The following is a 69,534-nucleotide window of genomic DNA, read 5'->3' as shown; positions in this document are numbered from 1 at the left end:
CTGTGAGTTGGGGGGATGATTTGGAGGTGATATTCCTATTAAATAATGCATTTTAGACCCATAGACCTTCCTTTCCAATTTGTTTGATATAATTGGCATGATGGGCAACCGGACAGGATTGCATCCTTAGTCTCTAAGACAGGAGTGGGGGACCTGAAGGCCGGGAGGCCAAATCCAGTTCCCTATCATCACCAGAGGGCCCCAATCCCTTTCCCCTAACCACCAATGATGGAGTGGTTTCCCAGTTTTTGTGCTATTATTTCCCTATTCTAAAAGGTTGAAATGATTTAGGAACTTACTCACTGGCAAGAAAAGCTTACAGCTACAGTGTCCTTATCATTTTTCAATATTTTACTGACTGTTTTGGCCCTACTCTTTTTGCCTTCGGCTCTACCCACCCCTGGAATGTGGCTCCTCAGAGCTTCTCTGAAATCCAATGCAACCCTTAGGCTGGGCAAGTGGAGCAAGCGTCCCTCCAGATGTAGTTGGACTGGAACTCCCATCATCCTAATTATGGGAACTGCTGTTCAACACATTCCCTACCTTTACTCTAATTACTGATTTGCCCATCTGTTTTTGATTATAATTATTCAACCTCCCTTCTTTACTGTTGTGTGATGTGCTCTAGTTAGACCTGAGATGCAAATAGTGTAGCTCTAATGAGACTTAAACACTCGCTCATAAAAAAACTTTAGACATTGGCAAAAGAGCGTCTATGACTAAGAAAGTGATCCCTACCCAAAGAGAGCAACACCATTGGAGAGGATAACGCCACAATGGCACACGTATTGATGTTTATACAGATTTACATGGACAAGCTCGTTTTTATGGAATTAGCTAAGCAAATGGAGGCTTAAAAGTACCATATTTTCCGGCGTATAAGACGACGGGGCGTATAAGACGACCCCCAACTTTTGAGAAGATTTTCCTGGGTTAAAAAGTAGTCTTATACGCCAGAAAATACAGTAGTTTCAAGACTTTGAGACTCAGGCCATGTCTAGACCAGGCCTATATCCTGGGATTGTCCCAGGATCATCCCTGTGCATCCAAATGACACACAGGGGATTCTGGGAACAGGCAGGGATGACCCCTCCATTTGCCTGGGATAATCCTTAGGCCTAGCTAAGGCTTGAATGTTTTTGAGACTTAGAGTATACAGAGAGAGAGAGAGAGAGAGAGCAGGGAAAAGAGGTGAAAGAACCTCTAAAAGCAATATATCTTTCTCTGGGCTGTAGCAGCTGTAAGGGATGGGGTAAATGGAACTTGGGGCTGGCATGTCTTTTAATGTGTTAATTTTATTGTGGTCCATAGGAAGGGAGATAAGTGGCCCAGCTGCATGTGAGAGACTGGTGGAGCCAGAGATCGCTTGTGGCATGTCCGCCCGGCCTTGAGAGAAATTAACATTTCATGCAGAGGTGTGAAAAGATCCACGCATCAAAGCCAAAGGGAGGGGGAAGGAGCTTGGTGGGGGGAGTACAGCACGGCCGGCTGAACTCCAAGGTTGGGTGACGTATGAGATGTAGTTTCAGTTTCTTGCTTGCTTTTTCTGGGTTCTTACATATATATGCATGTTTTTATAGTTTTAGTCTGCTAATCCCATGTAACCTACCCATTTCCTGAATAAATGGTCTTAAACCTCCAAATTGTGAGCTGTGAGTGTCTGTCCTGGGGATCTGTGCTAAATCCAGTCAAGAAACCAGCTTTTGCTGGGGCGTGCTTCCTTTACATGGTGGGCAGCGCTGGGATCCGACACAGATCCGGAGGGACAAGACGCTGGTAGGAAAAGGGAGAGAGACGAAGCATAGGTTTGAACCCAGGATGAGCAAGGTTGAATAGTCAGTTGATGATGTCTCAGAATCGGGGAGCGGTAGCTCCAGACGTGGAGTTGTTGGGGGTGACTTCTCAGGAGGGAACGGAAGGTGGATCCAGCCCAGCCACTTTCGAATGGGTGGTGCAAGGGACACCTGGCTCCGAGGAGAGGGCCCGGAGGCGGCACTCTGCGCAGCTCTGGATGCCAAGTGAAGGGCAGGAGAGGGCGTGGTTTGATGTCTGGCAGAAGATTTCATTCCTGGCGGGGATGATGGACGGAGATGGCCCAAGCGTGCAGGTCCCACAACCGCAGGGGACTCCTCTCCCACAGGAGATGGCGGACGGAAATGGTCCGGGCGTAAGGGCAGAAGGAGAAAGTGGTGAAGGGAAGATGCAGCGCATGTATACCGAATGCTTGGAGCTGATGACCCGCCATTTGAGGATAGTGGAGAGGGAAAGAAAGGGAGCCCGAAGCTCGCCATCGGCAGGGGCATCGGGACAGCGGTTTGACTGTCTGGCATTCCCGGTGTACCAGGAGGGAGATGATGTGGGAGCCTTCCTGGTGCTCTTCGAAGACACTTGCGAGGAGCTCGGAGTCCCGACTGCTCAGAAGATGAGTCTGCTGCGGCCTCAGGTTTCTGGGACTTTGAGGGAGATGATAGCTACCATCCCCCGGGAATTGCGCCACGATTATGGGCATTTCAAGACCATGGCGAAGGAGCAGTTTGCCCTCACGGCGGAGCATTGCAGGCAAAAGTTTCAGCAGTTGACCAGGAACCCCAAAGAAACTTTCGCTGCTTTTACTACTCACATGATGACGGCTATGGAGGCTTGGCTGGATGCGGAAGGGTTTCGTGATCTGAAAGGAGCCAAAGACCTGATGGCCAAAGAGCAGCTCTATCGGCAGTTCCCCCAAAAGTATGATGCTTGGGTGTGGGAGAAGAACCCCTTGACTCCGATGGAAGCGGCGAAGATGGCGGACCGCCTGCAGGTGCTTGAGCGAAAAGGGGCTGGAGGAACCCCGCGACCTACGGAGAAGGGCCAAGAGAGACGTCCCGGGGGAATGCTGGTGGAAAAGAAAGCAGCGTGGCCCGGAAAGGAGTGCTGAGAGAAAGGGGGTGCACCAGCAGGAGCGGCAGTGACCAGGCCCCAAGTGAGTGGGGGGTGCTTCTACTGTAAGGAGCCCGGGCACCTGAAGAGAGAGTGTCCCAAGTTGGCGGCCAAGCAAGCGGGAGGAAGTGGCGGCCCAGCTCCGCGACCGGTGGTTCGAGCGGCGGCGGCCCCACCGGCACCGGCATTTCCGCTGTCTAATTGGAGTGACCACAGCGAAGGAGAAGTGGCTGACCTGGAGTGGGAATATATGAGCACCGAGCCAGCGGGAGTGGCGCAGGCGATGGCGAGTCCAGGTAATCCCGGTTCTGGGACGGCTGTCTCCATGCGGTTGGTGACCCTGGCCCAGCTCCAGTGGAGTCGGAAGAAATTCTGGGAGTGCGTGGTGGTCGATGGGAGGCCGGTTCGGGTTCAGAGGGATACCAGCGCTGACCTGAGCAGTGCGCATGTGGGTCTGCTTAAGCCGGAACAGAGACTTTTGGGCCGAACTGTGACAGTAACCCCTTACGGGGCGCCTCCGTTCGAGGCCCTGCTGACCCGGGTGAACATTGAATATCGAGGGTGGAAAGGGGAGATAGTTATCCTCACGCATACGGAAGGGCCAGCCTTCCTTTTGGGTAATGTCTTATGTTTTAAAGTCACCCAGCTCGCCTTTTTTACCCAGGGGAAAGCTGCAAAGCGGATGGAAGAGCCGGGGGGGGAGGAGCTGGAGGCCCCTTTAACAGAGTCATCAACAGATGGAGGGGAAGGGAGAGGCCCCGATCCTGAGAACCTGGACACTCCGGAATTCCGCCAAGAGTTACAGCAGGACCCCACCCTACAGGGGTGTCGGGAGGCGGCGGGAGGCCCGGCAGAAGGAAGGTGGAAGGTGGGGACGGCCGTGTTCACCTGGGAACGGGGAAGGCTTTACCGGCAGTTCTCGCCTAAAGGAGGAGGGGTGGTGGAAAGGAAACAACTGGTGGTGTCCCAGTCCTCAAGGAAGAAGGTGTTGGAGGAAGCTCATGAGCTGTTGTGGGGGGGAGGGCACTTGGGGATTCGCCAGACGCTGGAGCGGGTGAGTCGGGACTTTTATTGGCCCGGGATAGTCCAAGAAGTACGGGGACTTTTGTTCCACGTGTGACACCTGCCAGCGAGTCGGGTTCCCCAGGGATCATCCGAAGGCCCCACTCTGCCCCTCACCCATTACGGAGGTGCCGTTTGAAAAGATGGGGGTGGACATATTGGGACCGTTTAGTCCGGCTACCTGGTCGGGGAAGAAATACATCTTGACTCTGGTAGATTATGCTACACGGTTTGTGGAGGCGGTCCCCCTCGCTGTTATTTCTGCTCCACAGTTGGCGAAAGCCATGATGACGATCTTTACCCGGTTGGGAGTCCCTAAAGTGTTGGTCCATGATCTAGGAGGGGGATTTATGTCTCAATTGTTGAAGGAGTTATGGAAGCTAGCCGGAGTGCACCAGTGTACTTCCGCGGCGTATCACCATGAGGGAAATGGACTGGTGGAACGGTTTAATCAAACTTTGGGGAGGATGTTGAAGGCATACGCCACCAAACATGCGGCGGATTGGGATCAGGCCCTGCCCTACCTTCTCTTTGCGGCTAGGGATGCTAAAAGCGACAGCTTGGGGTTCTCAGCCAACGAATTGGTATTTGGGCGGGAGTTAAGGGGCCCGTTAAAATGATTACGGGAGGGCTGGGAAGGACGGACCACTCCTACTCCAGTCTCGGTGGTAGCCTATATGCAAAACTTACAAAACCTGCTATGGGAAGTGGGGGAGGCGGCCCAGGAGAATCTAGCCCAGGCCCAGCAAACCCAAAAGGGATGGTATGATAGGAAGGTGCGACAGCGGGTGTTCCAGGAAGGGGACAAGGTGTTGGTGTTGAAACCGCTGAAGCCGGAAAAGCTTGCGGTTCGGTGGGAGGGACCTTTGGTAGTAGAAAAGAAGTTAAATGAAGTTAATTATTTGCTCAAAGACCCCACCAGCCAACGCCGCTCCAAGGTGTACCACGTAAAAAGCCGTTCCAAGAGCGAGCTGTGCGTGTGTGCCAAGTGGGGAGGGGGGATCCCCTGGACGAGGAGGTGGGGTTGGATGTCCTGGCTAGCTATCGGGGAAAGGAGGGGCTGGCAGACATTCAGGTACCGGAGGAATTAAGCCCCAAGCAGCAGGAACAGTTAGCACAGTGTCTAGGGGAGTTTGAGAGATTGTTCTCCGGGCTGCCAGGGTGAACGTCCCTGACCACACATTCCATCGACACAGGGAACCATCCAACGATCCAGTCCCCGCCCCACCAGCTGAATGGGAGGCAGTTAGACATAGTGAACAAGGAGATTGAGGAAATGTTGGCCATGGGGGTGATTAAGAAAAGCCAAAGCCCATGGTCTTCCCCAATCGTACTCGTGGCTAAGGAGGACGGGTCGGTCCGTTTTTGCGTGGACTTCTGGAAATTAAACAGCGTCTCCACAGTAGCGGCTTACCCCATGCCCCGTATGGACGACCTGATAGAGATGCTCGGGAAGGCCAAATTTATCTCTACACTTGATTTAACCAAGGGATATTGGCAGGTGCCCCTAGATGAGGATGCTGCCTTGGAGTCTGCCTTCTCCACCCCTAGGGGGCACTACCAATTTACAGTGCTTCCATTCGGGCTCTCGAATGCACCGGAGGCTTTCAGAAACTTATGGACCGGGTTCTGGAGGGGCTGGGGGCTTTTTCGTGCGTTTACCTGGATGACGTGGCGGTGTTTAGTGACACCTGGGAGCAGCACTTAATGCATTTGTCCCAAGTGCTGAGCCGGCTACGGGAGGCCGGGTTAACCATGAAGGCCTCAAAATGCCAGTTTGGGAGAGGGGAAGTAACCTATCTGGGCCATAGAGTGGGACAGGGAGCGTTAAAGCCTATGGAGGCCAAGGTAGAGGCAATCCAGCAGTGGCCCGTCCCGCGGACTAAAAAACAGGTCCAGTCCTTCCTAGGACTGGCAGGGTAATATCGGAGATTTGTCCCAAATTTTAGCCAGTTAGTAGCCCCCCTGACGGAGTTATGCCGAAAGAGACAGCCGATACGGGTGCAGTGGACGGAAGCGTGTCAGCGGGCGTTTGAGGGGTTAAAAGGGAAGCTGAGACAGGCACCAGTCCTCCGAGCGCCCGATTTCGATTGGCCGTTTGTAGCTCAGACCAACGCCTCCGAAGCTGGGCTGGGGGCGGTGCTATTGCAGGAAAGTGAGGGGGGCAGCTGCAGCCCGTTGCGTTCATCAGTAAGAAACTCTTGCCCCGGGAGAGGGCCCTGGCTACCATTGAGAAGGAATGCCTGGCTATAGTGTGGGCGGTGGGGAAATTACGCCCGTACTTGTGGGGCCGCCCGTTCCAAATTCAAACCGATCATTCCCCGCTTTGCTGGCTAGCACGGGTGAAAAACACCAATCAGAAACTGCTAAGATGGAGCCTGGCCCTGCAAGATTATGATTTTACCATCTCCCATATCAAAGGCAAAGAGAATGTTGTGGCGGATGGGCTGTCCCGGAGCTTCAGTCATGAGGGGGGGGTCGAGGGTCAATGCGCTAAACCCCTGCCCCTGCGTGGGCATAAAAAAGTGAATAAAAAACAGGGGTCAATGTGTAAACTTACAAAAGGAGAAAAGAGGTAGGATGGAATTTTTTAGAAATTCCATCTTAAGCGGGGAGGTGTAAGGGATGGGGTAAATGGAACTTGGGGCTGGCATGTCTTTTAATGTGTTAATTTTATTGTGGTCCATAGGAAGGGAGATAAGCGGCCCAGCTGCATGTGGGAGACTGGTGGAGCCAGAGACCGCTTGTGGCATGTCCACCCGGCCTTGAGAGAAATTAACATTTCAGGCAGAGGTGTGAAAAGATCCATGCATCAAAGCCAAAGGGAGGGGGGAAGGAGCTTGGAAAAGATAGTATAAAGCATACCCTGTGGAGGGAGTACAGCGCAGCCGGCTGAACTCCAAGGTTAGGTGACGTATGAGATGTAGTTTCAGTTTCTTGCTTGCTCTTTCTGGGTTCTTACATATATATGCATGTTTTTATAGTTTTAGTCTGCTAATCCCATGTAACCTACCTGTTTCCTAAATAAATGGTCTTAAACCTCCAAATTGTGAGCTGTGAGTGTCTGTCCTGGGGATCTGTGCTAAATCCAGTCAAGAAACCAGCTTTTGCTGGGGCGTGCTTCCTTTACAGCAGCAAGAGTGCATTGAGCCCACCCCATCCCATCTTGCCCCTTCTCCTTCCCCTCCAGTTCATTGGTTCTTGTTATTGATGAACATTGTGATGGGGTGCCAGCCTTTCCCCTCGCTCACTGGAGCTCCTATGGGAATTAACCAAAATGCTTACAGCTCCCTCATTTTTAAAGATAAAAAGATGAAACTTGGTACCATGAGAACTTTAAACTAGGGCATTAGGTATGCCAAGTTTGAATCAGATTGGTTCATCCCTTGATTTGTAGGATTTTTTAAAAAGGAAATTTACCAAGATGCTTACTTCTGTGTAATTATTAAAGATAAAGAGATGACACTTGGCTTATTGATAGGTCTTAAGTAGGCTTTTAGGCTTTTATTTATTTATTTATTACATATCTATACCGCCCAGTAGCTGAAGCTCAATAGCCGAAGCTTGCCAAGTTTGAATCAGATTAGTTCAGCTCTTGATTTTTTTTAAAGAATTTTTTAATTCCCCCCCCCCTTAAACCATTGCCCTGATAGTCCACCAATGTGAAATTCTACCTGTTTGCATCTGTGGAGGATCAGTTTTCCTTTACTTTGATAATGGGCAGCTGTGCACCTCCAGTTCATAAAATAGAGATCTGCTGGGTCCTCAGCACACGCCTCCAACAAAGGAAAATATGAGAGGACAGCACTACATGGAGACTTCAGGGTGCATTAAATGTGTTTGGGGAAAATAATCCAGACTTTCCCCATTCTAGGAAAAGATGGAAAAGGCTGGGGAAGAGGCGGGGCATCAGCAGGACAGGCACAGCATCATGTGAGTACCATGCTGTGAAACCACACACCAGACATGGCAAGAGTACATTAAATCGCTGGTGTGATGGAGCCCTAGGAGAGGCAAGGTGACCTTACATGCTAATGACTGACTTACAAGGCAGGTGTCCAGGCTGTCCAGGTGTATTACTAATGATCACTCCTGCTAGCCATCATTCATATTCTGTTAAATTTTACCCCACTTTTGCCTTTGGGGAATGCATTTTAGGAGGTCTCTTAGAAACTGAATTGCTTGATCTAGCCTTACGTGATTGCTCTCAGCTCTGTTCCTGTGCCTTTCTCCCAAGTAGGGATGAAGACGACTTGACTTTTTGGCTTTCTGAAAATGGAGTCCGTACTGCTCACTCACAAGAGAGCTACTTTGTAACATTGCTACCTGATCATGCCTTCATGGGCAATCCATTCACTTCCCTTGGAGCATTGCTATTTTACTGCCAGGGCTGGGGAGAGGTGCTTGTGGGATTTACTGTCTCAAGTGGAGAAACAACTTGGTTAGCCTCAGGTATAATGTACCTTGATGTGGGTGGATGAGGCGGTGTCACTGTTAGTTGCTGCATGTCAAAAAACAAAATGCTTTGATCTAGTCCTATCTAGGACACTGGGTACCTGGCTCCTCAGGCAATTCAACACGAGAAGCCTCTCTGCATTCAGGCTTTTATTTCCAAGATCAGAATATACCGATACTAATTTCAAAGACTTGTGAAATAGCTTGCAGCACTCAAAATTCCACACCACAAACAACTGACCTCTTCAGAGCAGGGTCCCCTCAACTTGACTCTGGGAACTTAAGAACATACGAAGTGTCTTGCTGGACCAGACTAAGGGTCCATCTAGTCCAGCACTCTGTTCACACAGCGGCCAACCAGCTGTTGACCAGGAACCAACAAGCAGGATACGTATGCAGCCCATGTTCCCCAGCAACTGGTGTATATATGTTTACTGCATCTAATACTGGAGGTAGCATATAGCCATCAGGACTAGTAGCCACTGATAGCCTTCTTCAAGAATTTATCCAATCCCCTTTTAAAGCCATCCAAATTGGTGGCTATCACTACTTCTTGTGGTAGTGAATTCCATAGTTTAACTATGCGCTGTGTGAAGAACACGTTCCTTTTATCTGTCCTGAATCTCCCACCAATTAGCTTTTTGGGATGACCCTGGGTTCTAGTATTTTGAGAGAGGGAGCAGATAAAAACTAAGATTGGGAAGACCAGTTAAGATCGGAAGACAATCTTAAACTAAAATCCTTTCAACATTGTAGTTTCTGCCAAACGATTGACATCCATAAAGCCGATACCAAATTATCATAAACTTGAGTGCATAGACTTCCCGAGAGTCTTCAGTCCTGGTAGATTTCCAAGCGCAAAAGACATTGATCTCCATGAGGTCTCATCAGCTAGGACTTATTTTAAATACCAGCGTAGGCCTAGTTAACACCTGTTTTCTGACCACTGTTCCCAACCTGAATGTTTAGCCCATAAACACTGAGAATATTGCAAGGTCCAGGGATGATCCAGAGCCAACCCCAGGATATAGGTCTAGTGTAGTCATGCCCCCTACCTGTTCTCCTCCTCAGAATACTCTCGTTCTCCAGTTTACACTATATTAGGCACTAAATCTTGGAGGCGACATGAAGCATTATTTTGGAGCTGGGCCAGATCTGAAGCTATTTATTTATTTATTTATTGCATTTCTATACCACCCAATAGCCGAAGCTCTCTGGGCGGTTTACAAAAGCTACACTCCCTGTTGTCATGTAATCAGTTGCAGAGTGAGGCTGTTCCAGGTTCCCAAGCCTTGAAGCTTCCACTACAGTACTGGAATCTAAATCATCCCTCTCGGATTCAGAACCAGAACCAGATTCCTCAGTGCTAAGGTGCCCTGTGATGTTTGGGCCAGTCCCCACAAGCACACACTCAGCTCATGTGGGACACCAGCCTAGTTGATTTGGCCTTTTTGTAAACACAGGTCACCTGAGAGCAAGGCCCAGAGAACACCCAATGACATTCTTGCATCTGCACTTTGTAGAGGGAGACTAATGCCTACCAACTAGCTGTCTTTCAGAAAGTTTGTCCACTGTCACTGGTCTTCTCAATGAAGCTCTGGTGGGACATAATTAGAAAACTATGGCAGTAGAGCTCACAGTAGATGCTTAGACATTTTGGCAGCCCATCTGCACTTTCATGGACTATAGTCCACTTCATCAAATGCAACAGAAACAGGAAGGGTGACTGCTTTTAAAAGAGCAGGAGGAGGTGATATTCATCGGCCCAAATGAAACTATCCCATGAAGAAGCTTCCTAAGTTCATACAATTCTGGCTTTAAAACTGGGATTGTTCTAAAGTGAATATTTTTTTTCTTTCCCTTCCTAACTCATCGACTTAAACTTAGCCAAAGGTTTATTTTTATAATGGTATGAAAGACAGAACCCTCCGCTGATCTACAATCTACATTAATAGTTTTATTTCAACCACAAGCGAATATAACAGCTGCCCATTAATGCAAATAGTAAAGCACAAGGAATTCTTGTTGGGCAATTATAGGAATAAGATCTTGTCGCACTAGAAGAGTCGTCAGTTATCATCATGGCCTAATTATTACAGGTAATGATGCAGGAAAAGCAAGAAATCTATGCAGAGAAAAGTGACTATTTCTTGAGCAAACCACTGTAGACATCCACAGCACCATTTCCATTGTTCTTCTCTTCAGATTAGAAGCTCAGTGTCCAAATTACTTCATTCTTGACTTATGCCGTTTTCTTATTCTTCATGCAACAAATGGATTTGTAGAAGTCCAAGAGGAGCCTTGTGGTTTCCTTGGGCCAATCTAGTGGCATGAAGTGTCCACATTTCTCCAGTAGGTGTACTTGGGTATTCGGAATAGCGTTGGCTAAAATTTCTGCCCCATATGGATCCAATATCTGAATAGCAAAGAATGGAAATACAGCAAATCATTTCCTGGCATCCACTTTTTTAAGGCTGTAGAAAGGGCGAAGAGGGTGCTGAAGACCAAGAACGAGGATTCAACAAGTGGAATGCAAGACTTCTGGCGAAAGATGGTCTAAATCAATGTTGAATCTGAACAATGGAAGGAGCCTATATAACTCTAAGAAGCACCTTGCAATTATAAACCCAGCCAGAAGGCTAAAATCTCTCACATATTCCTGGAAACAGACTCACACGTGTGTAATTCCATATCTCCTGGTACTGAAATCTACCCGTCTGCAAAAAGACTGACTGCAAATGCAAAACCTTAATTATGAATACCTGGAATTTTGAATGGCCATTTCAAATATGGGAAATCTGGAAAAAAATATTTTGTAATTTGGGTGACCTCTGCAGTCTGACTCCAGCAAAGGAGATCGTTACCTTGTCGTTGTGCTGGAGCTTGAGCACTTCAAGGATGCCATGAGCTAAACCGTGAAGGGACACCCAAGACGGGAAGGTCATGGCAGAGAGGTCAGACTAAATACGATCCCTGGGGAAGGTAATGGCAACCCACCCCAGTATTCTTGCCATGAAAACTAAATGGATCAGTACAACCAGAGATATGCCGGTATACCATCGGAAGATGGGACTCCCAGGTCGGAAGATGGTACAGCCGGCAGAAAGCTCTGGCGTGGGCTGGTCCATGAAGACACGAAGAGTCGGAAGCGACTGAACGAATAAACAACAAACTGCAGACTTCCATCATGTGGCCTTGCTCCAGCATTGAACCAGGGGCGTTCCAGGGCGGACGGTGAAGCACCTACAACACTTAGGTTAAACCAAGGCTATTTGAGATGGGTGTACCAGGGACCCTAGAATTTTAGCCTTAGTTTTCCCCCCTACAGTGGCGACCCTTGATTGGTCTCCGCAAGCCAGGCAGAGGGTAGGGGGTGGGCCTAGCAAGCTGAATGGCCACCAGAGAGCTCACGCTGCCTCTCACCATCAGGATTACCCGCCAGCACCCCGGAGAAGTGAAACCGCGGGATTTCGTGGTAAAGCAGCAGCAACGCAGTACCGTGAAGCCAGGGCCTTTGTGCTGTTTCACTGACTCTTTCTACTGTGAATAGTCCTTTAATTGAAAGTTAAAACTTCCTAAATAATTAGTTAACTTTAAGAAAGTCACAACAGCTATAAATAGAATTAAAACAACAGTATAACAGCAAGAAACATTGTGTCAGATTAAAGAGAACATTGCATATGGCTGGATTTTGGGTGCTTCTAAAAAAGAAAGCTTTTGTTGTGCAATTGCCCTGCCTTGTACATGGAATTTTACAGGGCCCCCAGACAACATCATTGCCTTCACTTTGTAAACCTTCCATCTTTCCCCACCACTTCTTCCATCCTTTTTCTCACCACAGAATATTTGTTAAGGAGGGAAAGACAGAATAGCTCCAGAATGTCTTTTAATTAGTAGGGCAAGGAATCATCATCCTGGAATAACCCACTGTGTAGGACTTTTTTTAGTTGTAAAATATTTCAAACACAGGTCATTTTCATATAAAATTCACAAGCTCTTATTTAACACACATCCTTTGATTTAACAAAGCACGCTTCTAACTCCTCCCGCTCTGCGTTTTTCACACTCTGGCTCTTTGCTCTTGTGCTGGCGGTGCCCACGTGCCTTTGCTCCACATTCATGTTGGGCACAGAGCTCAGAAACAACCCACCCCCATGAGGAAGAGGCAGTGTCACACTGCTATATCCAACACTCATTTAGGAAGTGAGCTGCTGTCGAAATAAAATATTTTCCCAATTTCAGAAGATCTCTCACATGTCATTCCCATAGACATACTAACTCTATGAAAAGTATACATACCTTATCATCCTTTCCCCAGATGATCTGTGTGGGAGCTCTGATCTTGCTCATGTTGTCATGAAGGTCATACCTGGACTCCCCACCGGATAAGTCCAGAAAACCTTTCCAATGAAGAAGCAGATTTGCTATATAAAAAAATCATTCTCGGAGACATGTGCTCCATCCCCAGCCTTCTCCCACCTACTCTTCTTTCTGGCCTATCCTATCTCCTCCTGCCCCACTACCTCTTATTCATTCATTCAATCATTCACTTAAATATTTATAAATCACCTTTCTTAACCAAATCCAGCAAAGGACTTTCCTACCCGCTACCCCCCCACTCCCAAACTGCTCTTCCTAGCCTCTCAGCCCCACCAACATCCCAGGCACGCCCAGGCTGCTCCAAGGCTCTGGAACTCCCTTCCCAGGGAGGATGGGCTGGCTCCCTCTGTGCTACAGTTTCGGAGGCAGGCAAAAACTTTTCTATTTCAGCAGGCTTTTGGAACTATACTGGACCTGTGTTAATGTATTGGAAACCCCCCCCCCCTTTTAACCTTTTACAGTTTTTAACATTTTTAACATGTTTTTAATTTTACTGTAGGTTTAATTCTAATTTTAACTTTTGGGGTTTATATTTATATGTTTTAATTGTACATGTTTTAATTTTGTAAACTGCCTTGAGTCCCAGTACTGGGAAAAAGCCGGGATAGAAATATATCCCTGTGCCCCTTCCTAGAGTTGGAACACCTACAGGTCCTGTCAGATGAGTACTTCAACCAGACCGTCTTTCTGCGAAAATGGAACGACCCTTTAGTCTGGCTCTTTGGGGGCATTGAGGGAGTACAATCTTGTCTCTGCAGAGATGTGGCCGTTGTACGGTTTTTAAAAAATGCTTTTGAGCCTGGGATGCAAGGATTGGGTTTTATATTGAGGCTTAGAGCCAGCTGCTATAGGAGATCACTTTTCCCTGCCAGGACCTGATGCAATGCATTCAAGCCAACAGCAAGTCTCCCCTCACAGCACACACCTCCAACAAAGGAAAACGTGAGTACAGCACTACACAGAGGCTTAAGGGCACATTAAACGTGCTTAGGGGAAATAATCCAGACTTAGGTGTTCTAGAAAAAGATGGAAAAGACTGGGGAAGAGGCGGGGCATCAGCAGGACAGACACAGCGTCATGTGAGTACTGGGCTGCAAATCTGCACACCAGGCATGGCGAGAGTGCACTAAATCACTGGTGTGATGGAGCTCCTAATTGTGGAACCCCTTCAAGGCAGAATAACAGATAGAACCCACACAAAATGGATGCAATAAAAAAGCCATAAAAACATATTCAATTATTATTTTATGATTTATTTATAGAGCACCATCAGTTTTATATAGCACCATCAGTTCTATATAAAATCCATAAAACAGAGATTCCCAATTAAAATAAAAACAAATTTACCAATAAAGAACAATGGCCCACACTTAAGGGAAGGCCAGCAAAAGCAAGTGGGTCTTCATAGCTTTCCTGAAGCCCCACACTGACAGGGACTGAAGAACCCCTGATGCAAGTTGATTTTTGCAAATGTTTTCCATATTAAACTAACCCTCCCCAGGGGCAGATCTACATGAAGGGTTTGTCCCAGGGTCGCTTTGTAGTAGTGGCACATCATTCACATGACGCAGCCGCCATTGCGAAGCCACCCGGGAGCAAACCCTGGAAACTCCGCTCCAAAAAGTCAGGCACTTACCCCAACTTTTTTGGCAGCAGAGCCCATGGCGCCCCCTGATTGGTCACCATGGGTGGCCCTGCGCCTGTAGAAGTAAATAAATAAATAAAAGTGGGGGGAGGAGAGGAACGGGGCCGTTCCTCCCCACACCTTTAAATTTTTGTATTATTATCTGTATCTGTGCAGCTGCGCACATCCAGATAATAAAAATAAAAAGAAACTGGGGGGAAGGGTTAAGGTAGCCAGAGGGAGGAGAGGAGAGGTGGTTCGCCCCCAGTCCCTACCCCCTCTCCTCACGTCCTCCCTCTGGCTGCCCGTTCCTCCCCCACCCCGATTTCTTTTTCTTTTTGTTATCTGTATCTGCGCAGCTGAAGAGATATAGATAATAAAATAAAAAAAGGGGGAGGGACAGCCCTTTTCCTTGCCTCCCCCCTATTTTTTTGGGGAAAAAATCGGGAAAGTTTGCACTTGTGTTCCTTCCCGTGCAGATGTCGGGAAGGAACGCAAGTGCGGGGCGCAAGGTGCCTCACAGCACCAAAGCACCGCCATAAAGACGGGGGCCAGGTTGTTGTGTTGTTTTTCAATATGTAGAGAACTCTGAGAATTTTTAGATCTTGTTGAGATGGGCAGCTTGTCCCTGACCTCACTGCATTGGGACTACCAGTAAAGAGCCCAGAATATGGGGTTGGTAAAAGGTGTGGCTCTCTCTTCCAGCCTTCTCCCACTGATTCTCCCCACCTCACACTCTCTGTGGGTGAGAAACTACCCCGTGTCCTTCCATTCTCAAGAACTGCACTGTGCTTGTTGTTGCTCGCGTCAGCATAGCCACACATTCATTCTTAGCCCTTTCCTTCCAATCCTGTTAAGCGTGATCATCTTTGCCTCATTCTTTAATGTGTGGGGTACATTGGCTGCATTTAGACATGCAAACTGAAGCGCAGCATGGCAAGGAAGCATAGGAATGGCAGCACAGCTGGGTGGTGGTGGTTCAGCTAGAAGTGGGATGAAACCTCACTGGGATCCCCTGCAATAGGTAGACTTGAATCCCACACTTATAGCAATTGTTGAAACAAGCCATACCATCCTCACTACTGCACTTACATTTTTCATTAAATTTGTGGTCCTGTAGCCGCAGTTCGAGAAATCCATTTACGATCTAGGAAAAAAACAGTACAAGGCTATTAGGGTCAGGGCATGCAGTATATGGCTTTCTTCTCCGGAACCAGCAGAGAGTGGTTAAGAGCTCCACCACACCAGTGATTTATCACACACTCGCCATGCTTGGTATGCAGTTTTTCAGCCCGGTACTCACAGGACATCATCCACGTCCTGCTCTCATTTTGCCTCTTCCCCTCCATGTTTGGTTTCTTTTTGGAGTGGGGGAAGTCTGGATTATTTTCCCTCCCTGCGAAATAAATGCGCTCCTCCCTCCCCTGAGAAGAGACTTACTTTTGAGTAAACAGAAGTAAGACACCAGGAGTAAGCATAGGGTTGTAGAGGACTTATTTCCAGTTTGCTGTTTTAGACTTTAAGCTTCTGAGTGACCACACTATTAAAAGTCAGTTCTATATGTGTTTATTCAGAAGTAAGTCTCTCTCTGTTCAATGGGGTTTACTCAGAGGTAAGCATACATCTGATTTTAGTATGACTTGAATGTAAATGCATTTGAAATCAATGGGTTTTACTCTTGAGTAAGGGAACCTGCAGATCTGAGGTTTATGAACCTGGAGATGCACAGCTTTGCATGATCAAAGGAAAGGAAGATCGATCCTTCGCACTTGTGGACTACCATGAAAATGGCTTTAAGGGGGAAAATTTAAAAAAATCCCTTAAAAAATCAAGGGATGAACCACTCTGATTCAAACTTGGCATGCTGAAAGCCCTCCTTATGAGCTATCACTGTGCCAATTTTGCTCTCTTTATCTTTAAAACTTACACAGATGTAACCCTTTTTTTAATTTCTACTTTAAAAAATCCTTTAAATCAAAGGATGAACCAGTCTGATTCAAACTTGGGGTGGCTAAATCCCTCCTTAAGAGCTATCACCATGCCAAGTTTGAGCTCTTTTTCTTAAAACTTACACAGATGTAAGCATTTTGGTTACCTTGGAGCAAAGGAGGGGACCTGACCACCTTTACAAAAGAAATTAAAATGATTGTTCATCTGCCCACCCTTTGAAATTAGCAAAACAAACCTTCGCTCCTCCTCCCCTGTAAACCTTTCCCAAGGGGCAGGGCTTGAGATTTCACTGGCATAGTAGTGCTTGAGGTGCAAAGATACATAAGCTGAAAAAGTGCAAACAATACACAGATGTGAAAGTGCCCAGCACTTGACTTGCTAAGGAAACGGCAGGGGAAACCACAGATGAAAACTGGATTAAAAATGGAGCCCTAAGAGACATAAGCCTTATTCAATTGTTTCCCATGAGTAGTACAGATGCACAGAGAAGGGGGAGCAGAACCATGGTGCTGCCTCTTCCCAGCATGCACAACACTGGCCACCTCCTCAGCATCTGTGATTGATTGCAGCACAAATGGCTGCAAGTGAGATTCATCTTTACACCCACAGGTGCTCCACGTGATGGGGATCCCTGTGCAGCTAGGAGCCGTAATGGCAAGGAACGCTTATGGAAAGGGGAAAATTTAACTCTTGCTCTGCAACATAAGGGGGGAGGGGGAGACTCACATGAGGTTCTGGCCAGGACAATTCAGCAAGGGAGGTTCCCATGACTAATTCTATGGTCAATTAGCTGTGCTTGGACCAGCATGTGGGGCAACAGGCAGGCTTTAAAAATGCAAGGTAAGAGCCATGCCGGATCAGACCAAAGGCCCAGTCAGTCCAGCATCCTGTTCCCCTCATGGCCAGTCAGATGCTTACTGGAAGCTCACAAGGGGAAGATGAGCACAGCAACACCCTCCTGCTCACATTCCCAAGCAACTGGCCGGCAAAAACATACAGTGATTAGTAGCCATTAGTAGATGGTCTTCTCCTCCACGAAAATAGAGCTGCTTTCCTCTTTGTTTCCATATACTTACCAAACTGAAACAGAGGAGGGCTCACGGGAGACACCAAAACACTGTTTGTGGGTGATTCTTGATTAGATGTGGTGTCTTAATGGCAATGGAGGAACGCGATGCAGAGGATCTTCCCCAAATGTCTGGGTCTGGAAGACTAAAGCTGAAACTCCAGTACAAATGCTGGGAATGAGCTCCACTGAATACCGAGGGATTTTCCTCTGTGGAAACATGCCTAGGTTTGCACTGTAATTGTGGCTGAGTGGCTAGAATTATGGGAGCGGCAAAAGTTTAGTTCCACAATCAGCCACAGAACGTGTTAAATAACTAACTCTTGGCCCAACCCAGCCTCCTCCAATCTGGTGCTCTCCTGATGTTTTGGACTCCCATCACCTCTAGCCAGCATGGTCTATAGTCAGGATACGAAGTTGTGGGGGCGGAGCTGGACGCCATGATGGGTAAGATTTCTCCTTGAGAGACTCCCGTACGGGGGGATCTGAGAACTTAATTATCTCATTCAAAAAGGCATGGGTCATTAACGAAAATGAAGGGAAATTACTATGATTTTTAAGTGAGGGTGAAAATCTTGTTTTTGGAAGCAGAATCAGTATAAGGAGTGAGAAAAGCAGCCCGGTTTTTTAGGCTGTAAATTAGTCAGACGGAACGGAGGGGGGAGCGATGAAAATGAAACTGGATTTGTGAATGTCAGAGCTCTTCCGTCTCCCAGTCTGATAAAGCACGGTGATTTACACTCCTTATCTGAGAAGAATGTCTAATTGGCAGTAAATTCACCCTTTAAAAAGCATCGAAGGAGGAAGTGTTTATCTGCATAGAAAAAGAGATGATGCGGATTGTATACGGGACATTAAGTGAGAGTTAAAATAGATCCATGCCGAACGTTAGAAAATAATAATAATAATAAAAACCCTGGGAAGGCTACCTGGCAGCGAATACGACCCTCTAATCATAATTTGGCCCGTCTTGAGAAAGTATCTACAGAAGAAGTTATACAAAGTAGTGGGAGTGATAGCGACGGGTCTGTCAAGATGGCGGAGGAATCTGGCACGGTGCCAACTTCAACTACAATGGAAGATCTGAAGAGGCTGATTTTGGATAGTACAGCAACACTGAGTAAAAAGATGGATGAAAATGATAAGAAGGCGGATAAGAGGATGGGGGTGCTCGCAGACAAGATTGCCCAGAATGACAGAGCTATAAAGATGCTAGATGTTGAAGTAAAATCACTGGAGAAAAGGCAGGATGCCTTTGAAAAAAGTTGTGAGGTGAAGTTCCAAGATCAAGAATTAAAGCTGATCCAGTTGCAAGATCAGGACCGACATTCCAACGTACGAATTAAAAACTTTGTTGAAGAACCAGCAAAGGAGTTGAGAAAAATAATTTTGAAATGGTTCAATGATATGATGCCTGATCTGGATATAAAAGACTGTGACCTGGAAAGGATCCATAGAGTGGGAGGAGCAAATTACAGAGGAGCAATCAGAGACATTCTTGTGAAATTCTTGTGAACCGCCCAGAGAGCTTCGGCTATTGGGCGGTATAAAAATGTAATAAATAAATAAAATAAATAAATAAATAAATTTGGCAGTTATTATAAAAAGGAGCAAGTGATGAAGAAATTGAGGTCCATGGCCATGATAAAATATAAAGGCAAAGCAGTGCAAGTATTCAACGATGTCTGTCAGCAAACACTCCAATGGAGATGCAGCGTCAAGCAAATAACTGAAACGTTAACAAGAAGCACAATAAAATATGCTTGGGGTTACCCTGTTTTCTTAAAGTTTTCATATGGTGGGTGCCAATACAGAGTAACCTCTTTGGATCAAGGCAAGGAGTTGCTGAAGAGTCTGGGTTTATTTAAGGAAGCAAGTCTTGGAGCTGAAGCTGGAAACGGAGCTGAAGCGGGGGCATCTGGGATGGGGTAAATTGTTGAATGGTTTATGCGATAACAATACATAAAAGCTGTTAAGTATAGAGATCTTGCCGCTCAGGCGGAGCTCCGCCTCCCCCCTCCCTTAAGGTAGTTAATGGCCGGAGTGGTAGACCTACAGGGATATGGGGGGGAAGGAAGTGGGGTGGGTGGGATGGGAGATTGGGGGGGTTCAATAGGGTGGGAGGGAGGGAGTTGAAGGGGGGGTTAGGGTTTGTGTTTTTTGTTGTTTATGTTTATGAGTTGCAGAGCACACGGGATCGGAAGAAGAATCAAAAGAGTAAATATGGATAAAAAAATTAAAGTATCAACGCTCAATGTTAAAGGTCTGGGGGCAGTCGTGAAAAGGAGGAGAATAGAACAAATGTTAAATAAAGAAAGATCTGATATTATTATGATGCAAGAAACACACCAAAAATTTGACGGCGTAAATGAAATACGGACAAAGTGGTCAGTCTATTATGAAAAGTCATTGGGGACATCAAAAAAAATGGAGTGGCAATTTTGATTTTTTTAAAAAAGTGGATTTATATTAAAAACTATAAAAAAGGATGATAATGGTAGATATCTTATGATAAAGGGACAATTTGAAAGTGAACAATATACATTAGTTAATGTTTACGCCCCCAATGAGAGACACAGAGAGTTTTATATGGAATTATTTAAAGAAATAGAGGAGTTTAGGGAGGGGCATCTTATTTTAGCTGGGGACTTTAATATGGTAATGGATAATAGAGTGGATAGGTCAAACCCCACTAAGGCGGAAAAGAGAAATAATATTACTATATTAAATAAATTAGTAAAAGAAAAAGATTATGTAGATTGCTGGCGTTTGCTGAATGGGGCGAACCCTGGCTTCTCTTACTACTCCTCAGTTCATCATACATACTCTAGAATAGATTATATATTTGTTTCAAAAGAGTTTGCAAGTAAGGTATGTAAAATGGAAACGGGGGTAATAAAGGTAACAGACCATGCATTGCTAAGTTTAGAGTTCACAGTTAGAAAGAATTATAAAGAAGTGTTTAAGTGGAAATTAAACACAAAACTTTTGAAGTATAATAAAGTGGTAGAAAAAATGCAAAGAGAACTGTCAGAGACTTGGGAAATTAATGAGAAGGGAGGAACGACAAGGGCAGTAGTTTGGGATACCATGAAGGCAGTAACAAGAGGTATATGTATTAGAGAAATGTGCAATTTAAGGAGGCAACAAATAGCAGAGCAGGAAAAATTGGAGGAAGAGATTAAGAAATTGGAGAAAGATTATTGGCAATTTAAAAATAAACATAAATTAATAGAAATACAAGCAAAGAAAAAGCAATTAGAAAATTTAAATTTAGAGGAAGTTCAGAAAAATTTAATATATATGAAAAGGGAGTATTTTGAAAACAGCGATAGAAATTCTAGATTGCTTGCCAGACTCACACAAAAGGAAAAAGCCAGGATAGGAATATTCCTATGGGATAGGAATATTGAAGGATAAACAAGGGAATTATTGTCATATAATGAAGGGTAAAATAAAAAATTTTCAAGAATTTTATCAAGAATTGTATAAGGGAAAGGATACTCAAAAACAGAAGTTGGAAGCTTATATAGAAAAGTATATAAAGAAGGGAATAAAAATAGAACATAAAGAGTTAATGGAAAAGGTAATAACTCAAAGAGAAGTAGAAGAAGTAGTTGAGAATTTGAAAGTGGGTAAATCACCGGGGGTAGATGGTCTAGGCTCAGAATATTATAAGGTTTTAAAAACTTTTTTAGTACCGAAATTATTGAAGCTGTACAACTCCATATTGGAAGGAGAAAGAACACCAGAATCATGGGAACATTCATTAATAATTTTAATACCAAAAACAGACAAAGATTTGACTGTCCCTGATTCATATAGACCGATTTCATTAATTAACCAAGATGCTAAAAAAATTTCAACTATTTTAGCAAGGCGGTTGAACAAATTAATAGATGAATACATAGGGGAGGATCAATGTGGATTTGTAGCAGGTAGACAGATGCATAATTTAGTGGGAAGAGTTTTAAATGTAATACAGATGATAAATAAGTCCAAGGTTAAAGCGGGAATTCTGGCATTGGATATTTTCAAGGCTTTTGACTGTTTGAGCTGGCAAGCTTTAAAGATGGTTTTAAATAAAATGGGATTCGGAAATAAATTTAAAGCTATAATAGAACAGTTGTACTCTCAAAATACAGCTGTAGTGGTAGTGAATGATGGTGTGACGGATAAGATACGACTAGCCAGAGGGACAAGGCAAGGATGTCCACTCTCGCCGGTCCTATTTGTAATGGTAATGGAATTATTGGCGAATGCAATACGAGAAGATGAGATTGAAGGAATAGGTAGTATGAAAAAAATTAAATTGAATATGTTTGCAGATGACACGTTGCTGACCATTAAAAATCCAATAGAAAAGATGGGGAGAATTAAACAGCAATTGAGAGAATTTGAGGATATTACTGGGTTAAGAATAAACTGGTCCAAATCAGAAATGATGTTGTTTAATTATACTAAAAAGGAAGAGAAGGATTGGGAAGAAAAGGGAAGAGAAATGAGAGTTAAGAATCAGATTAGATATTTGGGAATAAAAATTACGCAGAAGTTAGAGAGTTTAGAGAAAGAGAATTTAAATGTGTTAAAAAAAGAGATTTTAGTAAAATTGGAGAAATATAAAAGATTAAATTTATCCTGGTTTGGAAGAATAGCATTAATAAAAATGAAGATTTTAGCAAAGATTAATTTTGTGTTTAGGATGCTACCAATAAAAATTTCAGAATTAGAGATAAAAAGTTGGCAAAGTATCATAAATAATTATTGTAATGGTGATAAAAAAGCGAGGGTAAATAAAAGTAAATGGTATCTAAGTCAAAAAAAGGGAGGATTGGGTCTCCCAAATATTAAACTATATTATGTAGCTAACAGATTAAGATTAAGAGGTATAGCTAAATCAAATGATTTTGAAGGAATTTGGAAACAGTTCCTAATATTTGTGTTTTCTAAGGGAAGTGGGAAACCACCAGCAGAAGAAAGTATGAGATTTTGGAATCAGGAATGAGATCCCAAGGTGGGGGGTGCACTTGTATGTTAATCTTGATTATGTTATTTAGATAAGATATTATGTATTCATCATTTCAACATTATGTAGTATGTTGTTGTTGTTTTGTGTGAGAATGTAAATGTGTATGTTTAAGTATTGTAGAAAAATAAAAATTTATATATATAAAAAAAAGGATACGAAGTTGTAATCCAAAACATCTGGAGGGCACCAGGTTGGGGGAGGCTGGTCTAACCTAACTCATAAGACAAACTCAAATAAGAAACATAAACACTTTGTATAGTAACAGATGCTATATAAACATGACACTGTGCTGCTGATAATAATAGTAAAGTTATGTAGGGTGACAATCCAGATGTGTTGGAATGGGTGACCATGTGGAAAGGAGGACAGGGCTCCTGTATCTTTAACACTTGTATTGAAAGAGGAATTTCCCCAGGTGTCATTTGCATGCATGCATGCAGCACTTAGTGAAGTTCCCTCTTCATCACAACAGTTAAAGCTGCAGAAGCCCTGCCTAGTGTGACCAGACAAAAGAAGGCAAGGTTCCTGCAGCTTTAGTTGTTGTGATGAAGAAGGAATTTCACCAGGTGCTGCATGCATGCAAATGACACCTGGGGAAATTCCTTTTTCTATGCAACTGTTAAAAGATACAGGAGCTTTGTCCTCCTTTCCATACGGTCACCCTGGGTTATGTTAAGCTCTGTTCTTTATGATTTTATATTGCAATTTATTAATTGCACAGAAGCATTATTGTCTTTGCAGTGCTGTTTTTCACCTGTAGGGGTAATGGCAGCTGATAGTATGCACCAAGTTTGAAAAGCTCTTTTGTTTGCTGTTTATTCAAAGGAAGAAGAGGGTTGTTGCCTTCAACCTTGTGGCTTTCCTCCAGTTTCTTCAGATGACGGACAAATTCATTATCTGTTGGATACCTCAGACCTGAGGATTAGGAAAGAACACACAGATTACAAACACAATTCAGGATTCTGAGCCCAGTTTGGGCAAAGACAAGAGTGAAAGCGGGCACTGGGAGCGAGTACCAATGGTTGCCAACTTTTTTTTGCTGGAAAGGCTCCTCTGTGCAGCAGGTGTTATTTTGTCCTTACTGGATTAGATTGCCAGGAAAAGCTTCACCTGTTGAATGTCTGTTTGTCTTACAGTTTTTGCAATCACAGAAATCTTGCCCCCAAACATTGGCAACCTAATAAGTGCCAGGGAAAGAGAAAGGTGAAGGGTGGTCATGCGTGGGACGGGAGGGCTTGCTTGCCATAAGCCAGCCTTCCTTCTTCATTTTTTATCCCTCGTTAGGAAAGTTGTGAAGATGAGTTTATAATCGAATGTCATAAAATGGTAGCTTAATATAATAGCCATCCATTTTCCTCTTTATCCAGGCTTCTTAGAGTGGGGGCGCGCAACCCACAGTCCGTGGGCCACCTCAGCCACACCTGGTAGAGCTTTGCCCACTTTTCCCTGCAGCCAAACAGAGGTGCTACTAGCAGCAGAGAAACAGCGACCTTGCTGGCGAGTAGGAAAGGCAACCACAGTGGCCCCGCCTGCACGATCGCTGTTTCCCCACCTCTTTCCCAATGATAGAATAACCAAAATATCTCAGCAAGCAGGGAGGAGAGGATTAAACCTCCCCATCTCTGCATGCTGGTGTGTCTCTGTGTGTGTGTGAACGTGTGTGAGAGAGAGTTAGTTAGTTAGTTTATGTGTGAAGGGCTGAAGAGTGTATGTAGACACTCACCCGCTGGGCAAAGGAGGGACAAGGAGCAGACATCAGACGGGTAGAGAGCAGCATAAACCCCAGCGACCATTCCGCCCATGGAGATGCCAGCCAGGTGGAAAGGCTTTCTGTTCAGACCAATGCATTCAGTAAACTGAAACAAGAAGCATGAATGAAGCCATGTTGTATGCTGTCTATCCCAGCCTTCAGTACTGCTGATGGGAGTAATCCAAGGAAGACACTTAATCGCTGAAGCAACTGAGACTGGGATGGGATGGAGTAGGGACAGCAATGAGTCAAACTAGATTTTCCTTCAACACTCTCTAAGGTGGAGGGAGTTCCAGGATGGGTTGCAATGCAGGCGCAGACCAAAGTGGGTCAATTCAGCAACTATTTAGCTTCATGGGGAACTTATGGAATCTCCTGACTTGGAAGTTTTTGAGAAATAGTGGGCCTGAGCCCTAGGTAGGTGTGGTTTTACGATTCAGGCCTTTTTCAAATCCTCTCTGTGCTAGCCTGGCAACTAGCTTAGAGGGGAAAGTTCAAATTGGAGGGATTTAAATATGAACTCCCCTATTTCAAAAAGCTTCACCCCATTATTTATTTATTTATTTAATTTATATACCGCCCCATAGCCAAAGCTCTCTGGGTGGTTTACAAAAGTTAAAAACAGTGGACATTAAAAAGTACACAAAATTTAAATCCATCAAAAATAAAAACCAACAGTATAAAACAACAGTATCCATTTAAACAACAACAGTTCTGGGGTCCATTAAAAAACAATCAAACTTAGCATATATTGTTAAATGCTGTTAAATGCCTAGGAGAAAAGTCTTGACCTGGCGCCGAAAAGATAACAATGTTGAGGCAGGACCCCTCAAATTCATATTTAGCTTGCAGTGGGGTTCGCTCCTATACCTGCTATGGGCTAGCCCTCCCGGATGGTCCTTTATGGTTTACGAGAAAAAGAATTCCAAACTTTTTAAAAGGGGGAGGGTGTTAGCAATGGCAGAGAATGCTCACTACATCTAGGAGCAGCCTTGGCGAGCTTCTGAACTGGCATGTCCTGCTGGAGAGCTTGGGATTTTTAGGAGGCACATCCTGTCCGACCCGGCAGGAAATTATGTTCTTCAGCGCTAGTTTCATTTCCAGTTTAGGAGAGGCTCAACAAGGCCTCTCCTCTCTCCAGAAACCTGTCCCCATTTCAAAACTAATTTTTCCTTGCAGAGGGAGGCGTGGGCTGCATGTATCTGATTGTCTTTGAGCTCTACAGACAAGTGCTTGAAAGGTGTTCTTGCTGCCGTTGCTTAAAGGGCTCACAAAGAAACCTGGCAAAGCATGAGTGTAGATGGAGGTGAGTATAGCTTATTCATTGCTAATGATCACTATGATACGCAGTGCAGAGAAATGACTGCAAAAAAGGAACAACTGGATTCGTGCTAATGGACAATTTATTGCAGTTCAGGTAACCACATTCATGTCAGCTGGTTTGTGATTCCTTCATCAAACGAAGAGGAGTTCTTCCTAAAACCACTCACTTTCAGTCTTTGGGCTGATACAGTATATGTCCAAAGACTTCTAAGTTCTATTCGGGTGTTAATGCCCTCATGTGATCAACACATCATGTGAACGGGAGAGTGGGGCCATGCCCACGGGCCTCCGATGGCGTCTCCATTAACGCACAACCTGCTGTCTATGCCCTGGGGAAAGGCCTGCAAAGGAGAGCCTGATTTCTGCATGTAGCTCACCCACACCCGCCCAAATGGCTCTTCAAGGCCGCTCCTTCATCGTGTGAGTTCTGTCTGTCACTAGTAACTTTCTCTCCCTTCTAAGAGGGTTGAGGTCTTTTTTGGCTTGTGGAAGACTGGCAGGAGGGCTTGCTAGCGTAGGGTGACCAAAGGACCAGGAAAACCCCAGAGACCTCCGGAAAACCAGGGATCTCCGGGGCAACCGGGGCTGGCCCCCAATTTACCGGGCGCGTCTTCTGTGTCTTCCGGAGGAGCTCAGATCAGCTACGCCATTTGTGTGGCTGATCTGAGCACTTCCTGGAGACGTGGAAGATGCGCGCAGGCCATCCCCACCTCGCACAAATGAAAGGGCCATGCCTGCTTATTGGAGGAAGCGTGGGGCACGTGTGCGCTCCAAGAAGAAGAATGCCTGGCCAGCCGCCATGGCAGCTCAGATGAGGACCAGCAGCAGCTGGAGCAGCCACCCACCTGCGGCGCCCCAGCGCAGAGCCTGGACCCACACTTGGCTGCATGGGTGAACTGGGTGCTTCTTGGGGGGAGGGAGGGAGGGGGGAGGAAAAGGAGGACACAAGGGGGAGGGAAAGGCAGTTTTTGCTTGCATTTAAAACAATGCTTTAAAGAGAGCCACTCTTTCTTGCTTAACATTAAATCACACTGAATGGGCCTGAGAAAAGATTCATGCAGTGACCCAATCATTCTTTCCGTCGTCTTTCTCCACCCTTACTTGGGAATAAGGCCTATTAAACACAGCGAGGCTTGCTTCTGGTTAGGGAACAATCCTGCCCATGCTGGCTGTGGAATGCTGGGGGTTGTAGGACATCTTTTTTTGGCTAGAGGATTGCACCCTTTGCCTCCCTTTCTAATCTTTCTTTACTGCATATTACCCTTTTTCTGTTTGGTCTAGCACTGGTGTACCCCCTCCTAACTACAGTGTTCTTTAGTTAACTCCGGGGAAAAAGGACAATAATAGATTTTCTTTTCTATTGATCTTGCAGAGGACAACAAAAATGACGACCACAAAGACATTTGTACAGCAACTAAAAATACATGTTAACTTCAGATACATGTTCTTTATTTCAGTGATTTTAACATCAACATATTATGTAGAAGAGGTTTGTCTTAATTGTGAACTGTAGAATCAGACATGTGACCAAGGCCACGCCCCCTTGGGGGCAGTTATGTCAGGATGGGCACGTCTCCTTGAGGGTGGCCATGTTGTCCTCCTTTCTAGTTTCCCAAATATGGTCACCCTAAGCTAGCAGCAAGAGAGTGGGTTGGGTGGGGGAGCTCTGAAAAGGAGAGTCCGCCCTAGGCTGCTGGCCACTATCCCATCCCCGGTGATGGTGAAACCTGAGCGATCAGGTTCCATATCATAAGAGGATCCTGAGCCCATAAAAAAGCCTCCTGTCCTCAGATGTGCCCATCCAATGCATGGATGGGGACACAGCAGCAGGGAGCCCCACTATACAAGGCCAGCCCTACCATCAGGCAGAGTGAAGTGGCCGCCTCAGGCAACAGATTTTGGGCATCTTGAAAGGGTAACAAATGGCTAATTATTAATATATATATATATATATTACTGCCAGGGATGGGAGAGGTGCTTCTGTGGCAAATAAGCCAGCTGACATTGGGTACTATGTGCCTCAACTTGAGTGGGTGGGATAGGGGGACCATTTACTGCTCTGCCTCAGTCAGAAAAACGGCTCGCTATCCCACTTCACAAAACTGCGATTGCATGAATTTGATTGCCTAACTAGGGCTCTAGAGCAGCCTTCCCCCAACCTGGTGCCCTCCAGCTGTTTTGGCCTCCAGCACCCATCATCTCCAGCCGTCATGGCCAATGGTCAGGAATGCTTGGATCTGAAGGCCAGACTATCTGGAAGACATCAAGTTGGAAAAGGCTGCTCTAAAGGAAGCACTCACCTGGTGTAGCCTTTTAGCTTGATCAAGTGCAGTGCAGCTGTCTCCTGGCAAGCAAGTGGTTTCCCCATGTCCAGGTAGGTCAACACAGATCAAGTGGATGTCTTTAGGGAAATCCTTAAGGGCAAAAACATCAGGAATTAGGCTTTCAGAATGCAACACTGGTTACCAAAGTTGGCTTCTTGAACACTGCCTACACCTGTGCCACTGCTTCCACCTGCATGAGTTTTTAAAAATATTTAATGGTGCAATCCTATGCATGTTTAGACAGAAAGAAGTCCTACAACTCCTAGCATCCCCCAGCCTGGCATGTTGGTTTGGCAGCAAGGGAGTTGTAGGTCTTCCCCCATCCCCCGTCTAAACATGCATAGGATTCTATCCTTAAATGCTTTTTTTAATGTGATGGTGTGTACATCCTGCACATTTAATCATCTTCATTAACATAGACCTCTTAGCTTCTTGTTGCTGATAATGTGATTTTGGACACACCCACAAATAAAGAGCTCCAGGGTGACAGTGTGCAAATCTGACCCAATTTTTTAAAATATGTACACATACTAAGCCTACTCCGAAAATCAAGACGACCGACATTAGTACATGAAGATAAAGGGTAGAGAGAGAGGGCACAATGCTCAAAAATCCCCCAAAATGGATTAAGGATTACGACTGCAACCCTAATCCATTTTATATTACAACAGTAAGGGCAGTGCTAGATAAGACCAGAAAAATATCTTCATGATGTAACCATGTTGCTTTGCAAAAGGCCTCCTTTGAAAATTCAGGTGCATGTTACTACAGTTTATGCTTGAAGTTATGGTGCTCAAATAAACTGTATTATTTGTGAACTTTACCAGTAGTGTATGTGTCTCTGTTTCATTGGAATCCAGTGGGCATTACATAATTACTCCTTCTAGGTATGAGGCCTAGAAAAGTGCTTCTATGATTAAATACAAGGCAGGCAGTCCAGGAAGGAGCTCCTTTACAATAATGAAGAAATATGGGTCAGATCTACACCAAGCAGGATATAGCACTATGGAAGCGGTATGAAAGTAGTATATAATAGGCAAGAGCCACACTAAGCAGGATATAGCACTATGAAAGCGGTATATGGCAAGTGTCATGGGCCCCAACAGTTGTGAGTGCACTTCAATACCACTATAAAGCACTAGTGTGGCTCCTGCCGCCGCCCCGCCTTCTTCCACCGAGCTCTCCGACCCGGGTGGCTCTTTCGCCGGGGGGGGGGGGCGCTGGGGGAGGCAAAGAAGAACAGAATTACGGTGGTGGAGGTGGGCGGCAGCGGCAAGGATGCAGCCAGAGAGCCCGGAAACTTTTCGCCCCGTCCCCGCGAGGGGCGATGTGGGGCCGCCTCTGCTGCCTCTGCCTCCACCTCTTCTGGCCAGGATCTACACAAGGAGTTTCGGGGCACCCTGCAGGCGCACGCAAGCGCCTTCAAGACACCTTCACGACTCTTTGAAGGCGCTCTACATTATAATGGTATATTCAACCTTAATAAAAATCTCATTTCAGACATGGGAAACAGGCCAAAGCAATTGTTCCAATGAGGAAGATCATATTGAAAGAGCTGGTCTGATCTTTGCTCTAGTTCCTATGCCAGAGAAGGTATTGCAGCTCGTCCATAGCAAGGCCTTGTGACCTGAGGAACGAATGGGAGCCCAGTAGGCCCTATAGAACTGTTCCAGGCTTCTGTCATTATTCTAAGCATCTGGGCAAAATGGATAGTAATGTGGGCACTGCCTCACTTCTCTGTTATGGTGCTTGATTTCCAGTCTTTCCATGACCACATCTTCAGCCGATTGCAAAACATTTACATGCAAATGCCCTGCTAGGACCGGGAGGAGTTGTCCCTAATCTTTGGCAAAGCTACTTCGGGCTGAATTGAAAGCTGTTTACTTAAGAGAGATCCTGGAAGAGTCCAAATAACAGCTGTGCCGGATAAGACTAGGACAATATCCCCATGATGTAACCATGTTGCTTTGCAAAAGGCCTCCACTGAAAATTTAGGTGCTTGTTACTACAGTTTATGCTTGAAATTAAGGTGCTCAAATAAACTATTATTTGTGAACTTTAACAGTAGTTGTGCAAGTCTCTATTTCATTGGAATCCAAAGAAACTATGGCTATAACTACCCAACAGTAATTACTTGTTCTAGGCATGAGGCCTAGGAAAGTGCTTCTATGGTTAAGGCAGTCCAGGAAGGAGCTCCTTTACAATAATGAAGAAATGTGATTGTTCAGGAGGAGAACAAGGCTGGTTAGCTGCCCAAGTCCATCTGTTCCTGCCCACTAGCGCATCAGCAATATTTATTTGCAGCAACAATAATGCTGGGGTCTAACAGAGCAAAGGAAACATACTACAATTGAAAGTAGCCACATGTCCTTGTCGAGTGAGAACCCATGAAGCATCAAGAAAGATGGATCAAGGCTTGGCTTTCCTCGGAAGAAGTAACAGAACTTGTAGCCTTCATGCTCAGCGTATCTCAGCTTTAAGCCATTTCTCCAATAAACGTACCTAAAGCCAAAAAGAATGTCAAGGTAAATAGACAACAAATAGTTATGGCAGATATTTCTATGTTTGTTTTTACTTCCATAACATTTACAAATGACTTGTGCCACACTAGAACTTGCTCCATAACTAGTCAATTCAGTATGGCCCTCGTTACTAGTAAACAAACTCCTGAATCACAAATGATTTTCAAATGTCAGATATTCATTCATTACTCCAACCTTCCCCAATCCGGCACCTTCCAGATATATTGAACAACAATGGCCAGTATCCCCAGCCAGCACTGGTAAGCTATGGTTTAACTGGTTTTCCTGCACATTGCAAAGGATTGGACTAGAATAGATGATCCTTATGGTCTCTTCCAACTCCATGATTCTATGCAATATTGAACTGTATCTGTGTGCTTCTTAAATTGCCTTTATAACGGGAACTCTTTCTATAATGTGTCTGAAATTTGGTAAGTCTGATCCCTTGGAGGGATAGTAGAATGCCTGACAAACGAAACTGATTTTTAGTAAACTAATAGTTAAGCAAATGCGCTATAAACAATACACATGCATGGGGAAATGAAATGGAACAAATTTTCTTTCACACGCCTCTTTAGACGCTTTTCCAATATGGGACGTCTAGCCAATCCCCATCTGACACTAGAAGGAAGTTCCTTTCAAAAGACAATAATAGGGGATGGGAAGAAAAGAGGGATAGCATTGAGTAAATGTTTCTGTTGACAAATCCATGAGCCCGAAATTCTCCAGAATTTTCACCCACCCAGCTGTATCCTACAGTATTGAGTTGAACTGAACCAGGCATTGGATCATTTTGTGAACCTGCAATATGTTTTCTTGTTGCAAAAACCTGCATATATTGCTCCGAAGAGTTCAGCTTAGCCTGGCAGGCTTAGCTGGTTGCTTTAGGTTCTCTTGTTGCTTGATCTACTTAACTACATTTTGCTGACTGGTTTACTCTATTCTAATCTTGCACCAACAATCAATATTAAACTTTCCTCTCACATTTGCTCAGATTATATTTTAGTGAAATATTTCACTTCCCATGAAATGGGCCCCAATTTTCAGCATTCTTTTGGATGGGAGATGCTTGAACAGTGGCAAAACAATTCACAGCTCCTGCTGAATACAGCCAAAGTCCTTCCTCATAAAAATTAAGACGAGATTGAATTTTGCATAGCAGTGGAGATCACCTCCCTTAGGGTAAGGGCCTGAAACAAACTCCACCTTGCATGCTCTGGAACTGACCACCAGCTTGTCTTAAGGTGTTGAGCAGAGGGTTGGACTCGATGGCCTTATAGGCCCCTTCCAACTCTACTATTTTGAGGCCTTAGCTAGACCTACCTCATAGTCCCCCACGGAGGAGGGAAGTTCTCGCGTTGTGATTAACGCAAGATCCCTCCTCCGTTTACACGTGAAGAGTGACGACCTCAGGAGGAGAGGCATCGTGCCCGCCATTTTTTACTTATTTTTTAAAGACACAGGAGAGCACCAACGTTCGTACGCTAAAGATATATTTTTTTAAAAAATAAATAAATACTTTCCCCTCTCCCCCCCATCCTACCCCGAAAGGGTGCAGCTGCCAGCTCTGTGTGAGGAATTGCGCGGATCCAGGTCAAAACGTGGCAACGGGCCACACGTTCCGCAGTTTTGGGAGACTGTGGAAAAAGCGGGTCCAAAGGGGAGGGCGAGGTCCCAGGGCAAGGGAGGGATGATCCCTCCCTGATCCTGGGATCCCCTGTGCGTCATGTGGACGCACAGGGATGATCCTGGGGTTTGCCCCGTGATTTCGCCTGGTCTAGCTAAGGCCTATGATTCTATGATTAATTGCATCACATGTAGCTAGGGTCAAGGTTTTTTTCTCTACTCAAGAGTAAGGGTTTTTGGTCCCAATAAGAGCAACCATACACCGGGAGGAGAAGATAACTCCTTTTTTTTCTTCCCAAAATCTCCCCCTCCCTGCCCCGTGGGAATAAAAAAAACCTTTTGTCTTGGTTCCCATGCAATGGGGGGGGGGGGATTTGTTGAAGAAAATAGGAATGTGTAATCCTCCCCTTCCAGGTGCATGGGGCCCCAGTCTGAATAGGGACCATGTGTACTTTAAAGAAAGAGAAACTGGGATCAGCTACAGGCTACACAATAAATGAAATGTGGAGCATGATCCTCAGACCATGTCATCTGCTTCCAGTCTTTGGATACCAGTCAGCCTCTTTTGGAACTTGATAAGTCGCCTGGTTGGATCATGCTATTAGTCTCCGACCCACCCTGTGCCCTGGAACACGGCAGTCTTTCCAGAAATCTTACCGTTTCAAGAGTATAATCAGTAATGAAGGCCGCAGGAAATAGATGGTTACAACGCTAATCAATAAGGCACCTACAAAGATGCCAACCTGCACCAGAAATATCTTGAGAAAACTGAAGTCCATACTGGCCAATTATTATATTCTTTGGTGCCTGTATATATAAAAAACCAAAAAAAAAAGTTAATAAAAAAAATGGAAAAGGCAATAGAGTAGAGTAAGGGCTTATTTAAAGAATAAAGGGAAAGAAACATATACTTTGTTTAATTTTTTACATTTATATACAGCCTTTCTGCCAAGACACCCAAGGTGATTTACACTTAAAAAAACTGAAATATATATTTAAAAAGCAGAGTTGTCTCAGGCCAATGGAAGGCCTCTTCAGAAGCTAGTGGCATAAGCTCTGTGGCCGGGCTTCTCCTCTTCTGCCTCCCCTCAGGGCGCAAAGGTCTTCAAGCAATCAGGGAAAATGGGGAGGCGAGTTTCCTCAACTGTTTTTCAGGCCTAAAAACGTCCCTTGGGAGTCTGTTTATGGGCCAGATGTGTTATGTCCAGTTTTCCCTTTAAATTACAAGATTATGTAGGCAAAGAATGGCTGTAGGTTTTTACGGTTTATAATAATTTATGCTAAGTATTATGCTGAATATAAGGAAAGCTGAGCGAAGGAAGATAGATGCTTTTGAACTGTGGTGTTGGAGGAAAATTCTGAGAGCGCCTTGGACTGCAAGAAGATCAAACCAGTCCATACTCCAGGAAATAAAGCCAGGAATGGCATTAAAGGCAAAACTGAAGTACTTTGGCCACATAATGAGAAGACAGGACACCCTGGAGAAGAGGCTGATGCTAGGGAAAGTGGAAGGCAAAAGGAAGAGGGGCCGACCAAGGGCAAGATGGATGGATGATATTCTGGAGGTGACAGACTTGACCTTGGGGGAGCTAGGGGTGGCAACGGCCGACAGAAAGCTCTGGCGTGGGCTGGTCCATGAAGTCACGAAGAGTCGGAAGCGACTGAACGAATAAACAACAAACATTATGCTGAATAAGTTATGGTAAGTGTGGTTATATTGGAAGAGGTTTAACAACTCATCGCCTTCCTTTGCTAGACCAGTTGTACTCAAATTGTATGCTGAAAGGAAATTGCCAGTATGCTGCAATAAATTAATTACATTGTTGAAGGCACCTATATGCCCAGAGGCCATATTCAAAAAGTATTGGCTGTGTCCTGTATCGTTTGTTGCTCTACCTTTCTCTTCTTCCAGTCAGTCTCTGCTAGAGCAGGTAATCCAGTAATACCTCTGCATAGGTGGGTTAGAGTATCATCCTCAGGCTGATTCACATACTACAGTTTGCCAGGTACATCTTATTGAATAACAGCCCAGTGCCCACGTAAATGTGAAATGGCGCATGAGATGCCTCTTTTCAAAAATCACATGTAAGTATATGGTGTATAGCTGATTAGGGAGAAACAGACCACAAACATGTAAAGCCTTAAAAGTTTTAGTGGGCACATGCTTTGTGTGTGCTGTGTGATAACTACTGATGTGAATACCCAGACATTAAAACGATCCTTGTGGTCCCTTTCAACTCCATCTGATTCTATGAAGTGTTTGTGCAACAGTTTGCATAAGCGTAATACACAACTGGTTGTACGAGCGTAATGCTGAACCATTTGCACAGCTGTGTTTGTGCAAGTGAAACTTTAGTTGGATTCTCTCCTCATACATAGTCTGGAACCTACATTCTACTAACCCTACATCATTTGGGCTAATGCAATGATGATGGATACTGTCCATTGTTACCTGTATTTATTTTTTGAGGTGTATACTTAACTTGTTTTTAAGTGTGCACCTTGAAATGAAACCATGACTACCATTAGTTAGTATTAATAATCCCATATTATAGGACACCATTCAAGAAAGCAGATTTGAATACATTGGGTAGAGAATAGGACTGCCAACATTGGAATGATAAATTTTCTTTAAAAACGAACCAACACCCAGAGAACTCCAATGGTAAAAAACACACACCACCCTGCTGGTTTAAGATCAGATTTAAGGCCATCTCATGTTGGCTTGAGCTTCACAAAGCCAGGAAATTGAAAGCTAAGGCTGATGCCTTAACTGATGTGTCCCAGATCAGTAATGATGGTGTGCAACGTCACCAATTGTGCTTGCTTACAACTTACCCTCCTTGCACTCACACGTTTCCTTGGTCTTTCATGCCCAAAACCAGATGGGAGGACGGAGTGCCTAGAACCAGTAAACATGCCCCCATATTGTTCTAATCCTGTATTGCCTTATGAAGGATGTGAGTCTTAGGTCTTCTTCAGAGGAGCGTTTTAAAGCACTTGCGGATCTTTGCTGGTCATTTTAACACCTCCATGTTCCTCCTGTGCCTCTTCTGCTCCTTTGGCCATTTCTTTTCATTATAAAAACATCGTCATTAAATGTGACTCTTCTGAGCTATAACGTTATTTATTGTGATCTCTTTTTTTCTTTTCTTTTTTGATAATTAAATTATCTTATCACTTAGCAAACTAGAGCCTAGATTATGGGGAATGGCTGTTGCTCAGCGGTAGAGCCCAGTTTCAATTCCCTGCATCTCCAGGCTGCTAGGAATAGGAAAGATCCCTATCTGAAACTCTGGAGAGTCACTGCCAGTCATTGTAGACAATATTAAGCTAGATGGTCAGACTTCATGCGTACTGCAATACACACACACACAGCGGAGAGAAAAAGTTGGCAACCCCCTTAGGATTGTGACATATTTCCAATTGAAGATGTGATGAGATCTTAATCTGCCCCCATAATCATAGATAAAGAACAATAGATAACCTGATTAAACAAATGACACACAAACGTGATGCTTCTTCAACATTCCTTAATCCACAGCTGATTCAACATTCAATATCTCATTTGATATCATTTATATCTTTTAATTTCAAAAGGCACAGAATTGGTTAAGACAAACCCTGTTGGATATTTAGAAAAGGGCTGATTTGGATTCGCAAAGGCTATCATGGTAAAACTATGGAATTTCCGTAATAAGGGTTCACAAACTTTTTCTCGTCACTCTATATATATCACACACACACACACAGACACACACACACACACACACACACACACACACACACACGTCTATACACCCACACACCACTTCTGTGAGGGGAAGAGATGGGGTTCTGTTCCTAGCATGGCTCCTTCCTCACATCTTCATTTCTCCAGTGCTTTGGTCTTGGCTGAACTCTGATATTGGAAAGGACATCAGCCGGCAGAAGGGGGAGAAGCACCTGCAGGATGGTAAATGGTTATTGGACCACCTGCCCTCCCCTTTTTGCATGATTGAGATAGTTCCACCCTTATGATGACTATACCAACATTCTTCCCCCTCCTGTACTATTTGGGCCTGAGTTCAGTCTTAAAACCTGGGCATGCTCATATGGGAGAAGCAAAGTCCAAAGCCATATAGGGCTTTATAGGTCATAACAAGCACTTTGAATTAGTTATTAATTTATTTAATGACATTTCTATACCGACGCATAGATGAAGTTCTCTGCGTAGTTCACAACAATTAAAAACATAGAAGACAGCATGATAAAATAAAGTATAAAAGTTTTAAACTACAAAATACAAACCAAAATTAAGCCTACCAGCAGTGCAAAGATTTAAAATACAGTAACAGATTTAAAACCACAAAAATGGAAAAATTAAATTGCCTTGGAAAATAAGGTCTTCCCTTGGAACTGAAAAGAGTACAACACAGATGTTAAGCGGGCCTCTCTGGTCAGCTCATTCCACAGCTGAGGTGCCACAACAGAAGAGGCCCTCTTCTTGGTAGCCACTCACCTCACTTCCTTTGGTCAGGTTCTCAGACAAGGACTGCTGAGGACAATCTTAAGGTCGGGGCAAGTATATATGGGAGGAGATGATTCTTCAGGCAGCCAGACTGCAAGCCATTAAAAGCTTTGCGTGTTAATACCAGAACTTTGAATCAGGCCAGGAAATGGACCGACAGCCAGTTCAGATAATCTGACCAGGATGTAACTAAATATATGACCATGATCACATCAGATATCTGGGCACTAACCTCAGCTGGGCAAAAACATCCTGGCCACCACCCAAATCTCCAATTTCTGGGTGGAGTCCCGGAGAATACCAAAATTGTAACCCTGAGTTTTCAAGGGGAGTGGAACCCCACCCAGCACAGGTTGAGTCCCTATTCCCTGATCTGCCTTTTCACTTTAACAGCTACATGACAGGCAGATACATCATGGTCCCCTTCGTGCTGGGTATAGTTGTACCTGTTGAATTTGGCTGGTGCAGATGAATAATAAAAAAAACATATTTCAGTTTGTTTTTGATAAAAATTTACCCAAATTTTCAATGTTCTTTATAAATGGGCAAAAAAGAATTTAAGATTTTAAAAAGATTTTAAAAAGCTGAACGTGGTTGAATGGGAAACTAACAGATCCATCCACTCCTACTCTTGACCCATCTTTTCCAAACTCACGTGAAGTTCCTCATCCTTCTCGTCCACCGGCTCTTCTATTGGCTCAGGCAAAGGTTCTGTTTCATTGCCCAGATAGAGACAATTATAAGTCTATCTGCTTACAGTGTAATCTGTAGAATCCCTGAAGTACAGATGTGTCATCTTTTTCTAGCTTAAGTCACTTCAGAGGTTTGATTGTTTCTTTTGATGTTTTTGCTGTCAACGGAAGTTGGGGTTAGAGTACCTGTAGTTACCTAGCTAGTATCCATTCTTGTTTCTCAATATAGTTAAAAATATTATCTGTTTTCTCTCAGCCGAAGCTTCATTTTAAAAGAAAATCAAAGTTTCTTACCTGCAATTATGGATGCTCTTTGAGTGAGGCCACAAATATGATGGATCTGACTGGTTGCTTACCTTATTTATATATGTTTATGTTGCAAGGTCTCCTTTCCATGCCTCATTAATTGTCAATATATCATTATTTCTTTGAATGAGGACAATGCTATTTCATCCTACCTGCTGATTAAAGCCTAGAAATTGTACACGTGCACAAATACATGTTCACATAGAAAGCCTAAGAGGGTTAAAAGAACAAATAAGCAAAGAAGGGCAGCAGTTCCCCAAATGTTGATTACTTAATTTTTTCTCCCCATATGAAATGTTCTTTCAAAACTCACACTCCTAAAATTTTAATAGCTCACAAAATCGGTTTAGGCATCCAAAAAGAATGGTGGTGGGGTAAAATTAATCGGTCATAGGAAAGAAGCATTCAAATACTAGTCATCAAGGTATTGATTAAAGGTCATAACCGTGTTGATTACAGGGTTGCCAGCTCTTCCTCAGGACTCAACCTCAATGTCCAGGAATCGTCTTATCTCAGTCCCAAGATCTGACAAGGCACTGCTGCTCATGCTACTGGGGCACATGTGCAAAGTGCTCCTGCCTGCATATCGCTAGTCAACTGAGCCTTTAGGAAAAGGCTACAGTGATAGAGGTTGTTGGTTGATCAGCTCTGGGCCAGGGAGGTAGAGAAGCAAACCTGGGTAAAGTGGTTATATTGGGTTCAAGAGGCCTGAGTGGAAAGGTACAGGGGATTCAAGGGAGTGGGGCGGAGAGGGAAACATGGAAACCGGTCTTGGGTTAATATTGCAAAATGGACTTAGGAGGCTGGAAGAGGTGCTAGGACAGCCTATGGAGGGCCTGAGAGCAGGGGCCCTTCCACATGTCGTTCTGAAACCGCCTGCATGCGCCCCAACTACGCCCCCAAAACGATAGTGTGTACTATAGCTGAAGAGACGGAGGCGGAGGCGGCTGGGGAATCCAGGCGCATCCTTGCTGCCGCTGCTGCTGCCGCCGCCGCCAGCCTCCTGCTGCCTGGGTAAGAGCGACCCGGGTCGGAGAGCTTGGCTTCCGCCTCCGCCGAGCTCTCCGACCCGGGTCGCTCTTACCCCGGCAGCAGGAGGCTGGCGGCAGTGGCGGCGGCAGCAGCGGCGGCAAGGACGCGCCTGGATTCCCCAGCCGCCTCCGCCTCCCCCGCCTTCCCCCTCCTCTCCTTCTACCATAGCTGAAGAGACGGAGGCGGCGGCTGGGGAATCCAGGCGCGTCCTTGCCGCCGCTGCTGCCGCCGGCCTCCTGCTGCCGGGGTAAGAGCGACCCGGGTCGGAGAGCTCGCCGAGCTCTCCGACCCGGGTCGCTCTTACCCCGGCAGCAGGAGGCCGGCGGCAGCAGCGGCGGCAAGGACGCGCCTGGATTCCCCAGCCGCCGCCTCCTCCGTCTCTTCAGCTATGGTACACACTATCGTTTTGGGGCCGTAGTTGGGGCGCATGCACGCGATTTCAGAACGACGTGTGGATCTGCCCCTGGTCATTCATTCTGGCTCTAACCTTTGGCAATTCACTCAGACGCCTAGCTTTAGGGATAGATACAGTCCCCCAATGAATCTGTTTCCCTAGTAATTTCCCATACAAACAAAGGGGAACACTCCAAGCCAGTGTCAGGAGGATGGGTCGTAAAGCGTGTAGGCCTCTCTTCACCACCCTGGGCATATCATTTTTATTTTTATTTTATTATTTTTTTAAAAGATTTGAACGATGCTAAACAGTCTTGGTGTTAAAGGACATTCAGACACTGGCACAGTAATATTGGTATGGATATTCCTGTGGCTTTAGTGATGAATGGTGTATGGAAGATGCATTCCAAAATTAGCTTCACAAAGTCAACACGGTTACAGCAGAATGCACTCTATGCCGCCAAGACGTTTCAATTAAATAGGAGGGAAGAAAAGCAGCGAAAAGCCATGCAGAAGGCATAAAACACAAGGAATTCAAGAAACAGCAGAAAAGAACACCACAAATATTTTTTTTCACCAAAACAGTTTCATTCCAAGAAACAGGTGACAGTACCAGGGCGTCTTTGTCACGAGCATGGGTGAAGTGTGCATTGCTGTGCTCGGCGGTATGCTGAAATTGTGGCTCCGCTCCATCATTGTTACTTGACGAAGCCACCTGCCCCTAAGACCTGTTTTTCAGTGCTGGAAAAGACATACTTTCAGGTAGGCTGTTTGTGTGTGGAGTAGAACCACCGTCATCCATGGAGAGGCTTGTTACCTGCCCCTTTCCAGGTTCCCTCTGCCACTACAGTTTAATGAATGGAAATGGGGAGAAACTAACCCACAATAGTGGCTCCCCATGAGAGCACCCAACCAGCACAAATAGACACCACTCCAAAAACACTACATCAGAGAACTCAATTAATGCAGCTGCACAGCTCCGGAGCTAACGCCACATCACAGAAGCGAATTAACACAGTCCCTTTGCAACTCTGGAGCTGCACACCTCCAGAACTAACAACAAATCAGAGAAGCAAATTAACAAAGTTCTGGAATTAATTAATTGGAGGAAGTGCATAGACATCTCTTAATTGGAACACAGGAAATTTAGTGAATGAGGAAAGGGCCAGTCCATATTGCAACCAGGTCACATTTACGCCCAGGATTTAATGCGGAGGCACAAGGCACATTGCAGATTAAGTGTTTGGGAGCTGCGGCAACTAAAAAGCACAGCGTAAATTACTCTCCGATACTGCAATTGGTTGGGAGTATGCTGTCCATGATGTCATCTGCCACAAAGGACCTTACAACACAGCTAAGCTGCAGGAAAACCCCTGTGAAGACAGCCCCATGGTGAAGTGGGGCAGGTTTCGCACAATATTTCCCACCATTTAAGTTATGCAAGTAAACACTGCAAACAAAGAGTGTCATCCCATGGGGAGAAATCGCGTTTCCTTAGCATCACTTCTCATGGCACATCCATAAGTGGGCAGTAGCAAAACATTTGTCTGATGACCCTCAAAATGTTTCCAAGAATATTGCCTGATTCTGACATTGCAAATAAATAAATAAAATCCTTGTGGACAAACAAAAGGAACCAGCACAATGGAAAAATATTCTGGCCCCCAAATAACCAGAAATTATGCTTAAGAATTTGAAAGGTGCACAGTTTCTTTTCCAGTTTTATCTGACACACCCAACAAGAGAGAAGAAATTAAGCATGACTCGCTGGATTTTTATACAAGACAAGTAAGGCAATTGTGACACAGATCTCCAACAGTCTACAGGAGAAGGGTCTCAGCATTAGTACGGTGTGTTCTTATATGGCTGACAACGCCTCTGTAAATTATCCGAAAACACAGGTCAGTGTAACAGAAATTAAACCAACTTAATAGAAGTAGGATGCAAATATATAATCCACATTTGCAACAAAGATGGGGTGTAAGCTTTGAGTTAGTATGTACAACAGTGGTGGCAACACAATTTTGTCAACTGGACAGTTTTCTAATCACTTTGTTTAATTTAGAATCTCTTTCTCCTTTTTACTTGCACTATAACCATAGGATGTTATTTCTCTCTTTTTCATTCATTTCTGCCTGAGTTTCACTAGCCCTTGAGAAGTTATTTTGAAATATGTACTGACTGCCACTGGCCGTGTTCAGAAGGCACCTTAAACCATTGTTTTAACCATGGTGAATATGCCTTTTTGCCTTAGTCACCATGGTTAAAGCTGTGGTTTAAGGTGTCTTCTGAACACTGCCTGTCTTTGTGGCTTAACCTCCATGGTTAAAGCCATGGTTTAAGGTGTCTTCTGAACAGGGCCACTGTATGCTTTAAAGGTTTTTTTTTTACCATTAAAGGTGGCCTGTAAATATTTTTAATTAATTTATTTATTACATTTATATACCGCCCCATAGCTGAAGCTCTCTGGACAGTTTTCAAATAAATAAATTTAATACTAGGATTTTGTTGTTGTAAAACTGTAAATTAGGCTGATTAATGTCTACAATCAGACGTCTTCAATCAGATTGCTACATCTGGGGCTTGTCTATATGGCTTGTTTACCCCGACGTAGCTGTGCATATTCTCATTTTAGGACACTTGAGTCATCTGTCCATTCGCAGTAACGTCGCGTTTTAAACACGATAATGCGCATATTCACATCAGGGATTTACCGCAATTTTTGGATTTTGTCCGAGTTTGCTCCGCATTAAGGTTATGTGTCGTTGGGGGAATTAAACCCCATTTTGACAGGTGGGTGGAGCTTTGAGGGTAAGAGAACATGATTGGATGGTTTCCCACGTTCCCACCTATTGGCTGGCTCATTTTTCCACGCCGTTTTTAGGTTGAACTATCTGATCCTATGGAGCTCCGCATAAACAAAAAGGCAGAAACGTACTGCCATCCTCCTCTGCATCCTCGTTTCTTTCCCCCTGCCCCGGTTTTGTTGTTATATCAACCTGCGGAGCTTCGCATATAAACTATATCACTTCCCTCGTCTCCGTAGCATCGTATATCCCATAATGCAACAATGCGCACATGCGCATTTATAACTGCACTACAAAAAAATTCAGGAGATAAATTGCTGTTGCTGCTGCAGTGTGACACTCTTTAACTACATTCAAATCAACTAAAAATCTGATTTATATTTAATGAGGAGCAGTCCCTCTGTTGTATAGATGAGGGCCTGGTCTACAAAATCATATATCTTCTGGTCAAAATCACTATTCCAACAAGTTCTATTTTCCCTATATGAACCTGTTTCCCACCTGCACCCCCACAATAAATCATTTGTTACCCCAAATATCTTGCACTGATATAAAGCTAAGTGATAGCTCCTACTATAAGATGAATTACAGCAGCAGCAGCAGCTGGCAAATATTATGAACAAGATGTTTTTCACTTATATACATTTTTAAAAATATATTTATAGAACATTTATAATACTGACTTGCAATGATGGGAGTTGTAGTCCAACACCTTTGGAGGACACCAGGTTGGGGAAGGGCTGCTCTAAACAAAAAAAGATCAGTAGGTGGCCCTAAGTTGTTCGTCATCAGTTTTCCACAACCCCACAGTCACCTCTGCATATCCTATTCTCCATCCTGTCCTCGTGGTTTATATCTGCTTTGGGAGAATGAGAATTTCACTGGCACTTTCTGCCTCCTTAGGGAGGATGTGGCATTAAAGGCTTATGAGCCATAACTCCCAATTTCCCTGCTTTTTGGAGTTTGGTTGAAAACTGTAGAGCCTTTAATGTTGTTTTGTAAACCATAGGTTTTTTGTTTATTGAATATAGCTATATGGTCTGAGTGGTTTTGTGGGTATGTTTTTTGTTATAATGTTGTATGAGTGCTGATACTTGTGACCTTTAAAAAAAACCACTTTGGAAACAGGGAAATGAGTACATAGTGGCTTGTAGTGGTGTGTGCTCCACACCAAATATCTGAGGGTCTGATAGTGCTCTGACAGTGCTCCGAATTTTCAGTGCAGTTAGGGGATGGTTTTAAAACCATTGGATAGCTGCAGTACAGAGCGAAGGTCGTTTGGAGCTCCGTTCCGTTTTCTGATTACTGTTCCATTATAGTCTATAAGAATTAACAAAAATGTTACAGCTCCATCATTTTAAAATATAATGAGATGAAACTTGGGGATGACCCAGGGTCATCCCATAAAGCTGATTGGTGGGAGATCCAGGACAAATAAAAGGGAGTACTTCTTCACACAGCACATAGTTAAAGGGTCTCAGCATTAGCAGTGTGTCTTCTTATATGGTTGACAACGCCTCTGTAAATTATCCGAAAACACAGGTCAGTGTATCAGAAATTAAACCAGCTTAATAGAAGTGGGATGCAAATATATAATCCACAATTGCCACAAAGATGGGGTGGAAGCTTTGAGTTCGTATGTACAACAGTTGTGGCAACTTGTGGGCCTCCAGATGTTTTGACATACAACTGTCATCATCTTTCACCATTGGCTGTAGTGCCAGGGCTGATGGGAATAGTATGCCAAACATCTGAAGGGCCACAGGCTCCCCATCCCTGATCTAGAAACACTGGTCCTAAGAAAGGATACATTGAGATTTGCTCATCGGCCGAGAAGGTAGAGTCTCATGTCATTTTTGAGTTTGTAGAAATAGAATATGAGATGTGCTTCAGCATATGCCAACAAGGGTTGGCATATGGTGAACCGCCCAGAGAGCTTCGGCTATTGGGCGGTATAAAAATGTAATAAATAAATAAATAAAAAGGTGGCTGTCACTTCTACCCACCGTTGAATCCATACTGCAATATTGGACAGCATGGATGGCATATTTCTTGTTTTGGGGTGGGGGGCAGTGTGGTTAACCCTTTTAAAAAACAAATGTCAGTGCTCTCACTTCACAATGATGTGAAATGGACAGATTAGAGATTTGCAACAGTATTGAGACTGACGAACCACAATTTTGTCAACTGGACAGTTTTCTAATCACTTTGTTTAACTTAGAATCTGTTTCTCCTTTTTACTTGCACTATAACCATAGGATGTTATTTCTCTCTTTTTCATTCATTTCTGCCTGAGTTTCACTAGCCCTTGAGACGTTATTTTGAAATATATACTGACTGCCACTGACCGTGTTCAGAAGACACCTTAAACCACGGCTTTAATCACGGTGGTTAAGTCAGAAAGCCAGGCCATGTTCAGAAGACACCTTAAACCATTGTTTTAACCATGGTGAATAAGCCTTTTTGCCTTAGTTACAGTGCTTAAAGCCGTGGTTTAAGGTGTCTTCTGAACACAGCCTGGCTTTCTGGCGTAACCTCCGTGGTTAAAGCCGTGGTTTAAGGTGTCTTCTGAATGGGGCCACTGTATGATTTAAAGGTGTTTTTTAACCATTAAAGGTGGCCTGTAAACATTTAAAAAGATTTACTACCAGGATTTTGTTGTTGTTGTAAAACTGTAAATTAGGCTGGTTAATGTCTACAATACAATCATATGTCTACATAGTTTGAGGCAGTGTAACATAACTTGCCAATGAGAACAATCTATTTAAACAGTTTTTGTGATTGTTTGGTTTTTTCTGTTTGTGGTTGGAGGGTGTTTCACCCCAGCTTTTGTCATAGTATTTCCAACCACCGCCTCCCTTTATTTAGATACAATCATATATTTACATCTGGTCTACAAAATCATATATCTTTTGGTCAAAATCACTATTCCAACAAGTTCTATTTTCCATATATGAACCTGTTTCCCAACCGCACCCCTACAATAAACAATTTGTTATCCCAAATATCTTGTACTGATATAAAGCTAAGTAATAGCTCCTACTATAAGATGAATTACAGCAGCAGTGTCTGGCAAATATTATGAACAAGACGTTTTTAAAATATATATAATTTTTTAAAATGTATTTATAGAAAGCTTATAATCTAAGTCCCTGAAGGGGTTTATAAGCAAATAAAATAAAGTAAACATAGCAATAAATATAAATTAAACATTAATTACAAATGAAACATTAAAAAAGAACACCAAAAAGGCAGGATCCAGTGTTTAGTGATCCAGCTTATATATTGGCAAAGAAAGAGCAGTGGATTGCTTACTATTGCCTTGATCCAAAGGGAGGGGTGGATAAGAAAATAATAATAATAATAATAATAATAATAATAATAATACATCATGCAGATTATTTATGTCATCTCACATGTTTTTCTGCCTGCCCAGTCACATGCTGAAAAGGTACACACACATGCAGACTTAACCCTAGCAAGGTCTCTATTACCTCTGACATATAACTTGATTGATTCATCCATCCATCCATCCATTCAGAGAATTTCTGTCCTGCTCTTCCATCAAAAGACTCCTGCAGCGGTGTCAATAATCCACAAACACTCACTGTCCTCAGTCTCATACTCTAAAAAGACACAAGACACATGGAAAGAGTGTGGCAGTGTTGGGAGAGGGAGGTGGGGTGGCAAGCATGATGGTGTTGCTTGATTCAGCCGCCCACAATTGTTGGTGTCCACATCCTGAACCTGTGTGGAGAAAATTGCACACGTTTTTCAGGCGTCTGGAGGTTTCTGTTGCTTCACTTCCCATATCTAGAGCTCTCATGAAACTGAAGCAATATTCCAGAGCCTGGTTGGTAATACTCTCATGGGGGGGGGAGCCTGACAGTTCGATGGAGCGGTAAGCTTTTTCTCAGCTCCTGATAATAAAGCCTAGGAGTGCATTTGTCTCCATTTAATCGGCATAATATGTGAGTACAGTTTATAAAAATGATTTGTGAAATCCCTCTGCTATCGGAAGAAGTTGAAATGTCTCTCGGAGAGCTGTGAAAGGAGTTATAAGCTTTACTTTCGCTTTCGACAATTCTAACAAATACAGCTGCTCCAAAGAGGGAGTTTCTTAAGCTGTAAATCACAGCTTTAATGGAATGCAGAGACAGTAAACTAATCATTACCTAAGAAAAATAAATTAGTCACACTAAAACAACTTACTGAGGCAAAGGAGGGGTCATAAAAGCTTATGGGTTGTTGATTATTATTATTATTATTATTATTATTATTATTATTATTATTATTTATTTATTTATATAGCACCATCAATGTACATGGTGCTGTACAGACTGACTTCCGCCCAGTAAACTAGAAGAGCGATGTGAGACTTAATGCCAAGAAAGAAAAATAACAAGAATAAAAATCCTATTTGGGCAAGAGCAAAATCGCAGCCCTCTGACAAATCGGCAGCAAGATTAACAAAGATAGAGAGCAGTGGGAGTGGAGGGGATTCAAACAGTGTGGAAACTCAGCACAGTGACGATATGGCGGCTAAAGCTGGCATTGGGCCAAAATCAGCACTTGATGAATTGCAGACCAACATGAAGGAGTTTATTAAAAGTAATAATGAAGCAGTGCTCCAAGAAATGAAATTGATTAAAGAAGAAGTTGTCCAAAAAAATGCAAACGCTTCAAACTTCAGTAGTAAAAGTTGAGAAAGATGTGGCAGAGATTAAAACAGAAATTAATCAAATATCGAAGCAAGTGGATTTGAACAAACAACAAATAACCCAGCATAATATTAAATTTGATCAGCATGAGTTGAGGCTGATTCAGTTGGAAGTTCAAGCAAGACAAGGAAATCTTCGAATAAAAAATTTCCCAGAAGTGCAAGGAGAAAATTTGAGAATGAGTATTTTAGGATGGTTCAAAGAGCTGGCTGCAGACACAGATTTAGCACAGCAGGACATCAAGAGAATCCACAGAGTAGCTGGAAATAGATCAAGGGCTATGCCCAGAGATGTCCTGGTCAGATTTGGGAATTATTATAAGAAGGAGCAATTCATGAAAAAATTAAGATCAATATCTACTTTGAAGTTTCAAGAAACACCAGTTCAAATCTTTAATGATCTTTGTCAGCAAACTATTGAATGGAGAAGAAGCGTAAGACCGGTCATAGCAAAGCTTAAGCGGGAGGGAATTGCTTATTCATGGGGTTACCCGGTGTTCCTGAGATTTCCGCGAGATGGAAAACAATATAGAGTAACATCGCTGGAGCAGGGAATGGAGCTGCTGAGAAGTCTGGGGATGGATGGTAAACTGTCAACCCAGCAGGAAGGAGGAGAGGAAGAAGGCCCAGGCCCCAGTGGGATATAAAGGTTTAATAAAAAAAATAAAAAAGGGGAGATAATAAGAATAAATAATGAGTAAGAGGCTTGCCGTATCAGAACTGTGGGCTTCATCTCCCCCCCCTTAAAGGTTGATTGCCATGACCGGGGTGTTTCACCAATGGAGTAACAAAGGGGGGGAAATAGGGGGGAGAGGGGAGGCGAGGGAGGGGGGTTAAGGGGGAGAAGGGGAGGGGTGGGAATTAAAAAAGTGTTTGTAAGTTGTTATAAGTTAAAATTTATGTTTTTGTTAATAACGTGGGCGTGCACAAGGGATCTACAAGAAATTAAACAAAAAGATTATGGATAAGAAGATACAAATCTCAACACTCAACGTCAAAGGTTTGGGGGCAGTTGTTAAAAGGAAGAGAATTGAGCAATTATTAAATAAAGAAGGGGCCGACTTTATCTTTCTGCAGGAAACACATCAAGCTAAGGAAGGTGTGAATGAACTACGTCTAAAATGGTCAGCGTGGTATGAAAAGTCCCTGGGGACTTAAAAAAAAATAAAAATGGGGTGGCTATAATTATTTCGAAGAAAAGTGGATTTAATATAGAAAAGAGTAAAAAGGATGGGAAAGGGAGATATATTATGATACAAGGACAACTGGAAGGTAATTATTATACTTTAATTAATATATATGCCCCCAATGAGAGACAAAAAGCTCCTGCATTTGTGCTCCTTCCTGCATCTGCATGGTAAGGAGCATGAGTGCGGTTGCTGCTGCTGCACCAAGCACCTGTGGGGGGGGGGAAATGAGGCAGCCAGGGGGGAACGAAGAGAGGGACGTGCAGTGCCTGAACCAGTTCTCCTCCCTCTGGCTGCCCCATTCCTCTTCCCCTGTTTTTAATTTTTCAAAATCTGTAAATAACAATAAAATAAATAAAAAATGGAGTGGGTAGAGGAATGGGGCCAGTTCCTTCTCCCCCCATTTTTTTTTAATCCATAATTGTGAGGCTTTGCATTTACAGATTTTAAAAAATGGCGGGGGGGGAGGAACAGGCCCCATTCCTCCCCTCATTTTTAATTTTTTATTTAATTACAGATTTTAAAAAAACTTTTTTAAAAATTGGAGGAACAGGGTAGCTGGAGGGGGAGGAAAAGAGGGGTGTGTGGCACCCAGAACCAGCTCTCCTTACTTGGAGCTCCCAGAGGTCTGCCACCTTCCCTATCCACCTGATGGCGACCAATCAGGGGTCGCCATCGGCTGTGACACGCCTCCACAGCAAAAAAAAGTAGGGGTACATGCCCAACTTTTTTAAAGTGGAGTTTCGGGGGGTTGCCCCTGGATGGCTTCTGGATGGCAGCTGTGTCATGTACATGAAATGCCGCCACTCCCGATCCACCCAGGGGCAAACCTCTGAAGATGTACCTCATGTCTTTCTGAATTTTAAAGGAAGCAAAAGCTGAGTATAGCCATATGCGTACTCTGGATTTTAGTAAAGACTATTTTAATAAATGAATAACAATGATAAGTAAGGTCCCATGGCAAGTGACCCTAATGAAAAAAAGAGTGCAAGATGGGTGGGAGTTTCTAAAAAAAGGAAATTTTTAAAGGCACAATCACAAACACTTCCAACAAAGAAAAAATGTAAAAAGCTTAGAGATGACCTGAAAACAAAAAAGGACACATATAGGAAGTGGAAGGAAGGTCAGGCTACAAAGGAAAATGCTAGACAGGTAGCACAGAAGTGCAGTAATGGCATCAGGAAGGCTAAAGCTGGAAATGAGCTGAAGTTAGCGAGGGAAGCTGAAACAAACAAACAAAACTCTCTTTAGGTACGTGCATAGTGAAAGACAGAGGAAAGAAATGGTGGCTCAACTACTCAATGAGGACGGCAAAATGATAACAGATATTTGTTTTAAATGGATATTGTTTTTTTAATATTTTTGGTGGTTTTAGATTTTGCATAGCTGTTTTTAACGTTCATTGTTTTTAACTTTTTTAAACTGCCCAGAGAGCTTCAGCTATGGGGTGGTATTTAGATGTAACAAATAAATAAATGACAAAGAAAAGGCCAAAGTGCTCAATTAATACTTTGGCTCAGTCTTCTCTCAAAAGCGGGTCTATGACTCCCCTGGTAAAAGTGAAGTACAAGCTAAATGGGCAGGATTGCAGCTTGAGATTGATGATCAAGGAACACCTAATTTCTTTGAGCGGGTTCAAATCTTCTGGGCCAGATGAACTTCATCCGAGAGTAATAAAGGAACTTGGAGAGGAACACTCAGAACTGCTGTCTATTATTTTTGCAAAATCATGGAGGACAGGTGAAGAGCTGCATAACTGGAAGAGGGCTAATGTTATCCCTAACTTCAAAAAGGGCAAAAAGGAGAAACCTGGGAACTGCAGACCAGTTATCAAAGAATCATAGAATAGCAGAGTTGGAAGGGGCCTACAAGGCCATCAAGCCCAACCCCCTGCTCAATACAGGAATCCACCCTAAAGCATCCCTGACAGATGGTTGTCCAGCTGCCTCTTGAATGCCTCTAGTGTGGGAGAGCCCACAACCTCCCTAGGTAACTGATTCCATTGTTGTACTGCTCTAACAGTCAGGAAGTTTTTCCTGATGTCCAGCTGGAATCTGGCTTCCTATAACTTGAGCCCGTTATTCCATGTCCTGCACTCTGGGAGGATCGAGAAGAGATCTTGGCCCTCCTCTGTGTGACAACTTTTTAAGTATTTGAAGAGTGCTATCATGTCTCCCCTCAATCTTCTCTTCTCCAGGCTAACCATGCCCAGTTCTTTCAGTCTCTCTTCATAGGACTTTGTTTCCAGACCCCTGATCATCCTGTTTGCCCTCCTCTGAACACGCTCCAGCTTGTCTGCATTCTTCTTGAATTGTGGAGCCCAGAACTGGACGCAATACTCTAGATGAGGCCTAACCAGGGCCAAATAGAGAGGAACCAGTACCTCACGTGATTTGGAAGCTATACTACTATTAATGCAGCCCAAAATAGCATTTGCCTTTCTTGCAGCCATATCACACTGTTGACTCATATTCAGCTTGTGATCTACAACAATTCCAAGATCCTTCTCGTTTGTAGTATTGCTGAACCAAGTATCCCCCATCTTGTAACTGTGCATTTGGTTTCTTTTTCCTAGATGTAGAACTTGGCATTTATCCCTATTAAATTTCATTCTGTTGTTTTCAGCCCAGCACTCCAGCCTATCAAGATCACTTTGAATTTTCCTTCTGTCTTCCAGGGTATTAGCTATCCCACCCAATTTTGTGTCATCTGCAAATTTGATAAGCGTTCCCTGCACCTCCTCATCCAAATCATTAATAAAAATGTTGAAGAGCACTGGGCTGAGGACTGAGCCCTGCGGTACCCCACGCATTGCCTCTCCCCAGTTTGAGAAGTTTCCATTGATAAGTACTCTGAGTCTGATTCTGTAGCCAACTGTGAATCCACTTAATAGTTGTTCCATCTAGCCCACTTTTAGCTAGTTTGTTAATCAGAATATCATGGGGCACTTTGTCAAAAGCTTTGCTGAAGTCAAGATATATGATGTCCACAGCATTCCCACAGTCCACAAGGGAGGTTACCTGATCAAAAAATGAGATCAAATTAGTCTGACAGGATTTGTTCCTGACAAATCCATGTTGGCTTCTAGTAATCACTGCATGGATTTCAAGGTGTTTACAGAATGGCTGCCTAGCTGCCTCTTGAATGCCTCTAGAGTGGGAGAACCCACAACTTCCCAGAGTAAATGGTTCCATTGTTGTACTGCTCTAACAGCCAGGATGTTTTTCCTGATGTTCAGCTGGACATCAACGCCATCGAGTCCAACGCCCTTCTCAGTGTTCCATCTAGCCCACTTTTAGCTAGTTTGTTAAACAGAGTATCATGGGGCACATAATTCCTCACTCATGATTTTATGGGGGAGGGGTGTTTCTAATGAGGAAAGTCTGGTATATCTGGGCATGGCGGTATTAAATCGTAGTGTCTTTGCATAATTCTGCTATACCACAGTGGTACCTAGTGGTTGTATAATGGAACATATAGAAAGGCACAGAAAGAAAACCCCAAGGGGGGGGGAAACATATGTAAAAGATACAATCTTAATCCCACAAAGAATCTGGAAGCAGAAGCCTCGATAAAGTGGTGGGTTAAAAGCCTCTTGTAGAAAAGCCATCTGTGTACTACCGTATTTCTTCAATTGTAAGACGCCATCAATTGTAAGACACACACTAATTTCAGTACCACCAACGGAAAAAAGCCTAAGACACACCCGCGATTCTAAGACGCACCCCATTTTTAGATATGTTTATATGGTGGGGAGTGCATCTTAGAATTGAAGAAATAGGGTACTTGGCTTTGCCTCTGGGTAATGGTTTTCATGCTAATCTGATAGTTAAACCACACTTCCTGCTAGTAATACCTACTTGGTTCATTCTCTGCTATTGCTTCCTGCAGACCTCATCTTGCTTCTTCCTTTCATCTTTCAGAAAACTTCCAAACTCTTATATCTTGCCTCCCCTAGGGTAACCATATGGAAAGGAGGACAGGGCGCCTGTATCTTTAACAGTTGTATAGAAAAGGGATTTTCAGCAGGTATTTTTTGTATGAGTGCTGCACCAGGTGAAATTCCCTCTTCATCACAACAGTTAAAGCTGCAGGAGCCCTGCCCTCTTGATCACATACAATGTGAAATAACGTGGAAATTAAAGAGGAATACTGAAATAAAGAGCTCCATCAGACGAGTGTTTTATTGCACGCTCATTACTGGGCACTAATGGCTTTTTGCGGGTCCCTCTCATGACATCGTCTGCCTCCTGCGCACCTCCCTCCCTTTCTAGTCGCCTTGGCGCAAAAAAAACAAAATAAAAAACCACAACCCAGTAATAGTTTTATCACACCAGCATTATACTCTGCAATCAATGTGAATTGCGTGCAAAGGACTCCAAAGTTTTCCATCTTATAATCTGCTTTTATTGTGAAGTACTCCCATGCATCCTGCTTTAATTATGCTATAGAGCCAAAAGATGTGCAATATTTTGGTGCGGGGAAAGTCTGGTTCTTCCGTGCATTCGAAAAGCACATCGCTCAAACTGCAGTGTGTACTTTCATTCCTTGTTTTGAATCCAGTGTTCTGTGGGTGTGTTTTCAAGGGGTAGAATTGCTGATGAAAGAAGGGGTGTGTCTTGTCTCTAGCGGGTGTTTTTAATTGCCAATTCAAATCCTTCCTCCTCCTGCTTCCTCCATCTTAACTCGTCCATTTTCACTTTAAAAGAAATGTGGGAAATGCACCCTCCTTGCCAGCAGCACCCTCAATTTTAAAGATAAACAGATCCAAATTAGCACAGTAGTAGGTATTAAGGAGAGCTTTCAGCATGCCGAATTTCAACCAGACTGGGTCATCCCTTGATTTTTTAATGATTTTTTACATTTCCTCCCTCAAATCCATTGGAACTTATAGTCTGTTATAGTGCGGAGGAATTTAGGATCACATTTCCATGCCTTTGAACATCCAAAACTGTGCATCTTCAATGGGATTTACTTTACTCAAAAGTAAATCCACTGATTTCAACTGCCTACATATCCTGCTGTCCCTTGGTCTGTGCTTGGAGGGGAGAGAAATGGTGAAGGGTGTTAATGAAAAGATTTCCCCTCTTTCCACATCTGGGAGCTTTTCCTAAGCAGGAGCCAGGGAGGGAGGGAAGGAGCCTCCAGGCAGGGTTAGGGGATTTACATTACTCAAAAGTAAATCCCATTGATTTCAACTGCTAACGTGACCTGCTGCCCTTTGGACTGTGCTTGGAGAGGGGAACAGAAGGAAGGGGGGCTGGAAAGATTTGCCTTCTTTCTGTGCCCTTTTCCTAAGCACAGACCAAGGGGCAGCATGTCATGTTAGCAGTTGAAAACAATGGGATTTGCAGCAGCAACGCTCACCCACATATATACAAATCAAGCGGACTGGACAGCGAGGGAAGAAAGGAAGATGGGGCGGGGGAGAGACTCTTTAAATCTGTGGGTGTGTGTTTAACAATTTTCCACTGCAAAGGAAGGTATTCCTGTGGGTCAGAGCTCCTTCTTCAAAGGCTGGTCAATTTCACGCAAATGTCTGGTCAGTTTCAAGCGAAGTACTTTGGCTGCTTCTGAATTAATGTGTGTGTGTGTGTGTCCTTTCCTTTGAGTAAGTGAAGCTGAGTGGGGGATGGCAGGAGACACAAACAGGGGCAAGCAGAGATGGAAATGTTCTCCATTGGGGGGGATCCTGCATCTCCCCACCTTTTTCTTTTCTTTTTTTTTAAAAAACGGGGGTTCAGTTTTTATTGGGAGCCCCCACATGGGAAAGGATGGTGTTAGGATTGCGCCCGAGGAAGCCTCCTCAGATGAGGAGGAGGCAAGCTTACAAGAAGTAGAGGGTGTTTCCTCCCCCACAGCCGGACCAGAGACCGGTGCACAGTTGGAAGGGAGTCGTTCAATGGAGGAAGGTGCAGGTCCCGTGGAGGAGCCACGGGCCAGTCAGTCGCTTCCTCTGCCTGTCTCTCCTGAGACTGAGTCAGAGACGGCGGTGGTTCAACCACCCAGCCCCCGCGAAAGGAGACATAGGAAAAGGGCAGAACAAATGCAGGTGGTCAGGCAAAGTATGAGCCTGCAGAACAGGCAGGGAAAAGACGCTGAGCTGTAGTAGGGGGTTGAGTCAAAGGGTGGAGGACACAATGTGAGCTGTACATGCAGCTGCGGCCCCAGGACTTTCCTACAGCTCAAGTTCAGGTGTGGTTCGTGATTAGCCTGCTGACGGATGCTGCAGCTAAATGGGCAACTCCTCTGGTATTGTTAGATCAATGTTATTTTCACCCGACGAAATCTAAACAGCCCTTAAGCACGACTCCACAATTCCAGCGACAGAGGGTTCAAAAGCGCTTTATTGATTAGTAATCAAGGCCTAGTCTCTTCAAAGGGAGCAATCAGACAAAAGACATAGGGAATATGGTACAGTATTTGAGCTTTCAAGGGGCAGGGCCCAGTAGCAGCATTAACCAATCAGAACATAACACTGGGGCATAGCTAATTATGCTAAACAGTTCTGTAAACAATACCTTTGGCCTGACAGTAAGTTATAGAAGTTAACTTCGACACAGCAGCACTTGGAGACAGCTGGAGCCAGGATTCTTGTTTATATTAGATAAGAAGGATGCAAGGATGCACACAAGGAGACATTCTCATACAGGGCATCATGACATTTTGCTTGGTGTGCAATGGAGACTTTACAGTTTCCTGTTAAAAATGGAGGTGGTTATGCTAACATTTCCCCCCTTAAAGCAATACAAAACTTAAGCTTGCTAGCTTCTTTTAGATCATCTGTGGCTTAGGCTTCATAATGCAAATACATTTGCTGGTGGATTACAGATTTTGCAAGATTTTTCACAAAAGACAAAATACAGGGAAGGCAAAAAGCAAGGATAAACAAAATCATTACAATGGAACAAAATATAATGCAAGAAATCCCTCTTTTAACTACTCCATATTGGATAACTAACTAGTGAGCCATCTAAATAGATCATCAGTGGGTGGTTCAACTGCTTAATGAGGAAGGCAAATTGATAACAGACGATAAAGAAAAGGCTAAAGTGCTCAATTCCTACTTTGCCTCGGTCTTCTCCTAAAAGCGGGTCTATGACCCCCTGCTGGAAAAAGTGAAGCAGAAGTTGAGGAGGCAGGATTGCAGTTTGAGATAGATAAAGAAATGGTCAAAGAACACCTAATTTCCTTGAATGAGTTTAAATCTCCAGGGCCCGATGAACTGTATCTAAGAGTAATGAAGGAGCTAGCAGAAGAACTCTCAGAACCCTTGTCTATTATCTTTGCAAAATCATGGAAGACGGGTGAGGTGCTGGACGACTGGAGGAGGGCTAACGTTGTCCTTATCTTCAAAAAGGGCAAAAAGGAGGAACCTGGGAAAATTCTGGAGCAGATTATAAAGAAGTCAATCTGTAAACACCTTGAAATCAATGCAGTGATTACTAGAAGCCAACATGGATTTGTCAGGAGGTGCAGGGAACGCTGATCAAATTTGCAGATGACACAAAATTGGGTAGGATAGCTAATACTCTGGAAGACAGAAACAAACTTCAAAGTGATCTTGATAGGCTGGAGTGCTGGGCTGAAAACAACAGAATGAAATTTAATAGGAATAAATGCCAAGTTCTACATTTAGGGAATAGAAACTAAATGCACAGTTACAAGATGGGGGATACTTGGCTCAGCAATACTACAAACGAGAAAGATCTTGGAATTGTTGTAGATCACAAGCTGAACATGAGCCAATAGTGCAATATGGCTGCAAGAAAGGCAAATGCTATTTTGGGCTGTATTAATAGAAGTATAGCTTCCAAATCACGTGAGGTACTGATTCCTCTCTATTCGGCCCTCATCTAGAGTATTGTGTCCAGTTCTGGGCTCCACAATTCAAGAAGGATGCAGACAAGCTGGAGCGGGTTCAGAAGAGGGCAACCAGGATGATCAGAGGTCTAGAAACAAAGCCCTATGAAGAGAGACTGAAAGAACTGGGCATGTTTAGCCTGGAGAAGAGAAGACCGGGGGAAAACATGACAGCACTCCCCAAACACCCAAAAGGTTGTCACACAGAGGAGGGCCAGGATCTCTTCTCAGAGTGCAGGACACGGAATAACGGGCTCAAGTTAAAGGAAGCCAGATTCCGGCTGGACATCAGGAAAAACTTCCTAACTGTTAGAGCAGTGCGACAGTGGAATCAGTTACCTAGGGAGGTTGTGGGCTCTCCCACACTAGAGGCATTCAAGAGGCAGCTGGACAACTAACTGTCAGGGATGCTTTAGGGTGGATTCCTGCATTGAGCAGGGGGTTGGACTCGATGGCCTTGTAGGCCCCTTCCAACTCTGCTATTCTATGATTCTTTGTTAACTTTCATTTACAACTAACGTAGGGGTCTAAAAGTCCTTGAGTAGAATCATAATATGTGTACACAATTCTGAACCTTTAATTATCTTATATTTTGGCTTGTGTGGTGATCACAAGCTTTTGCAAGGCAGGAAGATAAGGGTTTGCAAAGAACATTTGGCAATTGTGGAATGAAGTTAAGTTACTTATGAGTGGTAAAAAGGCACAAATATAGGCAAAATCCTTTCTTAAAAACATTTGCTATGGCAATTAAAGAAACACTTGGAACTACTAAAGTAAGAATTATCAAAATTACAGCTACACAATCTTCACACACATGTAAGCTCATTAGTTAACTTTAACTAACTTTAGTGTCTCTTAAATGTTGGGCTGAGTACTTAGGTTGCTCCGTGCTGGTTTCTTCGCCTGTGTTGCTGGTGGCTTCCGGTGCACCAGAAGGCAGATGACCTTTGTCCTTCTGGCACGCGGGGCCAGGGGGGGCTTTATTTTAGAACAATGTGTCCATTTATCTGTCTCTAATAATTTCACAGCAGAATGACTTACAAGTACAATGCAGTAAAGACTTTTTCACTTCTGGGGTCCTACTTTTAAGCAGGCAGGCTGGAACAGGCAGGGTTCTTCTAACGACAATCTCTGGAAAGGTGCAGGTAACGGTGGAGCTGGAAAAGAGAAAACTGCAGGGCAATTACATATTCTTGGAATAAAACATTCCCCATTCCTATTTAATTTTTTTCTTGTTCCCCCACTAAAAACTGAGGGGAAAAGCCAAACATTAGTTCAAAAGAAAACAATTTAAGACCTTTTTCTGACTTTAACAATGCAATTGGAAATACATCCACCCATTTCAAGGAAATTTCTAATTTAATTTTTGCTAGGGTCTCTTTTCAGGGTCCTATTAACTCTATCTGCCTTCCAGACTGGAATCTTCATGAGATGCTAGCCTATTTTTACGACAAAAGTGCCATATTCTACACTACCTAAGAAGTAAAATAACTTTTTAGATCTGATTCTATGGTTTCAGGCAAGAAAACCTGAACAAAAACAAGTAGGTGTTAAAAAAAAAACTTTTACATTTCAACAAAGTCAATCTGGATTCTTAAAAGAAAGATAACAAGTCCATGTCTGCAGGGGCTTTTCTTTTGATGCATTTACAAATGAGGCCAGTAAAAACAATTCACTGAGCATTTATTGATCATGGTTCTCAAAAAGTCTTTCAGTCATTGAAGAGGCTGATCAATGTCCATCTTGTGAGGTCTTTAAACACCTGGTCTTTAAACAGGGTGGTCATGATGATTCTTGGCACATCAGGGGTAACAAATCATCTTTCTGGGTTCTTGAAAACTTTGAGTTCTTGTGTTAATTCCAAGTCTTCTTTTTCATAAGGTGGATTCAAATGCTGAGAAATGGGCTAGCTCCAATCATGGCAGCTTGTTTGTAGACAAATTAGCCAATTCTTTTGGTAACATTAGGGCTTCTAACAGATCAACTGTTAATTCTCCATGGGTCACTGCTCCATGGGCAGTCACAAATCTTCTTTCTTTCCAAATCTGTCCATGTGATATTTTGAATCAGTAAATATAGTCTTTTTGCCTGAAACAAGCAACAGGGCTTCTGTGCATACTACGAGTTCAGCTGCTTGTTGTACAATTGTAGCTGGATCCATCAGTAAACAACTCAAGGTCATCATATAGGTCTGGGCGAGGTTTGGTGCCAAGTTGCAAGACTTCAAGGCATTCATGCTCTGGAACTTCTTCTTTGTAGTTCCGGTATCAAGGTGGCAGGATTCAATGAGGCGAGCCTTGGGTCCACGAGGAGGTTGATCTCATATCTGGACTGGCAGGTGGGGTTCAGGTGTCAGCTTCTTCCACTGTACTCCACTGGTCTGTGCCACGTTTTTGGCACAGCACACTTGAGGCTGGTAGTGCAAACACAGTAATGCAAGCTGGAATTTTTAATTGCTTTAATCATTTCACAAGTCCATTTTTAAAAAGCAATAGCTGTATTCTTCTTCTGGCTTCTAATTTCAAAGGATACTGATGCAAGAACACAGGGGTGCTTTTAGGCTTCAATTGTAGTTGCATTTAGGGCTCAGGCTCAGGGCTCAAAGCATTTCAAAAGTTCTATTAGGCCAAAGGAAATTTGGGCCCACAACTTAGTTAGAATATCTCTGCCCAAAAAAAAAAGAGCCACTGGGCAATTTTCAGAACACAACGTTCAAAACACACACAAAAATATAGCAATTCAGTATTTCCAATTTTCGTCAGCAGAGGACGCAAGATTGTCCATTCACTAACTTTTTCAAGGCAGGGCTTTTTCACCCCCCTTTTCCTTCTGGTCAAAAACCATGCCACGTACACTAACCTTCAAACACTTTCCTTTTTCACCGCTTCTATTCACATACCTTACTCTTCTTCAAATCAACTTCACTTCAAATCAACATCTTTTCAAAACAACCAAAACAACCTTTTTAAAAGTCTTTCAAACTATCTCTTCTGCACATCCTTCTCTCTCTCTCCTCTCTACTTTATACATTTCTCTGACATTCAGCAACATACTTTTTCTTTCTCCCATCTTGGCAAAACGGTTGGCAAAACGTCTGCGCTATCTGTGCTTATAAGGACTTGAGCTTTTTAACTCAGGCAGTAAATCTTCAAAGCTATGGAAGACATTTCTTCCGTGAAAGTGGGGTTCTACATTTTCTAATTATCTGAGGTTTGTGAAAGACAAAATACACAAAGTCTTCAAAATCTTTGGACTACTTTCACTGGACAAAACATTTTTTCTGCTTATCTCTAGCTGCTAAGCATAGGAGAAGCAGCAAACACTAGGGAGGAGGAGGCTGCAAGGGGGATGTAACACCAAGGGGAATCTAGCCGCAGAAGGAAAACAAAAACTTCAAATTTCTTTCACTTGGGCTGGGTGGAAAACACAAACTGACAATTCTTTTTCCCCCCCACTTTAACACAACACCAACTTTTCTGTAATTCACATTCCAACACTAAAGGGCGATCCTTTGAGAGGTACATTTACTTAATTACATTTCTATGTTTGCAAATTGATTCCAATGACACAGCTGAAATTAACTTTGGATCAAGTTCAAAAAATCCACAAGGGGGCAATTTAACATTAAAAAGACATCCGTTCACAGTCACAAACATTTTTAACTCATTGTTACACTGTTACAGTTTCAAAATCTCTTTTTCAATTTCAATGACAACAACTTTAACCAATGGGCTTGGGAACTCTTTTCCAATACGGACTAAAAGCTTCCCATTTCTGAGGTCAATTGTGAACACCCACTCCCTCCTTTTCCCTGGGATAGAGGTTTCACTCACCAAATAGCCGTCTCCCGTCTTCGCCCTTTCTAATCACGTCTGATTGCAAATTGTTGTTGCCTGTTCCCTTCCATCTGTCGGGTGGAGTCGGTTTTGTAACCTTGGCTTGAATGGTCCCGTCAATTCGGTCTCCATGTCTGCACAGTGCATGATTCAACCTACTAGAGGCAAGAGAAATCTCTTGGCGATCGCTCCTCAATCTAGGCTCAATCCTTTCCTCTGGCAGGCATGAATCCGACATGGGGTAGATCCGAGTCAGGCGCCATTTGTTAGATCAATGTTCTTTTCACCCAAGGACGAAATCCAAACAGCCCTTAAGCACGACTCCACCATTCCAGCGACAGAGGGTTCAAAAGCGCTTTATTGATTAGTAATCAAGGCCTGGTCTCTTCAAAGGGAGCAATCAGACAAAAGACATAGGGAATATGGTACAGTATTTGAGCTTTCAAGGGGCAGGGCCCAGTAGCAGCATTAACCAATCAGAACATAACACTGGGGCATAGCTAATTATGCTAAACAGTTCTGTAAACAATACCTTTGGCCTGACAGTAAGTTATGGAAGTTAACTTCGACACAGCAGCACTTAGAGACAGGATTCTTGTTTATATTAGATAAGAAGGGTGCAAGGATGCACACAAGGAGACATTCTCATACAGGGCATCATGACATTTTGCTTGGTGTGCAATGGAGACTTTACAGTTTCCTGTTAAAAATGGAGGTGGTTATGCTAACAGTATTGCAGAAGAGCCCACTACTCCAAGACTATGTGGAGTTTGTTAAAGAATTTCAGGCTGCATATGAGGACCCGCAAAAGGCAGAAACTGCCAATAGGAGAATCCGGTGCCTCCACCAGGGCCAGGATACTGTTGCCACCTATGCCAGTGTATTCAGGTTACTAGCCCAGGATCTCACCTGGAACGAAGCAGCCTTGATGGACCAATTTCAGGAAGGGTTGCACAAGGAAGTCCTGGAAGTCCTAGCAAGAGTGGACCAGCCTGGGACTTTGAAGGAACTTATCCAGTTGTGTCTATGCATTGATGGGCGCCTAGAAAGTCATAGGGTGGCAAAACAATCCTGCACCCACCCGATCAGCCACCCCTGCAGGTCATGGGCAACCAGCAGTCGCCCCTGCCCCAAGTTCCCAGGTTGGGGAAGAGGAGCCTATGCAGCTGGGTGGGGCCCGAGCCCGCCTCTCGGTGCAAGAAAAGGAGCGGCGGCAACAGGGAGGCCTGTGCCTCTACTGTGGGCAGGAGGGGCAGTTTGCTCGAAACTGCCCTGCCAAAGAGCCATGCCCCATGGTGTCAGGAAACCGACAACCCCAGCCCTAAAAGGAGTCCTAGGACTGGGACAGGGATGCAGCCCATCAATTGTGACTCCAACTCACCACTCTTGTCAGCCACTGGCTCTGCCAGTGACTGTGTGTCAGCCAGACCGACGCCCAGTCCAGACCATGGCCATGGTAGATTCGGGGGCCTCCAGCACATTCATGGATATGGGCTTTGTGCAGCAGCAGGGGTTTCAAGTGTACCTACTTGCCACACCCCTCAATATTGAGACGATTGATGGGAGGCCTTTGGCGTCGGGTTTGGTGACGCATGAGACCGAGCCCTTGTGGGTGAAGATCCAGGGACACCAGGAGCAGATTCGGTTTCTGGTGGCAGCCATAGCTCATTTTCCGGTGGTCCTTGGAATGACATGGTTGATGTTACATGACCCCCGCATCACATGGCCCCGGGGGGAGGTCATCATTGCATCAGACTACTGCAATTGTCATTGTTGGCTGGGGACAGTGAGTGCCATTCTTGAAGGGCCTCGGGAGGACCCGCTTGAGGGGCTGCCAGCCAAGTACTGGGACTTTGCAGACATATTCAATAAAAAGGAGGCGGATCACTTGCCACGCCATCGTCCATATGATTGCACCACCGACTTGCTTCCTGGGACCCGGATACTGGCAGGCCGGATTTATGCCCTGTCTGAACCAGAGTTGGCCACCCTTCGAGACTTCCTGGAAAAGAACCTGAAACGGGGGTTCATTCGGCCATCTACATCTCCAACAGCTGTACCTGTCCTCTTCGTGAAGAAGAAGTGTGGTGAACTGAGGCTCTGTAATGACTTTAGAACTCTTAACCAGATTACATGCCGGAACCACTACCCGCTGCCGCTCATCCCAGAACTCCTGGAGCGGCTCCGTTATGCCGCCATCTACACCAAACTAGATCTATGGGGAGCATATAATTTGGTGCGTGTACGAGCGGGGGATGAGTGGAAGACAGCGTTCAAGACCAAGTATGGCCAATTTGAATATACCATCATGCCCTTCGGATTGTGCAATGTGCCTGCAATGTGCCTGCAATGTGCCTGCAATAATATTCAGGGATTATCTAGACCGTTTCGTCATTATCTACCTTGACGACATTTTAGTATATTCAGCTAGTCCCCAGGCTCACGAGTCTCGTGTGCGAGCAGTGCTGCAAAGATTGCGGGAACACCATCTCTATGCCAAATTGGAGAAATGTGCTTTTTATTTGGATATGGTGGATTTCCTGGGGCACCAGATATCACCTAAAGGTGTAGAGATGGACTCTGCGAAGATGTTGGCCGTCGAGTTCTGGCATGTCCTCAGAATGTAAAGGAGGTTCAGCGATTTGGGGGGTTTGCCAATTATTACCGCCGTTTCATTCCTGACTTTGCCCAAGTGGCGGCCCCAATCACGGACTTGCTACATGGTAAAAAAGAGTTCCAGTGGTGTCCAGAAGCTCAGCAAGCATTTCAATGCCTGAAGGGCCGGTTCACCACGAAAACCATCTTGCAGCACCCGAATCAGCAGACCCCATTTGTGGTGGAAGCAGATGCATCGGATGTGGCCGTTGGGGCAGTTTTGTTGCAGACAGTGGGGGAGGGGAGACCCTTTTGCCTTGTGCGTTTCATTCCCGCAAACTTACCCCGGCAGAGCAGAAATACACGATTTGGGAAAAGGAACTGCTTGCCATCAAGGACGTGTTTGAAACATGGCGTCACCTGCTGGAGGGGGCCCGGTGCCCTGTAGAAGTGCGGACGGATCACCGGAATCTGGAGTATTTACAAACAGCACGGAAACTGAATCAGCGTCAGATCCGGTGGGCTCTCTTTTTCTCACATTTCCACTTCAGGGTGACATATATCCCCAGCTCTCAGAATAGGCAGGCGGATGCACTCTCCAGAAAACCGGAGCATGCAGATTCCAGGCAGGAGGATCCCGCTTCAACTGTGTTATGGCCTGAAAACTTCCTGGCAGCCCTATTGCCACCTATACTGCTTCCTCAACTGCAACAACAACAGGGGCAAGATCAGTTTGCACAAGCATGTCTACAGGAAGTGGTCAGGGCAGGGACAAAGAACTCATTGCCTTTTTCAGTGTGGGATGGCATCCTGCGACACCAGAACCAGATGTATATACCCCCAGGATCGCTGCGGGCACAGATCCTATACCAATACCATGATAGTAAGCCAGCGGGACACTTTGGGCTGTACAAAACCCTTCATCTCCTGACCCAGGAGTTTTGGTGGCTGAGGGTGCATGCAGATGTGGAGCATTACGTACAGTCCTGTGCAACGTGCTTCAGGGCGAAGCACCAGACAGGGAGGCCCACGGGACTTTTGCACCCATTACCCACACCGTCAGGACCCTGGAAGGTTGTGTCCCTCAATTTTATTACGGACTTGCCCTCATTGGAAGGGCATACCACCATTCTGGTGGTGGTGGACCTATTCTCCAAAACGGCCCATTTTACACCATGCAATGGCACCCCGACAGCCAAGGCCTCAGCAGAATTGTTCATTCGGCACATATTCTGTTTGCATGGTTTGCCAGAGGGAATAGTTTCAGATAGAGGTTCTCAATTCACATCCCGTTTCTGGCAGAGCCTGTTTCAACTACTGGAGGTGAAGTTACACCTCTAGTAATCGTGAAGTTACCAGTAGAGGTGAAGTTACACCATTCTTTGTGAATTATGGGTATCACCCATCATTCTTTCCCTCATCAGTGGTCGCCTCCGCAGTGCCAGCAGCAGATAACTTCATTCAGGAGCTGCAAGCAGTCCATGCCGTGCTGCAGGAACAGTTGGATCGGGCGAAGGAGGCTTATAAGCAAGGGACGGACAGTAGGTGGCAGGAAGGGCCGGTATTGAAAGTGGGGGATCAAACATGGCTCTCCACCCAGCACCTCCCAGCCGGAAGTTGGTACCCTGGTTTATCGGTCCATACTGGATCCTTGCCCAGATTAATCCAGTGGCGTTTCGCCTGCAACTTCCACCATCAATGCACATCCACCCTGTGTTTCATCGTGCATTGTTGGCACTGGTGGTACCAGGACACCCACTTCGAATCCAAAAGAGGCCACCACCTCCAGTGATGGTGGAAGGGGAAGAGGAATACGAGGTGGGAGGGATCCTGGATTCTAGACATCACAGGGGATGTCTGCAGTATCTGGTAGACTGGAAAGGGTATGGGCCAGAGGAGCAGTCCTGGGAAAATGCTACTCAGGTTCATGCCCCAGACTTAGTCTGCCAGTTTCACTGCCGGTACCCAAGGAAACCACAGCCCCATGGTTTTGGTGGGGAGGACCTTGGGGGGGGGGAATAGTGTTAGGATTGCACCCAAGGAAGCCTCCTCAGATGAGGAGGAGGCAAACTTACAAGAAGTAGAGGGTGTTTCCTCCCCCACAGCCAGACAAGAGACCGGTGCACAGTTGGAAGGGAGTCGTTCAATGGAGGAGGGTGCAGGTCCCATGGAGGAGCCACGGGCCAGTCAGTCGCTTCCTCTGCCTGTCTCTCCTGAGGCTGAGTCAGAGACAGAGGTGGTTCGACCACCCAGCCCCCCGTAAAAGGAGACATAGGAAAAGGGCAGAACAAATGCAGGTGGTCAGGCAAAGTATGCGCCTGCAGAACAGGCAGGGCAAAGACGCCGAGCTGTAGTAGGGGGTTGGGTCAAAGGGTGGAGGAATGAGGCACAGCTGGGATCTGGGTGGGGTCATGCTGGCAGGGCTTGGAAAGGGAAAATCTGACCGCTGGTCCAGTGTAGCAAACACCTTTTGTTCCTCCAGTTGCTACTGTGCCCCCATGCCTTGCCTCTTGACCGTGACTTTGGATTCCTGACCTGAACCAGCTTGATTGACTCCACTTGAACGTTTATCCCTGGTATTTTGGACAACTGACTTGGCTCCTGAACTAGGACTGGACTTGACCTTCGCTTGCTCTTGGCTCCTTGACAACAGCACCTTCTGTTTGATTCTTCGACCCGGATCGGTAGGCTTGTGCTTCAGAACTTGTCTCTGGCTAGAACTATTGGACTCTATGTAAAAGACTGTGTTTCTCTTAAACAGCAGCAGTCCCCTCCTGCATTCTTGGCCAGAGATTTATGGCTGAGTAATTGGCAATGAAACACTAAAGCAATAAACCATTTAGCAGAATGCTTTGACTCGCAGCTGGTCACTGAAAGACGGCTTAATCCTCCCACTAACTGTCATTTCCCTCTGTCATTGGAGGTCCTGGCACTGCATTTGAAGTCTCCTCCTCTGTACACTGGGAATTGAGATGGCCACTTCCTACCTCGCTTTGCTCCCCACACCCCACCTGTGGTTTTTTTTTTCCTTTTTAAAGTTGCAAAAATTAAGACTGCAATCTGAGGGGCTCTAATTTGGAAATGCATTCCATTGAACTCAATGGGATTTATTTAATGAGTAAGCACAACTACTTTGGTGTTCAGTAACAAGAGAAGCAAATACCAATCCCTGTTGTCAGAGGGGGAGTTGTTCCCACTTCAAACAACCAATAAATGGTAGGAGGAGGTACAAAGAAGATCTGGGTGGGGTGGGGATAAGAACATGTCTGAGTGAACCTCAACAGATCTCCCCAACACGCTACAGCAGAGGTGTTCATATGATATATAAGCACTTTATAAGCACTATATAAACGAAATGAGATAATTCAAGGGTAAACCAGAACAAAAGTGTATGTGGGATGAGGCTATAAGTCTGACTTATTTTTAAAGACCAAAGCGGATGCTACCTCTGCTGAGTGCAGGAGAAGCAGCACAATCAAAACAGCCCACCGGATGGGCAACATGCAAGTTGTTTACTACCTCTTTCAAAATAGGAAGTAATGAGGGACAAATGTGCAGGTGGAGAAGCAACAGTAAGCAATCACAATTTTCCTGTGTGATGACTGTCTCCTGCTGTGCATTGGTCCTGATCTGAATTGAGGCCCTGCACACTAATGTTACAGGAGAGTTAGGCAACCTCTTTAGCCCTGCAGGCAGGCACATTTGTCATTTTGTGACAAGAATAAAAAAGGCGAAGTGAATGTTCAGCCGCACGCTCCACAATTAGCGTAACGTGTAATTTGGCTCTACCTTGCGTTCCAGCCATTGTCTTCCCCTCTGTCTCCCTTTTGCCTCTCATGTCATTATAGGTTAAAAGCCCAGCAACAAAAGAGCAACAAAATACCTACCATTCATTATGGGAGTTGTAGTCCCATGCTGGCTGGGGTTGATGTGGATTTAGTCCAGGTTGGCAAAGGTTGTTCCATAGGCTTATAAAGGAGTTGTGTCATATCATTCTAATTCTTCAACAGCTCTATAGTGCAGATTTCCCTGTAATGGTGGTAGGTCATTAGTTTATTAATAACATCAACTGAACTTTATAACCCAAACAGCTTTTCTACACGAGGCATATATTGTGTGCTCATCATACCCTATTCACAGTTGTTTACAGGGTCTTTAGACAATGTCGTGACCCTCCAGTTTTATTTCTGTATGTTGAAAGGAACACTTTCAACCAGCTTTGTTTAGAGCAGGGAAAGTACGCTATTTACTTGTAAAACTTGAAGAAAACACTATACTACAGTGCCACCTAGAGGTTATGTAGTGGAAAAACAGGGAAAGTAAATGCTCCACATGTAGTGTTTGGATCTCAATTCGGTGACAAAATCAAAAGTACATGCAACAATTTAATCCCTAAAATCTGTATTATTAACATATAAACAGTGCTGAGCGAAAACATTTTGCAGCTTTAAGTGTAGCCCAATAACACTTCCTCCTGCTAGTGCCAACACTTCAAGAAGTCTTGCTGCACTGACACCAGTTCTTGCCTTCATCTATCCTGCCAACCCCACTGCCCCAGTTATGTCTTTTTGCACTTAAAGAACACATCGCGGGCCAAGAACACTTGTCTCAGCTTGTTCTTTCGGCCTAGCTCTTCATCTTCCCATGAGATCCGTAAAGTAGTGTTATAGGAACCTAAATTCCATATTCTTCTTTGTCCAACCCCCGCCCCTCTGATCCTCCTCCTTTCCCCTCCGGAGGGGCTATAATCTGCAAAAGTATGGGAGAAGGAGAACAGGGGTCTCACTCGCTCATTTTTAACTGTGGGAGAGAACTCCGTTGCGCAAGGGATTTTTTTGGTACTTAATGGTGGAAATAAAATCTTTTTCTGAAAACCTGCATCCAGATGTTTTTTTATTGGGCTCAATTGGTTCGTATTCCACAATATTTATAACAGTTTTGGCGACCACGGCAGGACCTGCTCCTAACCTGGTGTCTTCGGTTGTGGTAAGAGCTTAGCTCTGGGGATGGGGTGGCCTCTCGTGGGACAGTTTTGAAGTCTCCCTGAGAGACTGCACGTTCCTTTTAAACCCCATTGCTGGGATCGGACCGCAAACGGGGAACCCAGTAACAAAGGAGCAGCCTGTCTGAATTATTTTTAATTTTTAATTTGCTGTTCTAAGCGCAGGAGTGCTTGTGCTAATATGTGCATGAGGGAGTGAGCTGAACCACAGCCTGTGTGTGTATGTGTGTGTGAAATCGCTTTTGTGGCTGCAACATTCGCTGGATTTACTGTCCTGGAAGGAAGTGGAAATTGGAGGGTTCCTGCAGGAACACAGACTGGTGAGATCAAACCATTTTCTTTGACTTTAGAAAGGACCCCTCCCCCTCTTTAAACAAAAGGGAAAGAGGGTGGACTGGCATAAAGCTGCCATCCTCTGTAGATAGAACAGTCTGTGTGTGTATATTGAGAGAGGTTTAGAAGATGGGGACAGGGAATTCCCACTCACAGGAGGGGCTCACTCCTTTGGAAATTGTTTTATGTAATTGGAAAGCATTCAGGGGTGGGAGTGTGGACTTGAAAAAGAGTGAAATGGCCAGATACTTTAAGCAGGTCTGGCCTCTGCTTGGCTGTGGGTGGCCGGGAGAGGGAACCTTGGACCCAAGAATTGTTTCAAATGTGCACAGTTATGTTGTGGAGAGGGGTTGGTGTGACCAGTTTGTGTATATTGATGCATGGATGGGGGTAATGGGAAGCACGCCTCAGCCACTGTGGCTACAGCGGGATAAATTAAAATCTTGCAAATTGATGATGGCACGATTGGAGGGGGGAGGGAGGAAAGTGTGGAAACCTATTCTTGCAGATTCAGGAATGGGAGAGGGGTGGGAATTGGCCCCTCCCCCTTATGCAGCTGGTCCAAGGGGTGGGAGTAGTGTGGGTTCTACGTCACATGCTGCCTCTCAGAATTCCTCATCCCTCGCTTCCCCAGAACCTACAACCCCTGATCCTTGCCAGCCCCCTGGCCACCTGTCCCCATCACAAACTGAGCTTCCATATGCTCTGGAAGGGCAGCAATGGAGCCAGTGGAGAAGTGTGGTGTCCCCGAATGTGCCAGAAGAGCGGCAAGGGGTCAGCCCAGTTTGCTCTTTACTCCCACCCCCCACCTTAACTCCGCATGCGCTGGAGGGGTGGCAACTGAGGGAAATAAGGCAGGGGGAGGTGGATCCAAAGGAATTGGAGAAGTATTTGGTGAGGGTGATGAAAGAGCATGGGCTGGGTGAAGGTGAAGGGAAGGGATCAAGCCCCGGTGCTGCGGGTGGAAGGCCCAGCACTGCTGGGGCGGTAGGACTCACAGAATCCCTGGCTCCCCAGCATCCAATGGCAGTGCCCATTGGAGGAGAGGGGAGTTTGGAGGGAAATTCTGTGGGGAGGGTTCTAAGTGATGGATTTGTAGAGGCCTTGGGAAAGGCTACCATTATTTTTAAGGAACTTGAGGCTAGCTGTTCCCCCAATCGTCCTTGTACTGAAACAAAAAAGCCAGCAAAGCAGATGCCGCTGTGGTTGATTCCGCAAGATGGAGCACCAGTATACCAATATATCCCATTCACCACGTCTGATCTATATAACTGGAAAAATCAGAATCCAACCTATGCAGAAGACCCTGACCAGATGCATAGGCTTATAACATCAATTTGTCGAACCCATAACCCATCATGGGCGGCTATGCATACCTTATTGGATGAACTTTTTACACAAGCAGAGAAGAGAGGAATTGTGGAGCAAGCTAGAGCACAAGCTACAGAGGAGTGGTGCTTGAATGCAAATGCACCACTGGCAACGATGGCCGTTCCAGATAATGATCCCCTAGGGATAAATGACTTCTTCCTTTCCCCCTCTTTGCCCCCTTCTTCCTCCTCTTTTCCCACTGTAGGGCGGGAATTTGGGAAGAGCTAATTGGCTTATTGGGGAAGAGCAGGAAAAAGCTTGGGCTGCTGGGAAGAAGACATCCCAAGATGCACTAGTGTTAACCACCCCTTTCTCTTCTGAGCATGCCCAATGACTCTAAGGATGACGATTTGGGCTACGAGCCAATCACTGATTTAAGATGTTAACTGTGGCAAGTTCTTGGTGGTATGGGGATACCAAGTCATCTTGTCTGCCTCCTGAGAAATCTGTATAACGAACAAGTAGCAACGGTAAGAACAGACCACGGAACAACGGACTGGTTTAAGATTGGGAAAGGAGTACGGCAGGGTTGTATACTCTCACCTTACCTATTCAACTTGTATGCAGAACACATCATGCGATGTGCTGGGCTTGATGAATCCAAGGCTGGAGTTAAAATCACAGGAAAAAACATTAACAATCTCAGATATGCAGATGACACCACTTTGATGGCTGAAAGCGAGGAGGAGCTGAGGAGCCTTATGACAAAGGTGAAAGAAGAAAGTGCAAAAGCTGGGTTGCAGTTAAACCTCAAAAAAACCAAGATTATGGCAACCATTTTTGATTGATAACTGGCAAATAGAGGGAGAAAACGTGGAGGCAGTGACAGACTTTATATTTCTGGGCGCAAAGATTAC

General features: G+C 44.6%; 1 protein-coding gene across 1 annotated transcript; it reads right to left on the bottom strand.

Moving 5' to 3' along the window:
* Positions 1–10,563: 10,563 nt before the first annotated feature.
* On the bottom strand, positions 10,564–32,821 carry LOC134396850 (monoacylglycerol lipase ABHD6-like). The gene is made up of 8 exons (XM_063123438.1): positions 32,688–32,821; positions 30,228–30,384; positions 27,859–27,972; positions 24,209–24,341; positions 23,240–23,400; positions 15,533–15,587; positions 12,736–12,836; positions 10,564–10,852 (listed from the first exon to the last, which is right to left on the bottom strand). Exons 1-8 carry the CDS (start codon positions 32,807–32,809, stop codon positions 10,679–10,681), a joined length of 1,017 nt encoding a protein of 338 aa, XP_062979508.1. The 5' UTR covers positions 32,810–32,821; the 3' UTR covers positions 10,564–10,678.
* Between the last annotated feature and the right edge of the window lie 36,713 nt (positions 32,822–69,534).

The sequence above is a fragment of the Elgaria multicarinata genome, chromosome 3 (genome assembly GCF_023053635.1).
Source record: "Elgaria multicarinata webbii isolate HBS135686 ecotype San Diego chromosome 3, rElgMul1.1.pri, whole genome shotgun sequence".
NCBI lineage: Eukaryota > Metazoa > Chordata > Lepidosauria > Squamata > Anguidae > Elgaria > Elgaria multicarinata.
This window is presented reverse-complemented; position numbering and strand designations above follow the sequence as displayed.

What these genes read in the sequence shown, in the direction of transcription:
- LOC134396850 (XM_063123438.1), bottom strand. Translation starts at nt 32,809, where the DNA reads ATGGACTTCAGTTTTCTCAAGATATTTCTGGTGCAGGTTGGCATCTTT. An exon ending in AAGCTAAAAGGCTACACCAG is followed by an intron (nt 24,342 to 27,858) that starts GTGAGTGCTTCC and finishes TTCTTGTTTCAG; the next exon opens with TTTACTGAATGCATTGGTCT. An exon ending in CCACAAATTTAATGAAAAAT is followed by an intron (nt 12,837 to 15,532) that starts GTAAGTGCAGTA and finishes TTCATTGGAAAG; the next exon opens with GTTTTCTGGACTTATCCGGT.